The following is a 70,966-nucleotide window of genomic DNA, read 5'->3' as shown; positions in this document are numbered from 1 at the left end:
TGCCCTGTCCCCCCTTCAGGATAGGATCCCCTTCATTCTCTGTACCAGCATTCTGAAGACCCTGCACAGTGCCTGGCATAGAGCAGATCCTTTGTCCTTTACTGACAGGTTGATCAGAGCAGTGGGTGCACTCCCTGTCTTGGTGTGAGGCAGACTTCCCACAGGTGGGGTTGGCTGCCTGGGGAGGTAGCGGGTTCTGGTGACTTGGGGAGGGGAACCTTCTTCAGATACAGCTTGGGTCACAGTCCGAGGCTCCTGTGAACTTGACAGGAGGTCTGCAGTGTTGGGCCTCAGGGACCTGGGTCTCTGCTCATCCATCTTTCCCCACCGTGGATAAAGTCATCATGTCAGCCTTCCATTTTGTATGTGTCAGAGCTAACACACTGGATGACGGTTGGGGTCTGAGAAGCCAGCATTTCTTGGGCACCTACTATGTACCTGTCCCTGTACAGGCCCTGTAGGGAGGTCATACAAAGACAGACTGGGGACAGCTCCTGCTCTCCAGGGGTTTACAATCTAGTAGCCTAGAGATGGATAAATGCACATGGTGTCTGGGGAGGAGAATGGCAGGAACCTTCTGCAGAAGCGGGGTTGTTTGTTTTCTGTAAGTCAGCTCAGAAAACATTGATTAAGTACTTGGTGCCCAATTTGAGGAAGCTGGGAGGTGGGAGTGAGGAGGGAGGGCCTGCCAGGCAGGGCCCTAGTTGGTGAAGATGCCTGGAGTAGAAGGTGGAGGGAAGGCTGTGGTGTGGACTAAGATGTCAGAGACTGGACAGGGGGAGCACTGGGTCAGGAAGGGCTTAGAAGGCCAGCTGGATTTTGTTTGTGGTGCTAGGGAGCCCTGGATTGTTTGTCAGGGAGCAACGTGGTTGGACATAGTGGAGGATGGAATGCAGTGAGGAGGAATTTGAGGCAGGGAGACCCTCCCCCCGCCAAGAAAAAGCCTGTTGCAATATATTCTAAGCGTTAGATGGTGAGGTCAGAGGTGACGAGAGAATATGAGACATGTTCGGAAGGTCAGGTCAATAGGCTTGGCAACAGCTCGGACACGTGGGTGAGGGGAAATTGAGATGTCTGGGCAGCAAGCCCAGGGCTCTGATGCCTTCCCTTTAATAGGGGAGAGAGGGGAGTTTGGGGCGGGGAACAGATACTGAGGTCCATTTTGGCCATGACGATTTCACCAGTGGCTCATTGCAGACACAAGACTAGTTAGGAGCAGCTAGGAACCCCTCCTCAGAATACTGATTTTAATGCATAAACTAAAATGCACAGGATTGCAAAGGAAACCAATCACACTGGCATATAGTTAGTTGACAGAACTCAGATGAAGAGCCCCTGGGCTCTGGACTCTCTCCCACCTGTGAGCTGGCATTTGGACAGGCAGAGATGGGTTGGGATGGAGTCCTGGGCAGGGGGGAACAGGAGGCAGAAGAGGGGGCTACTTATGTCTTCTGCACATTTTCTAGGTTTAGTTTGATTAAAACATGGCATGGCCACCAGTACCCCCTGGCTTTTGGGGTTCGGCTGTGTCCCCACTCCATCTGCCAGCCCTCATCATTCCCTTGGATCCACAAGAGCAGTCTCAGAGACTTTTCAGGGGCTTTGCTGAAGTCCAGCTATCTCTGCTTAGCGCGAGGCCCAGATTTCCCAGCCTGGTAAACTGCTGAAGAGGAGGTTGTGGTTAGTTTGTCCTGACCTGTTTGTGACAAAACTGTGGTGGCTTCTGCTGCTTCCTCTGCTAACCGCTGGCCCTGGTCTCAGGCTAACCCATCATCTGTAGATGCGCCTCTTGCTTTCTCCCATCCTGCTGTCCCCTGCCTTGATGCCCAAGAGCCCAGACAGGGGTTCAGCTTTGGTGCCTGGGGATAGAGCCCATCTGGATCAGCACTCTGGGACTTCACCAGGCAATGAGCTACTCTCTCAGTTTCTCCTCATTTATTGGTGGGGTGGGAGAATGTTGGGGTGTTGTTTCTGGTCTGCCTGGCTCACGCTTTGGAATAGTCAGGAGGTCATGGGATCCTGAGCTGGAAGCCCTCAGAGGCCATCAGGTCCAGCGCCATCACCACCATGTTCAAGCCTGTGTCAAATCACATCTCTGAGCCCCATTTCCCCCTCTCACCCATCCAGGTCTGCCCTCAGAAACCTGGGCGGGAGGTGCGGGGCTGCTGGCAGACTGGTCTCTCTTTCCTCAGGCCTGCCTTCCCAAGAGTTGGCCCATTCCAGAGAATGGAGGATCGAGGAGGAGGAGGAAGAAGGAATGACTTCGAGACTCCTGGGAGCTGTGGACCAGGTGAGTCAAACCTCCCTGTGTCCAGTGACAGGCTCTAGGCTTTGCTTCTTTTGGGGCCTGGGGTGATTGATGCTGGAGGCCTTCAGAAACAGGCAAGGCCTCCTGGAGACAGGCAATACTCTGTGTGTGTGTGCACGTGTGTGTGTACGTGTGTGTGCACATGTGTGTACGTCTGCATGTGTATAAGTGCATGTGTGCATGTATGTATGCATATGTGTGTGCACACATGTGCAGACCTGTGATTTCATCCAGATAGGGGCTCCCTCTGAATTCGAGTACACACACTGGTAACTCTTCTGTACCTTAGAGAGTGGCTTGGGGCCCCTTGTGAGCACAAGTGACTTGTTCAGGCTCACACGGCCAAGATTGGACCCCCTCTGAGTCCGGCTCTATGGACACCACCCTGGGCTTATGTTTGATCAGACCCTTATGTGAACATGAAAACCTCTTCTCTCCCCAGGAAGAGGAGGACTCCCTGTCCCCTCCTGCACCCACATACTCCCAGGTTTGGGGTTTTGGGGGAGGTTGGGAGGCAGACAAATGCCCATGGTTTCATTGGTCCAAGCTTAGCTGAGACGGCCCGCACCATCTGCTTTTGGCCTCTGTTGCCGAGTCCCTGATTGAAGGCCTGGCACGCAGTGGGTACCTCATGAATGCTGTACTAATTAAATTCAGTTCTCTTGGTGTGGCACAGAACCCCTTCAGCCTCCTTGCCTTAGGACTGGCAGCCCACCGAGCCTTGTCCAGGAACGCTGGGCCATCCAAGCATTCCAGGGAATGCGGGCAAGCGCCACTAAGACAATCCGTTGGCCTCCCTTCTTTTGGGAGTTGGAGCATTTGGTCTCACCTCAGTCAATTGTCAGAAGGAAGGCTGGCCCAGAAGTCCAGAAGGGCTGAGTTGCCCTCAGCGCCAAAGGCACCAAGACTATTGTTGGGGTGGGGGTGGCCAAAGAGCCGCCAGTCAGCACCTTCTGTGTGCCAGCACTGTGTGAAGTACTGGGGTGCATAAAGAGGCCAAAGGCAGCCCCTGCCCTCCGGGAGCCAAAAGGCACTGGGTGGGTGTGTGTGTTCATTCATTCAGATTCCAAGGTACCCAGGCAGTGAATGGGGCCTGCAGCCTCTACCCCACCCCCTTGTTTTAATTCTTTGTTGCAGGGAAGGGGGAGTCTGTTCATGCAGATCTGTTCAGAAAGGAAGGGATGGCAAAAACACGAGGTCACTAAGTGTGACTGCACGCTGAGGATGGGAGCCAGGGCAGGTAACTGATGAATGCAGAGGGACAGGCGCCCTTGCATCTGCTTGTCGTGGTTCAGTCAAGTTGGACTCTTCGTGTCCCCATTTGGGGTTTTCTTGCAAAGACGCTAGAGGGGTTTGTCATTTCCTTCTGCAGCTCATTTGACAGGTGAGGAAACTGAGGCAAACAGGGTGACAGGACTGGCCCAGGGTCACCCAGCTAGAAAGTATCTGAGGCGGGATTTGAACTCAGGAAAATGAGTCCAACGCTGTAGGCACTATGGCACCCCTAGCAGCCCATTGACTTAGTAACAATTCATTCAGCCTCTCCAGCCAAGATGCTTTTTCTACAGTCATAGTGATTACTCCTTGACTTCTCCCCAAATTTCTTGATATTCCTCAAAAAATACCTCCTAGTATTCCAGCATATTAATGGGAGGGGCAGTGTGGCTGGGGGAGCTGGTAAAAGTGGTCTCTGACATCCATTGGCTGCTCGCGGGAACCCCTCAGCACCTGAGGAATTGCACTGTACTTCTCAGTGTTGGAGCACATACCATGGGAGAAGGAGTGTTCTCACCGGGAGTTCACAGCGTGATTGCTCTGCTAACATGCCACACTCCCATCCTGCTGCATGTGGAGGGGATTTTCAGGTTTTTTGTAATTCCAAATAATGGCGCTGTGAAAATGTTGGAACAGAGGTCCCTTTTCATTTGGGGCAGTCCTTTCAGCCTGCACTACTTTGACAATGAGTGTGATTGCTTTCTAACTTTGTGAATCGACACATTTCTTTCCAAAAAGATTGTGACTTTGTGGTTTCTCTCGAGGTGGATGGGTGTGCCTGTTTTTGTACCACCCTGTCACTGTTGACTTTTGTGGCTTTTCATTATGTTAACCAGTTGGATGTCTGTGAGGTGATACCCTCGTACTATCTCCGGTTTTTAGTGATTATTTTTTTCCAGTGATTATGAATGATCTCTATTTAAATTATTCATATTCTTAGACTGTTTTTCCATTATGGCCTGGGAGTTACCACTGGGCCATTTAAAAGGGTTTTTATTGATGTCTTCAGTTCTCATGTTACAGTCATTTAAGAGAAAAAACCCAAACAAATAACTTTTCCTTCATGGATTTTATATATGTAAAACTTTTGAATTTTATGTAGTCAAAGTTGTTTTACTCTTTGTGTTCTCTATCCCTTGTTTAGAAGTCTCCCATCCCTGTAGTTGTGAAAGGGAGGCGAATGCATTCTCTTCCCCTTTTTACAAAATTCAGGTCTCTTACCCAGTTGGCGCTTACTGAGCTGTAACTGGGGCGTGCCCACAGTTTCCATACAGTTAAACGTCATGTTTGTTACAGTTGTGTTTTCCCTAACCTTTTTCCTCTTCGATTTTTTGAGGGTTATTGTACAGAGTTTGTTATTTTGATATGGATGGAATCAAGCATTCCTCCTCTTCATAATTGTATTGGTTGAATGCAAAGGAAAGCTTCCTCCAAATCAAGACAAAGATATTATTGCATGTGCCTTTTGTGTTTCCTAATAGCTATTTTTACGCTAGCGTGTTGGCTAGCTGGAGTTCATTGGGAAGCATCATGTTACACGAGGTCCTAAGTATCGTTGCCACCAAATTGACCACCAAATTTCCGAAGGATGCTTATTCAATAAGCAAGCCTTGCCCCAGTTTTTCTTTCCTACAGTTTTAACAAACACTCCTTTTTTATAGACAGTTAGTTGCATATCTGGAGTGTGTATTCTACCCAGTTGATCTGCCTTAGTTTTTTTGTTATTAGGTTTTTTCCCCAGTCCCCAATAGTTTTTAGGGTAACAGCCTTGTGATATCATCCAAAGACAGCACTTATTCCATTGTATTTTGCTGCCTTGTTTTATTTGTCATTCTTAACTCGTAAAAAAAATATTTAATCTCTTTTTTACATCACCTCCATTTCCCTACGTATCTCTTTTCCCGCCTCAGCAGCTCTCTCTTATAACAAGTAATAAAAAAGAAGGGTGGCAGGGGGAGGCAGTTCAACAAAAAGTAACCAGTACATCTCCTCAGTTGCATTTGCAGTATTCCACACCCGTAACCCCGAGCTTCTTCAGCAGAGGAAGGGAGGTGTTTTTTCACTCATTCACATTGTTACTCTTTGACATTGTATGTACTGTTTTCTTGGTTCTGAGTACTTAAGTTGTATCAGATGGATGCCTTCCATGCTTCTCTGAATTTCTCTAGGCTCCAGTTATTATAATAAAGTAACACTCCATGACATTTACGAACCACAGTTTATCCATTCACCAGTCAATGGCTTTAAATGTAAAACATGTTGCTAAGAGTATTTTTGTGTATTTGGCCTTTCAGTATTTGACCTGCTCAGTCTATTTGGAGAAGTGCTTCTGAGTGAAAGGGCTTGGACTTTCTAGTTACATTCTTAACAATTTCAAGTGGTCGTTTTTTCCAAACTATATGGTCCATTTCTCAGCTCCACCAGTAGTGCATGAGTGTGCCTATCTTTCTGCAGCACTTTCTACACTGATTATTTTCATCTTTTTACACAGAATAAAAACAAAATTTACCATGCATCAGGTAAATAAAGAAAAAGTAAGAGCTTTCAGACAGAGCAAACAAAACAAAACAAAAAACCATTCACAACATAAAAAGACATTAACAAGGAATGCATTATACTGAAAGGAACTGTGGACCATAAGCCAATATCAGTATTAAACTTGTATGTTCCAAATACTTCATAAGAAGAAAACGAACTGACTTACAAAAAGACATAGATGTTAAAGCAGTAATGACAGGAGATTTTAATATGCTTCTTCCAGTTTTGGTGAGTCTAGCAGAAAGATAAAAAAAGGAAAAACAGAATTGAACAGATTGGTGGAGAAACTAGAGCTAAAAGAGTTAATGACATTTCCTAAATAGAACTGCTAAAGAATATATGTACTTCTCAGCATCTCCTTTCACCCCATGAAACTTTTTTTTTTAACTGACCTTACTTTTATTTTAGAGAAATGTAAAATAGCAGAAATAGTAGCTACATCCTTTGTAGCCGACGATGCAGTAAAGATGATAATCAGTTCAGGGGTCGTAAACAAAACACACAGGACCACGTGGAGACTTAACAATGAAATCCCAACTAATAAATGGGTCACAGAACAATAATAATAGTATAATAATAATAGTTATGTGAAAGAAAATAATCACGATGAAACAACAGACCAAACTTTTTGGGATTCAGCTAAAGCAGTCCTGGGTAAAATTATATCCCCTGAAGCATACATTGACAAAGTAGAAAGGGTTGATGAAGAGAATGTAAGTTTGAAAAAATTAGGAAGGTGACAAATTGGGTAACAAACCCAAAGGAAAAGAGACATAAATGATTTTCATCTTTTGTCCTCAGTCTCACTTTGTTGGATGTGAGAGACACCTCAGCACTGGGCTGATTTGCATTGTTTAATGAGCAAGATTTGGAGCAGGATTGTTAATGATTTGCAGTTCTTTACTTACCCTTTGTCTACTTCTCTATTGGGGAGGGGGGCCCCTTGGTTTTTTGATGTTCATTTTACTATGATGCTTTTGTCTAGTTCTGGAGGCAATGGATAGAAAGCTGGCCTTGAAGCCAGGAAGTCTTGGGTTCATATCTTGCTTCTGATATATGCTTGGCTCTTTGACCTTGGGCAAGCCCCTAGTTGGAGAGAACGTGTCCCCTTCCCCACCCCATTGGTAGAAATGGTTTCCTTGACTTTCCCAGCCCTAGGTGTGTCTTTGGTATTGCCTTAAATCTACAGCTTGATTGGGCAAGTTGTAAATGGAGTTTTGGTTGTTTTAGAAAAATATTTGTTGTTACTCAATGAGAATGTGGGCTGTTTTTGTGGGTTGGTCTTATACCCCAAGTGGGCTGCTAAGTGGCACCATAGTGCTCAGATCACTGGACCTGGAGTCAGGAAGATGAGTCTTCTGAATTCAAATCTAGCCTCAGACACTAACCAGCTAGGTGACCCTGGGCAAGGTACTTAACCCTGTTTGCCTCAGTTTCCTCATCTCCAAAATGAGCTGGAGAAGGGAATGGTAAACCACGCCAGCATCTTTTCCAAGAAAACCCCAGATGGGGTCACAGGGAGTCAGATACATCTGAAAAAGACTGAACAACAACAAATCTTATAACCTAACATATCATCTAGAGGCAGGGTGGTGTTTGCAGAGAGGAAGCAGCATTGAGGTCAGAAGAATTTGGGTTCAGGTTCTGCCTCTGATACTTAGTGACCTCTCAGGACCCCCAGGCCACTCTCTGAGACCAGAAGTCATGCAGAGGAGGGAGTTTCTCCACTGGGAGTTTCCTCTGGAAAAGAAAACAAAGTCTCGTGCACCATGAGCAGGAGCCCCCTTGATTCGGATCTTATTCCTGCATTAAAGTTTGATCACTCACCTTCAGGTGTCCTGTGTTAAATGAAAGCCCAGATACTGGCTCTGGTGAACTGGCTCTGGGAGGCCACTCTACATCTTGGGTTTTCCGCATGCCTATCTGCTGTATGAGGGATGGGTGAGGGAGGGGAAGGGAACGAACATCTGTAGAGGGACTACTGTGTGCCAGGCACTGTGCTAAACACTTTACAAATATCCCCTCATTTGATCCTCCCACCCACCCTGTGAAGTCTGCGTAGTTATTTTAGATTGTACTTTTATCATTAATAATGTTATTACAGTTGAGGAAACTGAGTCAGGCAGGTCAGGTGACTCGCCCAGGGTCACACGGCCAGGAAGTGCCCGAGGCAGGACTTGATACAGCATTGTCAGTATTTTGTGGAAGGGAAGTCGTGACAAGTGAGTATTTTTATTTTCTTGCCATTTTTAGTGGGAGTTCCTCTAATGTTTCTCTGAACACATAATGTTGACTTTTATTTTCAAGCAGATGCTCCTTATCATGCTGAATCCCCTCTGTTAATTTTTTGTTTTTAAATATTTTATTATTATAAATGTAATAATACCCATGAGAAATATAAATAGTTAAAACAGGGAATCTCGGTTTTTTTTAAATCTAAGCCTATGTTTTCCTTTGTATGAAGAACTTCCAGTATGGAAATGCCTTCTACTAATCCAGATCAGTAGCTTACTCATCTTTAACTTAGTGTCTTAGAGAGTTAACTCACGGGGACACTGAGGAATGAGATGAAGGGACCTGCCCTGGGTCATTCTAGCAACGTGTATCAGAGGTAGTACTTGAACCTGACCCTTCCAGACTCCAAGGCTGGACCTCTGTCTGCTACCCATCCCCTACCCCCACACACACACACGTTATACCTCCCACTCCCAGCCTGTCAGATCTCTAAAACAAAATCTTCAAATGCAAACTGCCTTTTTATTGGAAAAATGACAGTATGGAAAAAACATGAAAATAGAGAATGAGGGTAAGAGCTGAAAGCCAGTTTGATCTATTGGTCTCAGGTGTAGAAGGTGCCCAACACGTTGGCCGGGTCATTTGTGGAGACTTTAGGAGAGGGAAAGGACAAGGGGGGCAAGTTCAGAGAGCCCAGATAGGTTGCAGTCTGTACTGTTGGAGTGAATGTCCACAGAAATCATAAATTCTGAAGTTTCAGGACCAGTGTATTTATTCTGCATTTTTCCTTCCTGGTTTTCTGCGTGTCTTTATAAACGTTTATTTGTTTTGTTTGGGCTCCTGTGAGTTTAGTGTCAATGTTTTTCCATATTTTTTTTGTGTTTTTTATGCAGTATAGTTTTTGTAGCTAACCTTAATGCATATAGACCTCTCATGTAGTAAATGCCTTGGGAATAGATAAGGGTACCATGATGTAGGGTGTGAGAAATGCCTCACACCAGACTTCTAACTGTCACTGATTTGTTATCTTATTAATTCTGTCACCAGGCACTAAGATTATCAAGCTATGTTGCGGTGTTATGTCGTAAATTCCTAAAATGGGAAACCTGTAATTAATAATTAGCTCTGAGCCCCCGCCTAGTAAAACCAGTGAAATCTCTTTTCCCATGAGCTTCCTTCCCTTTTTCCGCTTCAAACCCTGATTCCACAGGCTTAGATCAACACCAGTGTTAATTGCCTGTATAATTTATTAGCAGTCACAATAAAGACGTAGATAAATATTTACTCTGTGTGTTGACTCGGAGAAAGGTCAGCCAGAATCACCTCTGTGCTCTTGTAAAGCAGAGAAAAACGTGGTTGTTGTCCACTAGAATTTTCTCGCCCCTGCCTGGCTTGCAACTGCTGACTCCCCCGTGGTACCTGAACTTGTGGCGGAACCACCCTTAGGATGGTGGTTAAAATCTCTCAGTAGTTCTACACAGGATGGCTCCTCCACAGAGTTAGTGTTAAAGCATTCAGTTCTCTCAGAGGGTCTCTTAGACTCTTCAACAAGACAGTTAACTCACAATTGTCCTCAAGAAAGAAGATCTTGGCTCTCATCCCCCACCTCCCATGGATGCCCTCCAAGATGACCAGTAACTCTCCAAGACTTGTTCTGTCCTGATGGTTAACTGTGGACTCTCATAGACCATTTCTCAATGACTTCTCCTCCAAAGACACCCCTGTACAGTCAGTCTCCAAGATTCTAATGGTTGTTGTTATTGATCTCTTAAAGATAAAACCATCCTGACCAGAGCACTTAGTTAAGCTGGAGTCCTGTTTAGACTTGCTCTGATTTTGGTCTGTGCTTTTAATCTGGGCAAGATACTTGCAGGAAGGAAACTCTCTCCAGTGATTAGTTGACTGTCAGTGAGAGGTTCTGGGCCTTGTCCAAGATCAAGTATCCACCATATGTCACAGGCAAAAAACCTTGAGTCTTCCTGACTCTAGGGCTCGAGTCTTTTTTTTTCTCATCTGTTACCAGCAAAGCAGCCACAAAACCTTGTAGGTGATCGGACTTTGTTTCATTTTAATTGTCTCCTTTGGCTAGAGGGGCTCTCTGCAGGAAAGGGCACGATCTTTCCTGTCTGTTATTGGATTTCCCTCTAAGGTCAGGCCAGCTCACCCTACCCACATACCAGATGCTTCCGGGCAACACTGCCCAAATGGAAGTTTATCACTTCGACCTGTTTTTTGCCAAGTTGAGGGGAATAAATTAGCATGCTTTCATTTCTGTTTCCCTGAGTATTAGGTAATTTGAACAGAGTATTTATTCATTTATATTTGAAATGAAACAATGAAAAGCCAGAGGGAACCCTGGAGATCGGTAGACCAGGGGTTCTTCACCTTTCTTGGGCCCCAGACCCATTGGACAGACAGTCTGGGGAAGTCTAGGGCTGGAGTCCTCCTCAGAATCACATCTTTAAATGCAGAAAATAAAATATTAAGAATTACAAAGGAAATCAGGAATGTTGCTATAAAGATGTGATTTCCCCTTCCCTTCATGGATTTCCTGAATTCTATCCACAGACCTTAGATCCAGAACCCCTAATCTGGTACACACACACACACACACACACACACACACACACACACACACACTCGCACTCGCACTCGCACTCGCACTCACACACCTCATTTCACCAGCCGGGCAAAGGAATCCCATAGAGTTGAAGTTAAGTGACCTTCCTAAAATCGTGTAGGTTGTGAAGAGCTAAGCTGGGATTCAGCCTTAAATTCTCTGAAGGAGTTTAGGTCCCTCAGTTCAGCTCATTGTGTCATTTCAGCTGTTCTTCACAAGGCAGTGTGTGTGAAGTTCCTTGCGAACCTTTGAGTGCTGGGGAGGTGGTTGTGTTCGTGTGTGTCCATCTCTGAACTGCTCTCAGCTCTCTCTTTTCTAATGCCTTCCTGCGTAGCTGGACCACCTCCACCTCCTCCACTGCCTTGGCCTCATCTCTTTTCTAACCTAGGCAGCTCAGCCAGAGAAATGTGGCTTTTCTTTTCTGAAGCTTGGTCATTTGTTATTTGGTTGCATAGATGACACCCCTGAGAGTCTTATTTTGGACAATAATTTTAGATATTCAGTTTCTTTGTGTGTTTGTGCCTAGAATCCCATGATCATATATCTAGACCTGCAAAGGACCTTGGAGGTCATTCCATCATTTTTTTTTTTTATTTAACTTTTTACATTTATTTTCACAAAATTTTGGGTTACAAATTTTCTCCCCTTTTATCCCCTCCCCCCCCCAAACCCAAGCATTCTAATTGCCCCTGTGACCGATCTGCTCTCTCTTCTATCCTCCCTCTCTGCCCTTGTCTCCGTCTTCTCTTTTGTCCTGTAGGGCCAGATAGCTTTCTTTACCCCTTAACCTGTATTTCGTATTTCCTAGAGGTAAGAACATTACAGTTGATCCTAACACTTTGAGTTCCACCTTCTTTAGCTCCCTCCCTCTCCACCCCTTCCCTTTGGAAGACAAGCAATTCAATATAGGCCAAATCTGTGTAGTTTTGCAAATGATTTCCATACTAGTTGTGTTGTATAGGACTAACTATATTTCCCTCCATCCTATCCTGTCCCCCATTACTTCTATTCTCTTATGATCCTTTCCCTCCCCATGAGTGTTGACCTCGGATTGCATTCTCCTCCCCATGCCCTCCCCTCTATCCTCCCCCCCACCCTGCTTGTGCCCTTGTCCCCCACTCTCCTGTATTGTGAGATAGGTTTTCCTATCAAAATGAGTGTGCATTTTATTCTTTCCTTTAGTGGAATGTGATGAGAGTAGACCTCATGTTTTTCTCTCGCCTCCCCTCTTTATCCCTCCACTAATAAGTCTTTTACTTGCCTCTTTTATGAGAGATAATTTGCCCCATTCAACTTCTCCCTTTCTCCTCCCAATATTTCTCTCTCACTGCTTGATTTCATTTTTTTTTTTTGAGATATGATCCCATCCTCTTCAATTCACTCTGTGCACTCTGTCTCTATGTATGTGTGCGTATGTGCATGTGTGTGTGTGTACTCCCACCCAGTACCCAGATACTGAAAAGTTTCAAGAGTTACAAATACCGTCTTTCCATGTAGGAATGTAAACAGTTCAACTTTAGTAAGTCCCTTATGACTTCTCTTTGCTGTTCACCTTTTCATGGTTCTCTTCATTCTTGTGTTTGAAAGTCAAATTTTCTTTTCAGCTCTGGTCTTTTCATCAAGAAAATTTGAAAATCCTCTATTTCATTGAAAGACCATTTTTTCTCCTGAAGTATTATACTCAGTTTTGCTGGGTAGGTGATTCTTGGTTTTAGTCCTAGTTCCTTTGACTTCTGGAATATCCTATTCCATTCCCTTCGATCCCTTAATGTAGAGGCTGCTAGATCTTGTGTTATCCTGATTGTATTTCCACAATACTTGAATTGTTTCTTTCTAGCTGCTTGCAATATTTTCTCTTTCACCTGGGAATTCTGGAATTTGGCCACAATGTTCCTAGGAGTTTCTCTTTTTGGATCTCTTTCAAGCGGTGTTCTGTGGATTCCTTGAATATTTATTTTGCCCTCTGGTTCTAGAATCTCAGGGCAGTTTTCCTTGATTATTTCATGGAAGATGATGTCTAGGCTCTTCTTTTGATCATGGTTTTCAGGTAGTCCCAGAATTTTTACATTGTCTCTCCTGAATCTATTTTCCAGGTCAGTTGTTTTTCCAATAAGATATTTCACATTATCTTCCATTTTTCCAATCTTCTCGCTATGTTCTGTGATATCTGTCTTTCTCACAAAGTCCTTAGCGTCCCATCTGTGCCATTCTAGTTTTGAAAGAACTATTTTCTTCAGTGAGCTTTTGAATCTCCTTTTCCATTTGGCTGATTCTGCTTTTGAAATCATTCTTCTCCTCATTGGCTTTTTGAACCTCTTTTGCCAGTTGAGTTAGGCTAGTTTTCAAGGTGTTAATTTCTTCAACATTTTTTTGGTTCTCCTTTAGCAGGGAGCTGATCTGCTTTTCATGCTTCTCTTTCATCCGTCTCATTTCTCTTCCCAGTTTTTCCTCCACCTCTCTAACTTGATTTTCAAAATTCTTTTTGAGCTCTTCCATGGCCTGAGCCCATTGGGTGGGCTGGGACACAGAATCCTTGATTTCTGTGTCTTTGCCTGATGGTAAGCATTGTTCTTCCTCATCAGAAAGGAAGGGAGGAAATGTCTGTTCTCCAAGAAAGTAGCCTTCAATAGTTTTATTTCTTTTCCCTTTTCTGGGCATTCTTCCCAGCCAGTGACTTGACCTCTGAATATTTCTCCTCACACCCACCTCACCTCCTGGTCCTCCCAGCCAGCGTTTGGGGACTGAGATTCAAATGCTGCTTCCCAGCCTTAGGGCTTTTGGCGGGGGCAGGGCTGCTATTCAGTGTGAGAATTAAGTTCAGGTGGTCAGGTTGGGGCAGGGCCGCCTCTCAGGCTCAGTTCCCTCAGGGGGTTTATGCACAGACCTTCAACAATGGATCCAGGCTCCCGCCCGCTTGGGGAGCCCCTGTCTGCAGCCACCTCCCAGCCTCTACCTCCCGGGGCGGGGCCCGAGTTATGGGGGCACCCCACTCCCCTCTCGACCCCCCAAAGAGACTCTCTCACTGACCCCCGTCACCTGTGGGTGGAGGGGCTTGTGCCGCTGCTGGAGATCCCGTCCCTGAAGCCTGCTTGGATCTGTACCTCTCGGAGCCGCAGCTGCTGCAGGTCTGGGCTGGGCTCCGCGTCTGCAGCGCGACGGACCTTTTGCAAGAGGTTTGCAGGTCCCTCTGTGGGTGAAGGGACCCGCATGGCCGCTGGAGATCCCGTCCCCGTAGCCGGCTCGGATCTTTTCCTCACAGTGTCGTGGCCACTGCAGGGCTGCCCTCTGCTCCCAGTCCCGGCGCCCAGTCCGCAGTGCGAAGGACCCCCCGCGAGAGGTTTGCAAGTCTCTCCGGAACAGAAATCTCCCTCGCTCCAATATTCCATGGCCTCTGGGTGCAGAATTCACCGTGAGTTGGTCCCCTCTAGCCGTTCTGTGGGTTGTGGGTTCAGAGCTATGTGTATGTGCGTCTTTCTACTCCGCCATCTTGGCTCCGCCCCTCCATCATTTTACAGATGAGGAAACCAAGGCCCAGAGAGGCGTCAGGGTACAATGGATTACAGTCAGAGGACCTGAATTCAAACCCCAGCTTGCTGGGCAATCCTGGATTCATCATTGTACCTCAGTTTCCTCAACTGTAAAATGAAGGAGTTGGGATAGATAGCCTCTGGAGTGCCTTGCAGCCCTAAGCCCTAATCCTGCGATCAGTAAGTGGTCCAAGGTCACCTGGATAGTAAGCAGGGCTCTGATCCCAAAGGGTCTAGGGCACTCTCCATTGATGGTGTGCCCTTTTGTAAACCTTCACCTTGGAGTTCATAGGGTTGTCGATCACAAGACCCTGCATGGAGAGCTGGGAGGACCTCAGGCCACTGAGTCTGAGTACATGGAAGGATCTGAACCCGGGTCTTCCCGCCTCCAGTGCCCTTTACCTGCTCCTGTGCTGCCTCTCTTCACCTTCGCTGGTGTCTGACGTCCCTTCAGCCTCACCTCCTGGTCCCATCTGCGGCAGCGTTTCTCACTCCCATGAGGTTCATGTTGACATCTTTGGTTGCAGAACGGATGAATGAAAATCCATTAGATGTATTGTGGCCATTGGGTGCCATCATGGCTGTCATCATCGCTGTTAAATAGCTTTTTCTTTCCTAATTCTCTATTAAACTATTGGTCATCCTGTCAGATGCTAACAGAACACTTGGTTGTTTTAGTCCTTCTGTGATTGAACCAACTTTACCCAAACCGCTCCACACAACATTCCTCTTTTCTGCTCTTGGTGATGCAGGTTTCCTTAATCAGACCTCACCTCCCTAGGGGTGTTGGTTTGGGTGAAGGAAAGGGAACTGAGTCACTGAAGCAGCCTGTACTTAGGCTGGGGCCCTCCCAGAAAACTCAGTGAAAGCATGGTAAAGCGTTCTCCAGCTGTCACATTAGTCCCCTGCTATCCATCCATTTCTCTCCTGGCCACCCCAAGTCCCCTGCAGAAGCCCCCTGGAGATCTCCCTGCCTCAAGTCCTTCCGACCCCATGTCTAACACCAGGCCCTGCACCTCCTGGCTGCCTTGTGCGTGTGGGTGGTGAGCTTTCCTGGAAAGGTGGTGGGACCCCCAGTGGTAATGAGATGTTTGGAAGAAGGAGGTTTGGGGAGCAGGAAGGCAATGGCCCTGTTTGAGAACCCACAGGAGGTCCTGTTGAACATTCTAAGAGCCCATTAGTGAAGCAGGATGGGAGCTCAGGAGAGAGATGAGGGCTGGACTCAGAGGCCTGTGAATCAGCTGCATAGATGTGGGACAGGAGCTGATGAGATCACCAAGAAGGTAGAGGAAAGAGAAGCGGGCCCAGGACAGAGCCATGGGGGACCCTGCCACCAGTGTATGTGAGATGGATGGTAAAAGAGCAGAAGAGCTTGAGGAGAAACAGTGGTCAGACACAGAGAAGGAGGAGAAGGACCAGGGAGGTCAGTACCAGAAGAGGTCAGTGCCCTCAGGACCTGGCAAGAAGAAGGTGGTCATGCGCATTCGGGGGAAGAGACAGAGAGCTGGGTTATTGGCTAATGCTGGGGAGAACTCACTTGAGGTGCCCCTCTTGAGGTTCTGCTTGCTGAGTCTACCTACCCACTGTGGAGTGATTGGCGGTGGGGAATGACTGCTGGGATGTTGGCCATTAGGAGTCACTGCCGATGTCAGGGCTGTAGGTCTGACCCCAGGACAGAAGCTGGTCATGCTCATTGTCTGGTTTGGGGTAGTACAAGTTTGCCAGGGGCACACCTGCACAGGTAAGCAGGGATGGCCCCCTTTGCCCTGCTGGATCTATGGAGCTGCTGTCTGTTCCCAAAGAAGCCTATGAAGCCCCCTACCTCCCTCTACTGCCTGCTTGTCTCCCTTGTTCCTAAGATGGTCGGTGAGGGGGCTGGTCTCTGGCTAAGCAGGGATGTGTTTGATGTTTCAGCATCCAGTGACATTCCGGGATGTGGCCGTGCACTTCACCTGGGAGGAGTGGAGCCACCTGGACCCTGCCCAGAGAGCTCTATATAGGGAGGTGATGCTGGAGACCTTTGAGAACCTCGTCTCCCTGGGTAAGCACAGCTTGGTAAAGTTAGGGCCGAGGTGGGGAGGTGGAAAGAGGAATCCCACGCACTTCCCACAGGATGGACTTTGTGTGCAGGAACACTCCAGAGCGGACAGGAAGATCCCAAGATTCCAGAGTCTTAGGGCCACTAGACATTGTGGCAGCCACAGTAACAGCAATAACTTGTGTTTGTACAGAAGCACTCGCCTCCTGTCTTCTGATCCTCACAGCAGCCTCATGAAGTAGCTGCTTTGTTATCTGCATTTTACAGAAAAGGAAACCGAGGCAGCTCGTGTGACTCGCCTAGGGCCAGCTAGCTAAATAAACACCTGAGGAAGGATTTGAACTCATGTCTTTGACTGGAGACCTAGCACCCTATCCTCTGTGCTACCTTGCTGCCTCTAGAATACTTCTGCTCCCTGTTCCAGGGGGAAAGATCTTTGCTTTGTGGAAAAGGATTTTCCATGTCAAGTCAGTGATTCTTTCCTCAGGTCTGCAGAGTGGGCAGGTGCCCCCCTCTTAGCATACTTCTCCTCCATTCTCAGAAGGCAGAGCAGAGGGGGACTCCAAGGGCCTTGGATCACCCCAGGTCCCATTGGCCTGCTCTCCCTTCCCTGATAAGAAAGAAAGACTTAGGATTGAACCTTGACATGCTCTGTCCCCAGCGTTGCTTTCTTTCTCTCCCCCTGCCCAGGGCTTCCCGTTTCCAAGCCTCAGGTCATCTGCCAGCTGGAGAGAGGAGAAACCCCGTGTCTACCTGAGACAGAAGTACCGTGTCCAGGTGAGTGAGCGAGTGAGTGGGCACCCCTAGCCGCAGTTGCAGTTGCAGCTCTGCAAGCCAGACGTGGGCAGGGGGCTCTCCTCAGCATCACCCCTTTCCCTGTGAGAAGCCCTTGCTCCCCCGGCTGCTCCTCTCCCGTCTCTGCCTCAGACAGAGGTCTTGAACTTTGTTTGCTTTACCCCTGAAGAGCTATCAACCCCACTCCTATGCACAAGCACACCTCTGCCACAGCTAAGTGGGTGTATTTAGAACTCTGGAGCAGCTCCCTTTGGCCACCGTGGCTGCCCTCTGCACATTTTCCAGGGTTTGTCCTGATTGTGCTGGGTCTTGGGGCCGTCACTTCCCTCCTTGGTGTCTTGGCTCAGCAGTGCCTGGCATATGCTGTCATGGAGGGTGTCGGTTGTCCTTGTTCTCCTCATTTCTCTTGGCACACCATTCTCTTCATGAATCACCATTTACTTGTCCCATGCCTCTCATCAGACACGTGGGTCATGTCCAACTTTTTGCTATGACAAAGAGTATTAGTAGGTTCCTGATTCAGAAGAGGAGGGCATGGAACAAGATGTCCTTGGAGGTCCCATTCAGCTCTAGGGCTGGTGTCCTGCCGAGCTCACGAACTTTGAGCTGGAACTCCTGTGATTCAACCCTGCCCTCACCTGGACGGCTGCAGTGCCTGCTGGGAGCCTGCCTGCCTCAAGTCTCTCCCCACTCCAGTCCCTCCTCCATTCACTCCCCAGAGGGATTTTCCTAAAATGCATGTCTGGTCACTTGGCACTGTCTTTTCCAGGATCCAGTACCAAATGCTGTGCTTGGCACTAAAGCCCCCTCATCACCTGTCACGTCCTTTCTTCCCAGCCTTTCCCCTTCCTCCCCAGTATATCTGCTTGGATCCGGTAACACTAGCCTCCCAGCTCTTCCGTGAACAAGATCCTCCCTCTCTCAGCTCTGACTGCTGGCCTCCCTTAAGTCCCTGCTAGCATCCCACCTTCCACAGGGCACTTTCCCCAAGCCCTCTGTATACTAGTCCCTCCCTCAGTCCATGGCGGCCTCTTCTTGTATCCCTGGTGGCACATTGTATGCATGTAATGTATGCTCATTGGTTGACTGATTGACCTCCAAGGTCATCAGGGTCAACCGCATCATATTACAGATGAGGAAAAGGAGACCAGAGAAGTCAGTGTATTTCAGAGAAGGCTGCCTGTAGAGCCGGCTGATGAGGAGATGAAGCCATACAGAGGTTATGTGACTTGTCCAGGGTCACATGGCTAGTAAATGTCTGTGATAGAATTTGAACCCAGATCTTTCCAGCAGTAAGCTCAGCACTCTCGGCTACACCTGCTGCCTTCTGTCAGTCTCATTCCTACAGTAGAATCTCAGTCATGGCAGGCTTCTGTCTCCATGGGATCTTCTTGGGACGCCAGGCTCTGGGGGGGCTGTGACCCTGGATCTTTGGCTTGAGCTGGGGTATGCTCCCTTGTTGGAAGGAACCCTGGTCCTGGGCCAGAGACCTGTCTGCTTCCCTAGTAATAGGGAGAAGGGGAGATGGCAGGTGAGAGTGGTAAAAGATACCAAGGGACCTAAGCATTCCCCAAACAAGAGGCACCCAAAATCAATAGGCAGATATGTGCCAAGCAATGTGACCCCAGAACAGCGCATGAAACAGTCCCTACTTGTGATGAGCTGACCAGCAGACATGTAGCTGAGGAAACGAGCTGTGCCAATTGTGATAGGCTCGCTACATGCAAAACCAGAGGGTGGCAAGGCCTTGTGACTTTGGGAAAGATGGTGTCCGTACTCTCAGAGAGACCAACCCAGAAGCCCAGGGGCACGTAGAAGTGCCATCCCACAGGAAATGTGATCCCTTGCCCTCTTATGCTCAGGACGGACCTGGACACAGAGACCCTGTGAATGTCACTGCAGCTTGGCACCAACTCAGGGGATGGAGTCACACACACAGACACACAGACACACGCACACACACACACACACACACACACACACAGACACACGCACACACACACACACACGCACACACAGAAATGTTCCTGAGAATTCACCAGCTCTTCCAGATTGAGCCACTTGAGAGTTTCTTGTTTTAAAATGTTTTTCTTGTTGTATTTTTTTGTCACCTAGTTTCCCCTTTTATTTATCATCAGATAAAAACATTCCTTCCCTTCCCTCTCCCACAGAGTCTTCCCACCCAGCATTATTTTAAGACAGAAAAGGAAAAAATTGACATAACCATTGTACAACCCTGGTGCACCTTCTGCCCCTGCAAAGGTTTGGGTTGAGGGGTCTTCTCTCATCTCTTCTTTAGAGCCAGGCTTTTTACAACATTGACTCTGTGAGTGTGTGTGCACATGTGTGTTTGTGTGTATATGCATCTGAGAGTATGCGTGCACATGTGTGCACACACATGTATGTGTGTTTGTGTGTGTGTTCTTTCTGTTTACATGGTTGGAGTTATTGTGTATATTATTTGGTTCTGCTGACTTCACTTTGCACAAGTTCGTATTGATCTTTCCCTTCTTTTCTGTATTTGACACATTGATTTCTTGGTTTTTACCTCTTTTGATTTCTTTTGTTTTCTTTGAGAAAGCGTAGCGGTTAGGGTGCCTTCCTTGGAGCCTGGGGAGATCTGAGTTCAAATCTGGTGCAGGCTGTAGGACTCTAGGCAGATCACTTATCCTCTGAATATCCTGGGCAACCCTCTGACACAAAGATGTGCCAAGCTGTACGGGTTTAGGTAGTTCTCTTATCCAAGCGTTCTTATGCTGATGAAATCACTTTGTTGTTGCTTTATATCCCCTAACCTTGCTTTCCCTCACCTTGACTTCAGTCCCTCCATTCTTTCCTCCGTACAAACTACTCTCTCCTCCCTTCCCCATCTTGACTCCTCAGTGAGCACGTTCCCTCGACAGGATTTTTCTCTCAAGACCCCTATCCCCCTTATTCCGTCCCTGATCTTGTCCTACCAAGCTGTGACCTTGGATGACACCCACCACCCACTACCTGCCCTCCTTTTCACTGCTGCTGAAACACCTACTCCTGGACTCAGTAGCCCGTCCTCCTGACTGTTCCACAAACAAGACACATCATCTCTCAGCTCCAGGCATTTTCTCCGATTGTCTTCCATATTTGGAACGCTCTCTCTACTCATCTCTGTCTCATGTTCTCCTTGACTTCTCTTAGAGATCTCCCTCTCAACTGTTGTCTTCTCCAAGAAGCCTTTCTCAATGGCCCTTCGTGTTCACCTTTCCTCTGGTGATTATCTCTAGTTTATCCTGCACATATTGTATTTGTACGTTGTTGTGTGTGTGTTGTCTCCCCCTTAGGCTGCAGGCTCCTCAAGGGTGGGGACTGTCTTTTGTCTTTTCTTTGTATCCCCAACACTGAGTGTTGCCCAACATATAGTAGGTGCTTACTAAATGTATGCCAACTTGTCTCAGCTTCCTTCTTCCCGATACAAAGAACAGTGGATATTGACTCTTTTTATTTCTTTCAGATTCCCTCAATTCTGGGACCAAGTATGAAATAAACGACTGGATTCCAAAGCATGGCCTTTTTATGGGAGCATCATTCAAGGAAAGACCAGCAACCAGGAATGGTCCCTGGCATTCCAAGATGGTAGGAGCTTGGGACCTTGATGCCATAGGAGAGCGGCAGAAAGGTCACCAGGAGATACAGTCCAGACAGATAACAGTCACCTCCAGAAAACCTTTGAATCAAGTGAACATTCCTGAACGCAGTCCAACTGATAGGAGTTTTAGTCTAGAGTCAATCTATGTTCCACAACAGAGAGTTTCTACAGAGAAAAGTCTTCATAAATATGATACTCTCGTTAAGAGCTTCAAGCAGTTTTCGGACTTAATTGATTGTAATAGACTGTCCTTGGGAAAGAAGCTTTGTAAGTATAATAAATCCAGGAATCCTTTCAGTTACCACTCAGACCTTATTCAGTTTCATAGACTATATAATGGTGAAAAAATATATGAGTGTAATGAATGTGGAAAAACCTTTGGGAAAAAAGCGTACCTTACTCAACATCAGAGAATTCATACAGGGGAAAAACCCCATAAATGTAACGTATGTGGAAAAGCCTTCAGTCATAGGGAAAACCTGACTCATCATAAGAGAATTCATACAGGAAAGAAACCCTATCAGTGTAATGAATGTGGCAAAGCCTTCAGTCAGTGGGGAACTCTAACTGCACACCAGAGAATTCATACTGGAGAGAAGCCCTATATATGTAATGAATGTGGAAAAGCCTTTTGCCAAAGAGGAACCCTTAATGTACATAAAAGAATTCACACTGGAGAGAAACACTTTGAATGCAAAGAGTGTGGGAAAGCCTTTAGCAACAATTCATGCCTTAATCTACATCAGAGAATTCATACTGGAGAAAAACCCTATAAATGTAATGAATGTGGAAAAGACTTCCGACACAGGGCATCTTTTATCTATCATAAAAGAATTCATACTGGTGAGAAACCCTTTGAATGTAATGAATGTGGGAGAGCTTTCAGCAAGAAAGGAAATTTTATTGAACATCAGAGAATTCATACTGGAGAGAAACCCTTTATATGCAGTGAATGTGGGAAAGGCTTCATCAATAACACTCGCCTTAATCTACATCAGAGATTTCATACAGGAGAGAGACCCCATAAATGTAATGAATGTGGCAAAGCATTCAGGCACAGGGGAAGCCTCAGTGCCCATCGCAGAATTCATACAGGAGAGAGGCCGCACAAATGTACTGAATGTTTGAAAGCATTTGGCCAGAGGGGACAGCTTACTAAACACCAGAGAGTTCATGCAAGAGCGAAAGCCCACAGTTTTGATGAATTTGGAAGACCCTTCAGTCAGTGGGGAAGCCTTGCTGAACAAAAGAGGATCCCTGTAAAGAAACCCTTTGTGTGTAACGAATGTGGGAAAGCCTTTAGCCAGAACTCAAACCTTATTCTACATCAGAGAATTCATACTGGAGAGAAACCTTTTGTGTGTGAAGAATGTGGGAAAGCCTTCAACCAGAAGGGGAACCTTAACGAACATAAAAGAATTCATACTGGAGAGAAGCCCTTTATCTGCAGTGAATGTGGGAGAGCCTTCAGCCGGAGAGGGCACCTTACGGAACATAAGATAATCCACACTGGAGAAAAACCCTTTGAGTGTAATGAGTGTGGGAGAGCCTTCAGACGCAAGAGACATCTTACTGAACATGTGAAAATCCATTCTCGAAAGTAACCCTTGGAATGTGATGAGTGCGGGAAAGCCGTTGGCCAGAAAAAACACCATCCTGGATGGCAAAGAATTCATTCGTGGTGAGAATCTTCATCATGTGTTAATGTGGAAAAGGCTTCAGAAAAACATGAGGAATGACAAAATTGGAGGGACCTAGTTCATCTCTCACAAGATATCAGGAACTTAGCTACTGACTACTATGAAATGATCAATCAATCTGACATCCTCGTTTTCAGAATTGGGAAACAGGACGACAGATAAAATGGCAGTCAGTTTTCTACAGCAGAAAGCGCACTGGTGCTGGTGCTCTGAACCCAAAGGGCTCCCATCCTGCCCCTGCTTGCCCTCTCTGTGACTCTGGATGAGGCCCAGGACCTCCATTTCCTCTTCTGTAAAATGAAGTCATTGGACCTTCTCGCTTCTGGGGTCCTTTCCCGCTCTCAGCCTAGAATACTGTGGCCTGAACCCAGATTCTCTGATTCCAGATTCAGGGTCTTCCCATCACACCTTAGCTGATGCTCAAAGTTGTGCCGTTTTTATGGGGAAAATTTCATAACAACTAAGCATTTGTTAAATACTCAAGAGTTCAGGCTGCAATTGGTCACCAGCTCTATCCCAATTTGGTGCTTTGAGAGGCAGACATACCTCCAGCCTCGATTGCGTCCCTTGTTACTCCAGAATGCATTTGCTGCCCTCAGGTGGCCTCCATCCAGGTAGCCTGTGGGGTTGGTCTGAAATAGCATCTGGACTGTAATGTTAAAGAAATAGATATATTTTCAGTCAAAACCACCAAAATGTTATTTATTTAGTTATTTGTACAGGATTTTCTGTTTTCCTTTTTATGCTAAAACTATTAGCCATCCACAACCAAAAAGAAATCAGAATAAACAAGCATAAAAGATTATTGTGCATTAAATGTATGTTACCTTATTGACCGTTTGTTAAATAAACCAAGCTGTACACTCACCCACATCCACCAAATGGTGACCAAAAGACTCTGTTTGTTTCTCTGGCCCTCTCGGGCCCTTTGGTCTTTGGTGTATCTTTCTGAATGTTTACTGTCCTGTACTTAGTTGTAGTCTTTGAATATATAATATCATTTTGACTGCTTTCCTTAGTCTGTGTCAGTTCCTGTGTCTACCCACACTTCTCTGTAGTCTCTATATCTGTGACTTGTTGTGGCATTTTAACATTCAGTTGAATTCAAATGAGTAGAGGCAGCACATGGCACAAGGGAGGGAGTGCTGGACCTTGCATCAGGAAGTCCTGATTAGATATTTAATGAGCTAGGGGACTTTTGGGCAAGTCATTTAACCTATGTCTGCCTCAGTTTCCTCCACAGTAAAATGGGAATAATCACAGCACTCCCTCATAGGGTTATGGTAAGGATGACATGAGACACTCTTAGCACAGTGCCTGGCACATAGTAGGTCCTATGAAGTGTTCCTGTTATTACCTATTCCTATTTTAGGAAGATTGTTGAAGGGCAGTGGAATGGACTCGGAGGCAGAAAGAGCCGGCTTCCAGTCCCACTTCTCACACATCCTCCATGGGTGTAGGCAAGGCCCAGAACCTGTCTGTGCTCTAGGTGCCTCTTTGAGGGCACAGGTTGCAAAGAAGGCCTTGATAGAGGAAGCTTCATTACAACTTTTCTCAAAACTTTTTGGACTCAAGACACCTTTGTACTCTTAACCCACAAAGAGCTCTTGTTTCTGTGGATTATATCCACTGAGGTGCTTGAATCGGCTCCTACCAGTTCCCTAGAGCTGGTTGTTAAATTTTCAGGAATTCTCATTAGCTGGTTGTTAAACTGCCATTATTAAAAATGAAATTATATAAACATACATATATTAAAATAAAGGTAACAAATACTCAAAACTCATCACTTCCTAATTATTTGCTATATTTTACTATTGCCTGTGCATTTGAGGTTATTTTCATCTCTGCATAGTGAAGATAGCACATGATGCACTGTATAGGGTACATCTCTTCCAGCTTCCATGTTTGGTGATGTCTGTGTATGCATGCTTCCCCCTCCTCCTTTCCATGGAGAGCTGGTTGTCAGCACTTAGGGTTAGCCACACCACACCACTGGCACTTTTTATCAATATCATATTAGAAATTTAAACTGATAAAATTTGAAAATATTCATTTAAAAATAGCAATCATAAGTCTGTTACATGTAACATGGTTTTTTTTTGTAAGTAGTGTTTTATTTTTTCCAGTTACATATAATGATAGTTTTCAACATTCATTTTTTTGTATATTGTGAGTTTAGAATTTTTCACCCTCCCCAAGACAGATTGGAGTCTGATACAGGTCCTACATGTGCAATCACAAATAACATGTTTTTAATGAAAAATAACTTTTCCACAACAATTAGTGAGAATAGCATTGTTTTGTATGTATGTATGTATGTATTTTTCCCCCAGGCCTTTTTAATGTCTGATTTAATAGAAGATTTAACTGAATTCTTATACCTGCTTCTGCATTCCATCTTATGATGCATTGTTTGGGTGGAGCATAGGAAAAAAGTCTGACTTCGCTGAGATTTGTAGTTGGAAAAGGAAGGAGTATTTTAATAGGCAAATGACCTCCTAGTATTATGAGAACATCTCAACCTTACATGTGTTATCATTGTTGTTTGTTGTTCGATCTCAAAGAGGACCATTACATCAGGGAGGTGACGCCATGACATGCAAGTGAATTTGAAGGATGCAGGGGACCCCCAGGTTCACTGGCCACACTTTGAGAACTTCTGCCCACTACCAGGACCAGTCCCTAAACATTTATTAAGCACCTACTATGTGCAGGACAGTGAGGAGAAAAAGGGCATGGGGGCCATCCAGTGTAGCCAGAAGAGAGTGTGAGTGAGGAAGAGATACAGCGGATAAAGACATCCAATTCAGACTGCCCATTTTATGGAAGAGGAAACAAGCCTGAGAGGTTGTGACTTGCCCAGGATACACAAATGTTAAGTGTTGATTTTCAGCTCAGGCCTGTGTCTTAGAAGCACTGCTTTGTCAGTGGCCTGTGGCATGAATTGCCAAAGGGTCAAACTGGGAGCAGGGCTATCACTGAAGGGGCTACTGAAATAATTTAGATGGGAGGTCATAAAAAATGGAGGTTTGGAGGGGGAAGTGCTAGCAACTTCTTGGGCATGGGAAGTAAAGGTGAGATAAGGGTCAGGGGAGCACAGAAATGGAGTGACCAGAGGAGGACAAGGAGGAGGATTGGGTTTGAGAGGGGTAATGAGTTCTGTTGACATGTGTTGGGCTAGGCATGCCTGTAGGATATTCAGGTGACATCCTGAAGTCAGTCAGTGACTGGAATTGAGAAGAGAGCTTAGGGTTGGAGAGAGATCTGGGAGCCATCCAGGTAGAGCTGATGACTGAGCCCTGGAGACCTCTCAGAGAGAAGAGGACCCAAGGTGCCATCTTGACAATGGGCATGGGAGAGATGAGGAGCCCTAGGGGATGAGTCCACTAGTGAGTAACCCATGGAAACCAAGAGAGGAGAGGCCAGGAAAGGAACTTGAGATGCCCTGTAGGAGAATGGAAGGAAAGCCATTGGAATTAGAGAGTTTCATTCTAGTGGTGGGGTCAGAAGACGATGTGAAAGAGGTGGGAAGGTAGCCAAGGTTATGGGTACTGAAATCAAAGAAAATGACCAGGTAACGTTTATTCGGAGCTTTAAGACTTGCAAAGCATTCTACGTATGTTATCTCCTTTGTAAGGCCTTTGGGCCTTACAACAGTCTTGCGAGGAAGATGCCAAAGTGCCATGATGCCCACTTTTACAAAGGGAGAAACTGAGACAGGCTTAAGTGACTTGCCCATCATCATTTGGCTTGTGTCAGAAGCAAGCTTCATACCAGGACCTTTCCACTCAGCCTTTCAATCAGCAAATGTTTATTAAGCACCTACTGTGTGTCCAGCCCTGTGCTAGTCACTGAACAGGAACAGAGGGCAGGGCAGGACCTGGAGCCTGAGAGGTTTTACCTGTGCATTACCAGGGGCCCAGCCCTGCACACCAATGGCCAATATCGCAAAGCCTACGATCCCGTGGGGGATTGGAGTACATGCTCTGAAGGCAAGGTATACAAAGTTAGCAAATAGTCAACAAACAAAAAGGCAAGGATGTCATTAAGTTTGCCACCTGAATCCATGAAGCATGTGGTTCTCCCAAGGCAGAAGTCCTTCGCTATCGGGGCTTTAGTCCAATATTCCAGAAACTGGGGTTTCTTACATGTATGAGCTGGGTCAGGAAACTGGAAAATGCTGTCATTACAACCACACACCCCGAAGATACTTATCACGTTCCTACCCTGCAAGTTTAGACATTCCCTGTCAAACATGGGCTGTGCTTGGGCTTGCTGTAAATGACCCCATGCAGTGATATCCTTTTGTTCCTTTCTATTTCATCCTTGGACAGCTAGGTGGCATTGCTGTGGATAGAGCCCCTGGTCCTAGAGTTGGGAGGACCCAAGTTCAAATTTGACCTGACATTTACTAGCTTTGTGACCCTGAGAAAACCACTTTATTGTTTGCCTCAGTTTCCTCATCTGTGAAATGAGCTGGAGACAGAAGTGGCAAACCACTCCAGTATCTTCACCAAAAAACCCACATGGGGTCACGGAGGGTCAGACGCGACCAAAACAATTCAACCACCATAACAATTTCGTCCTTAGGAAACAGGACCAAGAGTGGGGTCACCTCCCAAGTGTGTTTTACTCTGATACTTTCCCCCAAAGTCACCCGGTTACACTTCTGCTATCTTTATAAGTTCACCTGTTCTTCCACAGTCTTGCCAACATTGATTTTTATCCTTTGAACAGACTTCCCCAATTTAGCAAGTATAAGGTACCAGAAATGAACATTTTTGTGAGCACTAAGAGTTTTAGCAGGTTTTCAGTACAAGTAAATGTCCTTTAGCAAAGTCAATAAATTTTAACTTTTTAGAATAAAGACATTGGAGGAATGGCCTTGGGTAAAATACTTGGTATGGAGGCTGCCTGTCTTCAACTTCTGACATTAATGAACTAATTGCGCCTGGGCTTGGATGAGTCCAGTGTGTGCCCCTTGTCCTGGCTAGGCTGGGACAGAGTGTTGAAAGAAGAAGGAGGTTTAAACACCACTGACTTCAGTCAACCTGGGGAGCTTAATTGGAGAGGGGAGGAATGAAGAAAACATTCTTAGATTCTGTTTTCCTTTGAGGGAAAGGAGGACAGAGTAGAGTTGGAGCCTGGCTTAAAGATGACTGTGAGGCTGCTCCCGGCGAGCAGGTGGGATCTGCTGGTGGTGCCTGGCAGAAGGGTAGGCAGCAGGAACATCAGCCACATTGATCTCTCCAGATCCAGGATTCCTAACCCAGGAGGCAGGGAGGGCTGCCTAGATTTTCCGAGCTAGCCAGCTCAGTGCTCCCAGGGCTTGTTCCAGGCTCATGAACTAGTAGAATAAACGTTTCAGGGGCGGAGCCAAGATGGCGGAGTAGAAAGACGCAAGTACACATAGCTCCGAACCCACAACCCATACAACATCGGTATAAAGTAACTCACGGCGAATTCTGGAGCAGTGAGGCCACAGAACAGTGAAGAGAAGGAGATTTCTGTTCCAGAGGGACCTGCAAACCTCTCGCAAAAGGTCCGTCGCGCTGCAGACACGGAGCCCAGCCCAGCCCAGACCTGTTGCGGCCGCAGCACCAAGGGAAACAGACCCAAGCAGGCTTCAGGGACGGGATCTCCAGCGGCCACACAAGTCCCTCCACCCACAGGTGACGGGGGTCGGTGAGAGAGTCTCTTTGGCGGGTCAAGAGGGGAGTGGGGTGCCCCCATAACTCGGGTCCCCCCCCCGGGAGGTAGAGGCTGGGAGGTGGCTGCAGACAGGGGCTCCCCAAGCAGGCGGGAGCCTGGATCCATTGTTGAAGGTCTGTGCATAAACCCCCTGAGGGAACTGAGCCTGAGAGGTGGCCCTGCCCCAACCTGACCACCTGAACTTAATTCTCACACTGAATAGCAGCCCTGCCCCCGCCAAAAGCCCTAAGGCTGGGAAGCAGCATTTGAATCTCAGACCCCAAACGCTGGCTGGGAGGATCAGGAGGCGAGGTGGGTGTGAGGAGAATATTCAGAGGTCAAGTCACTGGCTGGGAAAATGCCCAGAAAAGGGAAAAGAAATAAGACTATAGAAGGTTACTTTCTAGGTGAGCAGGCATCTCCCCCCTGCCTTTCTGATGAGGAAGAACAATGCTTACCATCAGGCAAAGACACAGAAGGCAAGGCCTCTGTGTCCCAGCCCACCCAATGGGCTCAGGCCATGGAAGAGCTCAAAAAGAATTTTGAAAATCAAGTTAGAGAGGTGGAGGAAAAGCTGGGAAGAGAAATGAGAGACATGAAGTCAAAGTATGATCAACAAATCAGCACCCTGCTAAAGGAGACCCAAAAAAATGTTGAAGAAAATAACACCTTGAAAACTAGCCTAACTCAATTGGCAAAAGAGGTTCAAGAAGCCAACGAGGAGAAGAATGCTTTCAAAAGCAGAATTAGCCAAATGGAAAAGGAGATTCAAAAGCTCACTGAAGAAAATAGTTCTTTCAAAATTAGAATGGCACAGGTGGAGGCTAAGGACTTTGTGAGAAAGCAAGATATCACAATACAAGCCCAAAAGAATGGAAAAATGGAAGATAATGTGAAATATCTCATGGGAAAAACAACTGACCTGGAAAATAGATCCAGGAGAGACAATTTAAAAATTATGGGACTACCTGAAAGCCACGATCAAAAAAAGAGCCTAGACATCATCTTTCATGAAATTATCAAGGAAAACTGCCCTGAGATTCTAGAACCAGAGGGCAAAATAAATATTCAAGGAATCCACAGAACACTGCCTGAAAGAGATCCAAAAAGAGAAACTCCTAGGAACATTGTGGCCAAATTCCAGAGTTCCCAGGTCAAGGAGAAAATATTGCAAGCAGCTAGAAAGAAACAATTCAAGTATTGTGGAAATACAATCAGGATAACACAAGATCTAGCAGCCTCTACATTAAGGGATCGAAGGGAATGGAATAGGATATTCCAGAAGTCAAAGGAACTAGGACTAAAACCAAGAATCACCTACCCAGCAAAACTGAGTATAATGCTTCAGGGGAAAAATTGGTCTTTCAACGAAATAGAGGACTTTCAAGCATTCTTGATGAAAAAACCAGAGCTGAAAAGAAAATTTGACTTTCAAACACAAGAATGAAGAGAAGCATGAAAAGGTAAACAGCAAAGAGAAGTCATAAGGGACTTACTAAAGTTGAACTGTTTACATTCCTACATGGAAAGACGGTATTTGTAACTCTTGAAACTTTTCAGTATCTGGGTACTGGGTGGGATTACACACACACACATGCACACACGCACACACACATAGAGACAGAGTGCACAGAGTGAATTGAAGAGGATGGGATCATATCTTAAAAAAAAATGAAATCAAGCAGTGAGATAGAAATATATTGGGAGGAGAAAGGGAGAAATTGAATGGGGCAAATTATCTCTCATAAAAGAGGCAAGTAAAAGACTCATTAGTGGAAGGATAAAGAGGGGAGGTGAGAGAAAAACATGAAGTCTACTCTCATCACATTCCGCTAAAGGAAAGAATAAAATGCACACTCATTTTGGCATGAAAACCTATCTTACAATACAGGAAAGTGGGGGATAAGGGGATAAGCAGGGTGGGGGGGATGATAGAAGGGAGGGCATGGGAAGGAGGGTGCAATTTGAGGTCGACACTCATTGGGAGGGATAGGATCAAAAGAGAATAGAAGTAATGGGGGACAGGATAGAATGGAGGGAAATATAGTTAGTCTTACACAACACGACTATTATGGAAGTCATTTGCAAAACTACACAGATTTGGCCTATATTGAATTGCTTGCCTTCCAAAGGGAAGGGGTGGAGAGGGAGGGAGGTAAAGAAGTTGGAACTCAAAGTGTTAGGATCAACTGTTGAGTACTGTTCTTGCCATTAGGAAATAAGAAATACAGGTAAAGGGGTATAGAAAGCTATCTGGCCCTACAGGACAAAAGAGAAGACGGAGACAAGGGCAGAGAGGGATGATAGAAGAGAGAGCAGATTGGTCATAGGGGCAGTTAGAATGCTTGGTGTTTGGGGGGGGAGGGGAGAAAAGGGGAGAAAATTTGTAACCCAAAATTTTGTGAAAATGAATGTTAAAAGTTAAATAAATAAATTTAATAAATAAAAAAATAAAAAATAAAAAGAATAAACGTTTCATGGGAACTTCACAAACAGACCCTGGCATTATTATCCTATCCATTAAATGTGAAGCATTGGGAAAATATTTGGGGTTTGCTTATTATTGTGGAAGGCACCCCATCCTCACAGTCCCCCAGGCTCACAACCTAGGAGTCACCCTGAATGCCTCATTGTCTCTTATTCCCTATGTCCAAGCCACTGCCAAGAACTGTCGTTCCCCTTGCTCTGTCCCTGATGCTCCCCCCAGCCTGCTGCAGACACCTCACACCTGGCCTATGCAGGAGCCTGCAGGTGAGTTTGCCCATCTCAAGTCTTTCCCTGCTCCACTCAATCCTCTAATCAGCTACTAACATGATTTTCTAAAGCCCAGGTCTGACCATGTCACCCCGCTAAAAATTCCACCCCCGAGGTCTCGAAGGAAGCCTGGGAAGTCTAGGTAGAGATGATGATGGGGAGTGTTCCAGACTTCGGAGACAGCCAGAGAAAAAGCCAGGAATCAGGCGTGAGTGTCCTAAGGTCTGTGCGGAGCCTCCTTTCATATGGGTTGGACTTTGTGCAAAACATCTCCCTCTCCCACTGACCAATACATGCTTACTGCCTGACCAGTGAGGCATGGATTAAACACATGCTACAGATACAAAGACACAGTGAAGCTGTCCTCACTCAGAGATCACATCGTATTGAGGGAGACAATACGGACCTGTTTAGGCAGAGGAACTGGCCCGATGATTTCATTAGCATAGGTAAGTACCAAGGAAATTATAAACACATTATACATATAAACAGTGCACTCGTGATATAATAACGATATGACAAAGATTTTATATGTAAGTATATAATAGCATTTATATTACTTTAAATATATTTAATGTTTATATTGTACATGCTGTATTGTTAATAAATCATTATTGCATATATTATTTAACATATTTCTATTTTATGTAGTAAATACGCTGACTGTACAGCCATTTAAGGCTTGTAAGATTCTTTAGAAATATTATCTCCTTTGATCCTCAGAGCTCCCATGAGAGCTAGGTGCTATTTTCTCTTTTATAGATGAGGAAATGGAGGCAGACATCAGTGCAGTGACTTGCCCAGGTTCACCCAGCCAGCGAGGGGCTGAGGCTGGATTCAAATTCAGGTCGTCCTGACAGGCCTGGCACTATCTACTGCACCACCTTTCTGCTTAGTAAAGAATCGTGGTTTGTCCTTTGTTCTCAAAGAGGATCGTGACACCAGGAAAATGATGCCATGACTTACAAGAGAATTGGATAGGAAGTTCAGGATCCTTTGGGGGCCAGTGAAGAAAGTGCATTCTGGGCATTGCCCCCCAAGCTAGATGCTGCAAACAAAGAGGGAAGAAAGTGGAGACTGACAAATTCATGGGGGATGAAATCCGACTTCTGTGTTCCTGAGCCTCTGTTTGGGGAGCACCCACACCAGGCTTCCTGCTCTCTTCAGACAGGATTGGACCTTCCCTTTTCTCAGCTCTCTCTTAGGTGTTCATCTATGACAATTAAGCTCCTTCAGGGCAGGGATAGTCTTTGCTTGCATTGTGGTTCCCAGCCCTTACTTAGCACAGTTACTGGCTCTTAGTAGGGGCTTAATGCTCTGTCTAAATCAATGTCTGTCTATCTGTCTATCTATCCATCCAGCTACCTATCCCTATCTGTCTCTGTCTGTCTGCCTGTCTTGTCTGTGTCCCTGTCTGTCATGTCTGTGTTTTCCTATAAAGCGCGGAGTCAGTAGGAAAACTGATGTTTGCTCTTAAATATCTGCACAGAAATGCTCCAAGCATAGGCAGCCAGAAGGATGAGCTGAAGGTCCCAACGCAAACAAATCTGACACGTTAGGTAAAACAAGGACTTAGTGGGATGTGACCCAAGGCTGAGTATGGTTCTGGTTGGAAAGCAGATCTACCTTTTTCTAAAGATGTGTAAGTGGGAGGAGCGGGGGAGGGGAGGCATTAAATGAATGACTTTTTGTCTCAAGAAAATTTTAGAGGTCATTTAAAGAAGAAAATCACAATATATAAAATTATAGTTTGGGGTTAACATTCCAGAAATTTGAGTAAACAAAGTCACCATCCATTCCTCTCTCTGGCCACTCTCTTCTCTCCAGGAGTGAACAAAGGGAATCTCTCCTTTAGAAAGATTTCCAGTCCTTTGTCAAGGACAAAGGCAAGACACTGAGAAAAGCCTGTTTGTCCTGACCTGTCACCCACCCCTGGTTTAAAAGGTGGTTTTATCTAGGAGTCTGGAAAAGGCTTCAGAGGAAAATATTTCTAGAAAAAGTAAACACACATTGATATTACAAAAGCATCCTTATGTGGGAAAACATAGGAACCAGGGAGAGAAAAACATGGTGGAGAGTATTTTAGTAAAAGTCAGTGGAGGCAGAAACAAGTGATTTTGTCCCTGGAATAAAGACCAGACCTCCCTGATGGGGGATGACAGATCAGGAGCTCCGGAAACACAGAGGAAGGATGTAATAGTGGTGAGTGAGGATGATGACGGCATTTATATGGGACCTACTGTGGGGCCAGGGTCTGTGCTACACCCTTTACAAATATCTTCTCATTTGATCCTCACCATAACCCTCTGAGGCAGGTGATACTATATCCCCATTTAACAGCTGGGGAAACTGAGGCAAACAGAGGTTAAATGACTTGTCCAGGGCCACAGCTAGTAAGTTTCTGAGTAGCATCAGTTATCTGGATATGTGCTGGAGCTTTCTGTCCAAAAACCCAAGCAGCTCTCAATTTCTTGATATGTCTGTATAATAATTTCATGCCTCAAAAGGTAATGGAATCATCAAAGGAAAATTCTTTTCTTGGTCTGAGTCATACCAACAGGGAAAGCTGGTGGCAAGACTGAAAATAATGGAACTTTTGGGGAAAATGACCATTTCACTGAAAAATTTCTGGTAGAAGAAGAGAAAGCTGAAACTAGTCTGATATTGGGAAAGCTACTTTGAAAAGGTTCAGAAGGAGGAAGTGTAGGGGGAGCATGGATTAAAATGCTGCAGAACTTGGCCAGAAGGGACAGGAAACCCTCAAGAACACAGTTGTGGAGTCAAAGTGAAACAGTTCCAATAAGGAAGAAAAAGAGACCGATGGTGGACCGGCAGGGAAGCTGCTGACGAGCCGCAGTTTTTATAAGCTTTGAGTCCCCTTCCATATTACAGGGCCCACCATGGTCCTACAAGAACTGGCAGGAATTGAGGCTGGTAAAGAAAACCACTCACAGCTGAAAGGCTGGATTTTCTTAAAAGGCTGTCTTAGGGAGAGGGGAAGGACCAGAGAAGGGATAGGATCGTGGCCCTGCGTGAATGGGACAAAGATACTGTCACAGAGAGAGGGCAGTTCTACTTCTGTTGTCTGAGCCAAGGATGATGACCTTTGGTCAGGAAAGAACAAATGCCAACCATCTGGAGCCAGCGGGGGCCTGAGATAAGGAAGAGGACACCAGGATGAGTTCAGGCTAATGCCCCCATGAGCTCCATGCCCAGGTCCTGAAAGCTGGCACCTGTGGTGGACACACCTCTCTTAACGCTGCTCCTCCGAGAACCTGGACTCTTCTAAGGCCTCCCAGGTGCTTTGTTGCTATTGAAAGGGTAATCCTTTGTCCACCCTGCAAAACTCAAGACAAAGAATGAAGACAAGTTTATTAAAAGTTGAGCAAAGTGGCAACACCTTGACGTGCTGGTCACCGCAGCTCCACAAGGAGGGATTCAAGACAAAGCCAGTTCTTATCGATACCTTTAGTAAGGAGACAAAGACAATTTAGTCAGGTCCACGTCAGCCAAAAAGGGATAGGCCACTGCATCCCTCAGCCCTGATTACAAATGGCCAGAGGACCATGTTAACTCTAAAACGGCCAGAGAGCTCACACAGGTCATCGCAGCCACAGCTAACTGTGAAGTAAAGTAAAACAAAGCCAAATCAAACCAAAGTGCTAACAGCAGTCATCAGCTTTCTTTAGTCCTTTAGAAGAGGGAGACTAGACACATGTGCAGGGGCCTTGGCATTGGTGTGCGCAAATCACAGTACTGATGCCAGTGGCTGCCAGTGAGCTGTAGCCCTGTCAATGAGGGATAGCAGCAACACTGAGACACATTTGATTCAGAGAAACAATTCTGGGATTTTGCTGTGGCTGAGATCATCCAGAGGGTGTGCACAAAGGATGGTGGTTATGCCAAACACAGGGCACAGACTGCTCACTGGGCCTAACTATGGAAAACGGTGTCTCCTAATAGTAAAAAAGAGATGGGGGGTCTTGGCATGGGGATCTTGGCATTCCCCTCTTTTGGCCAATAAAGGAGAGGCAGGTATAAGCCAAGAAGCCATGAGAGGCATGTTGGGCCAGGATGAGATATTGAACTGAGGGACAGCTGTGGGCTTAGGTTGGTGAGTTGAGGGGTTAAGGTGGCAGATCTAAGAATTTGTTAGCCCCTCATGATGGAATGGCATTTTTAGCACAAGAGGTAAGTTCCTTGAGAGGCCCTATCAGGGAAGTGTCCCAGGTAGGAGAGCCAAGAATATAGAGGGAGAAATAAACAACTAGGACAGTATACTCAACCCTTGTACAGAATCTTGGGACAGCTGTCTTGTTTGGATGTCGGCTGCCCCTCGGGCAGACAAACCTTGAGGTCCCCAGAGGGTTCTGCCGCTCACTCAGGAGTGGGGGCCTTCTTCAGATGATCCAGGAGACCAAACCCACAGGTTTGGCAGCTGTCAGAAGGACCTGGTAGAAACAATGATTGATTGATTAGTACGGGGCCAGTTTTCAGATAAAACATACAGGCTGCTTGGGAGAATTTTGAGAAAATTGTGAGAAAACTCCTTGCCTCAATCTTTGGATCTGATAGTTTCTGGTCAGCATAACCAAGGTGCTTAGGGTCTCTAAGCAGCAGGGAGAGGTGGTCCAGCTTCCCAAACACAGGACTAAGTTCAACAATGCAATAAGGTTTTTCATAAATTCATAATCTTAATTACATTGTCATATTACATTCATGTCAGACGATAGGGCTTAGGACTCTATGTACTTAGAGGGCTCGCAATGGACTAGTTTTGAAAAGGGAGATTTACTTGTCGCCAAAGTAACCAAGAAAACTTAAACATTAATTATGCAAAGCAATAGTCGTCATCACCAATATTAACTAACATCTAGCCTCCTTGTATCCTAGTGACCCATTCTCAATGTTCATTTAATCAACACCTTCTGAGTCCCAGAGGTCTCATGGAGTCATCTGGTCCCCAGATATCCTTTCTTGGATAATTGATTTTCTCAAGACAGCTCCATAAAAGGTTTTGCTTCTCTGATTCCAAATCTAGAAGTTCCTAGATATTCCTGACAATATAATTTACTACAATCACTTAAACTGGGTTCTTCGAATGTGAAACTTCAAAAGATATTTAGTTTATATTCTATTTGTTGTTTCTATCCTTACCTACATCCTGTACCTGATAGAAGAATCTTTTAAAAAATATTCATGAGGGTCCAACCATAAAATGAGTTCTTCTGCCTTTAAAATGATCAGACAGATAATTTTAAAATAGGGAAAGACTTTTCCTTTTATCAATATAATTTATGTGTAAAATCCTTAATCCAATTTTGAGAATTTATTTCTAAAACATACTCAAAGCCTGAGTTTCCATGATATACACATTTGGAAGTCAAATCACAAATGTCTGTATATAACTCCTAGAGAAAAGTCTGGTGCTGTTGCTTTTCTCAAAGTTTACTATTCCACTTATTTGGGAAACTTTTCCATTCTCTGTCATTGTCTTATTACTTCGCCTAACCATTTCCCCTTTAGGAGGATATGATCCCTGTACTGTAATGTGATCACAAATGTAGGTTAACATTGTAATTGTTAACATTGTTCCTACTTGCATCTCTTTATAGGAACTACATAAGCTTAGTAAATGCTTGATGATGCACTGATTCCTGTCACATGGTTCCACTTCCTCATTTTACAGATGAGAAAACTGAGGTCTCCTCTCTGCTACATTTACATTTTTCATGTAAACTCTCTGCTCTGAATGGATGATTTTCCATTTATCGTGTAAGCAGCTCTTGTCCATGGCCAACTGCACGTACTCTCCTCCTAGACTCAGCTCCTCCAAAACCCTGTGTTGTATGACTAGGAGGTAATGCAGTACCTGGCACACAGTACCTGGCACACAGTACCTGGTACACAATAGGTGCACGATATATGCTGGGGGACTTGTTCCAATTATCTCATGCTCATTAGGTGCTCTAATTAAACAACATCATGCACATGGAAGCTTGGAGGGCTGGTCTGAAAATCAGGAAGGAAGCGCTCCAGTTCCTTTTCTAACTCATCTCTGTTGGGCAGGTGAGGACCAGGTGTTGGGGGCCTGTCTTGGGGGTAGGTGTGGACCAGGTGATGAGGATGGGCCCTGTTTGCGGGGCAGGTGTGGACCAGGGGCTGGGGTCTGTCTTGGGGGTAGGTGTGGACCAGGGGGTGAGGATGGGCCCTGTCTGCGGGGCAGGTGAGGACCAGGGGCTGGGGTCTGTCTTGGGGGTAGGTGTGGACCAGGTGATGAGGATGGGGCCTGTCTGCAGGGCAGGTGAGGACCAGGGGCTGAGGATGGGCCCTGTCTGCGGGGCAGGTGAGGACCAGGGGCTGAGGATGGGCCCTGTCTGCGGGGCAGATGAGGACCAGGGGCTGAGGATGGGCCCTGTCTGCGGGGCAGGTGAGGACCAGGGGCTGAGGATGGGCCCTGTCTGCGGGGCAGGTGAGGACCAGGGGCTGGGGTCTGTCTTGGGGGCAGGTGAGGACCAGGGGCTGAGGATGGGCCCTGTCTGCGGGGCAGGTGAGGACCAGGGGCTGAGGATGGGCCCTGTCTGCGGGGCAGGTGAGGACCAGGGGCTGAGGATGGGCCCTGTCTGCGGGGCAGGTGCGGGGGCTGGCGCGCCCCCACGGGCGGCACGTGGGGAGGACCCCGGAGGCGCCCACGAGGGTCTTCTCAGGGGCTCCCCTCCCCCAGGGCCCACGGCTCCCGGGGCACCGCGGGTATCCCTATTCTTCCCGTGGAGAAAATGCAGACGCCGAGGCTCGGCCCGCTTGCGTGACGTGCGGGTCGGGAAGGGGCAGCCCCGCTGACCGCAGAGGCCCCGGACCGCACACGTGGGTGCTCCCGGCTCTCAAGCCTTCCGCATCCACTCGCACGGCCTCCATTCCCCAGAATCCCCACGGCCTCCGGCGCTGCGTCACTGCGACCTGGCGTGCGTGCTTCGCGTTCCCGGTGCTTTGTGGGAGGCGTAGTTTCGGGGGTGGGGTGCGCAGGCGCAGTAGCTGCGGAGCGGGTAGTCGGCCCCTTTGTTCTCGGGGCATCCCCGCAGCGGCGGCGGGAACTGGGACAGAGGTCCCGGGGAGGCTGGCGCAGAAAGCTGGACCCGCGGACGCCTCCGGCTGAGGTGAGCGCCCGCGTGCGCTGGGGACGGAGGGCGCATGTGTGGAGGATGCGCGTGCCCGCACGCGCACGGGGCAGTGGGAAGAGTGGGACTAAGTGGGGAGGGCCGGGGGGCGCGCTTCGTGTGCGCGGCTGCGGCAGGGGCCCGGTGGGGGCGGGGCCGCGTGCGCAGGCGCGTCGGAGCGGGGGCGGGGCCGGGCGGGGCAGCGTGCCCGGGAGGGCGGCCGGGGCGGGGCGGAGCCGGTGTGCGCAGGCGCGCGGCCGGGAGGCCGGTCCGTGCTGGCTCTGTAGCTGCCCAAGAGCGGGTGAGTGAGGCGGGGCGGGGGTCCGGGGGGCGCCGAGCCCCTGGGGCAGGAAGGCTGGGTCCTGCCCGCCCCGCCCCGGGGAGAGCGCTCGTTCTGGGTCACTGCCTGCCCCGCAGCGCCTGGGGCAGGATTCGAACTCGGATCTTGCCGGCTCTGCCGCCCCCTGTGAGGCGGGAGGGGGCTGCCGGGGGTGCCCAGGGAGGGACCCCGCGTGTCAGTGCTGGGCGCGGGGGCGCGAGCCGGGGCCGTCCTGCCCGGGCTGTGGTGGTGCCCGTTGTGCAGATGTGGAAACTGAGGCAGGCAGCGGCCCAGGCCCGCCCTGCCCGGGGCTTCTCACCGCAGGCCTGGGGGCGGCAGCCGGAGGGTCCCCCGTGACCCCGGGGTGCTGCCCCTCCCGGCCCGGGGCCCCCAGGTGACCCCCAGGTGCCTCCCACGCATGGCCTTGGTGGGACTGGGGGGCCCCGGAACCATCCCCGGAGCCCTGCAGGCTGGCCTGGGACCCCGTCCTCAGGGGGACCGCTCCCAGCGCGGGCTGGGGGGACACCTCAGTGCCCCTGCCCTGCCCCTGCCCCTGCCCCTCCCCCTGCCTCTGCCCCTCCCCTTGCCTCAGCCCCTGCCCTGCCCCTGCCCCTGCCCCTCCCCCTGCCCCTGCCCCTGCCCCTCCCCCTGCCTCTGCCTCCCCCTGCCTCTGCCCCTCCCCCTGCCTCTGCCCCTCCCCTTGCCTCTGCCCCTGCCCCTCCCCCTGCCCCTGCCCCTCCCCCTGCCTCTGCCTCCCCCTGCCTCTGCCCCTCCCCCTGCCTCTGCCCCTCCCCTTGCCTCTGCCCCTGCCCCTCCCCCTGCCCCTGCCCCTCCCCTTGCCCCTGCCTCTGCCCCTCCCCTTGCCTCTGCCCCTGCCCCTCCCCCTGCCCCTGCCCCTCCCCTTGCCCCTGCCTCTGCCCCTCCCCTTGCCTCGGCCCCTGCCCCTCCCCCTGCCCCTGCCCCTGCCCCTCCCCCTGCCTCTGCCTCCCCCTGCCTCTGCCCCTCCCCCTGCCTCTGCCCCTGCCCCTCCCCCTGCCCCTGCCCCTCCCCCTGCCTCTGCCCCTCCCCTTGCCCCTGCCTCTGCCCCTCCCCCTGCCCCTCCCCTTGCCTCTGCCCCTGCCCCTGCCCCTCCCCCTGCCTCTGCCCCTCCCCCTGCCCCTCCCCTTGCCTCTGCCCCTGCCCCTCCCCCTGCCTCTGCCCCTGCTTCTGCCCCTCCCCCTGCCCCTGCCCCTGCCCCTCCCCTTGCCTCTGCCCCTCCCCCTGCCTCTGCCCCTCCCCCTGCCTCTGCCCCTCCCCTTGCCTCTGCCCCTGCTCCTGCCCCTGCCCCTCCCCCTGCCTCTGCCCCTGCTTCTGCCCCTCCCCCTGCCCCTGCCCCTGCCCCTCCCCTTGCCTCTGCCCCTCCCCCTGCCCCTGCCCCTCCCCCTGCCCCTGCCCCTCCCCCTGCCTCTGCCCCTCCCCCTGCCCCTGCCCCTCCCCCTGCCTCTGCCCCTCCCCTTGCCCCTCCCCCTGCCTCTGCCCCTCCCCCTGCCCCTGCCCCTCCCCCTGCCTCTGCCCCTGCTCCTGCCCCTCCCCGTGCCCCCTCTGCCCCTGCCCCTGCCTCTGCCCCTCCCCCTGCCTCTGCCCCTCCCCTTGCCCCTCCCCCTGCCTCTGCCCCCCCCCTGCCCCTGCCCCTCCCCCTGCCTCTGCCCCTGCTCCTGCCCCTCCCCGTGCCCCCTCTGCCCCTGCCCCTGCCTCTGCCCCTCCCCCTGCCTCTGCCCCTCCCCCTGCCTCTGCCCCTGCTCCTGCCCCTGCCCCTCCCCCCACCTCTGCCCCTGCCCCTGCTCCTGCCCCTCCCCCTGCCCCCTCTGCCCCTGTCCCTGCCCCTGCCCCTGTCCCTGCCCTTGCCCCCTCTGCCCCTGCCCGTCCTCCTGCCCCTGCCTCTCTGCCCGTCTCCCTCTCGGAGGCACAGAGCGCTGGGGGAGGGGGCGGCTGGAGGTCGCCGGGTGGTTCAGTGGTTCAATGGGCAGAGCGTGTTTGGGCCTGAGTTCCCATGAGACATTTAATGCTGCTGCCTGCCTCAGTTTCCTCATCTGCCAACGGAGGTGGTTGTGAGGATCCAGTGTGTCAGCCATTCCCCTGCCTGTAGTGTAGATCGAGGTGAGAGAGGAGGCTTGGGACGCCCATGTTCTGATGAGGGGGGTCACCCCCCCAAGCCCGTGCTCAGTGGGTGAGGGTCCAGCCCTCCTTTCCTGGTCTGGAGCCCCCGCCCCAGGGGCTGCGGGAGGGCCAGACCCCTTCTGGTCTGATGGTGGCCTGTTTGCCACGACACCCCCCCTCTGTCAGAGGTGGAAGGCAGAATGCTGGTGTTTTTACAGGCAGGGAGACTGAGGCTCCAACAGCAGAAGAGACTTAGCCAAGGTCACACTGAGCTTGAGCACCATCCCTCGGACCCCGCACCCTCCCCCCTCCTTCCTTCTTCTCCCTGCCCTGGAGGAGCTCACAGTCTGATGGGAGAGAAAGACTGGTGCAACCCCTGGTGCTGAGCATGGTGCCTAGCACACAGTGGGCGCATAATAGATGTCTGTTGACTGGTTCGGAAGGGAGAGCCTTCCCAACATGGGACAGTCACTTCATGGACTGGAGAAACAGCCCAGAGGCCCTGGAGCCCCTGGGGAGGAGCCCGGTAAGCCACGCCTCCAGAAGAGTTGGAAGGACCTGGCCCCTGAAGGAGGGCGCCTTCCCTCTCTGGGGGACCCTCTCTGGTGAGAGGCAGCAATGCCGGGCTCCCTCCCCCTTCTTTCAGGCCCTCCTCCCCCACTTCTCCCCACCTCTACACCTTCTCTCTCTTTCTTTCTTGCTTCCCCTCCCCATTTCGTTCTCCCTCTCTCCCCCTCCCCTCTCCTCTCCCCCTCTCCCCCTCTCCCCTCCTCTTTTTCTCCCTCTCCCCCTCCCCCACCTTCTCCCTCTCTCCCCCTCCCCCTCCCCCACCTTCTCCCTCTCTCCCCCTCCCCCCTCCTCTCCCCCTCCCCCTCCCCACCTTGTCCCCCTCCCTCTCTCCCTCCCCCACTTTCTCTCTCTCTTTCTCCTCCCCCCATTTGCTTTACTAATTCAATAACCCCACCAAAGAAGGATGAGGGCCCCTGTTCTGGCTCCCCCAGTTCCTGTGGGAGTGCACGTTAAGTGTCTCTAGGCAACCGAGGCACCGATATCCAGAGCATCTGAGGCCATTCTGTCTGTGGCTTCATGGAGCATTTCTTAAAGGGAATAATATTCCAAATATTCCTGCCATCTCCTCTGCCTCATTTTCGGGGGAAAGTGATCAATTTACTTGAGAGAAGAAAAGCAATCCGTGTTCATCTGAAATACTGATGTGTGGACCCTTTGAATGGGTCCACATCCAGAGTCCAGACTTGGAAAGAATGGAGAGATGTTTGGGTGCCATCCAGCGAATAGTCAGATCCCTGCTTTGTGCCAGGCCCTTGGGTAAGTGGTTGGTCTACGCTCGTACAAAGAGGCTGTAAAGAGCAGTCCTCCTATTGGGCACGATTAGTTACTGATCCAGTGACTTGGGGTGAAAGGAGGGAACATGGATTTAAAGAGTAATCATAGCTAGTGTTCATGTAGCACTCAAAGGTTTGCAAAGTGCTTTACAAATTTTATCTCACAACCACCCTGGAAGATAGGTGCTGATATTATCCTGTTTTAGAGATGGAGAAACCAAGACAAGACAGTAGAACTTGCCCAGAGGCACACAGCCAACAGGAGTCAGAGGCCAGATTTGAATGTGTTCTATCCACTGAGCCAGCTGACTGCTCTGGGACTGTCCTATCAGCCAACCTTTGTTGTACATCTCCAGGCCAGGAAGGAAGCCAGTGGGCGCCCACTCAGGAACTCCATCTTTATGCCTTTCTTGTGGGCCATGATCCAGAAAGCCAGATCGGGTCTCTCACGCCCCCTTCTTAGCCAGGGGTTGATTCCCAGATCACGTTTTCTCTCCTGTATCCTTGGCCTGGGGTGGGTGGGCAGGCGGGCATCTGTGAGAACAGTCCCTGTGCTCTGGGGTCTCCCACTATGGCTGAGATGCTGGGCTTCTTCAGAGAGAGGTGACTGGGGGTGACCATTCTCTGACAGTAGCTTCTGGCCTTGCTTTCTTGTTCATCATGCAGGTAGGGCAGGTGGTCTCCTCTCTTTCCCATTTTACAGATATGGAAACAGAGTCTCAAAGCAGCCAAGTCTCACAGCCAGGTAGAGGCTGGCCGGAGTCTAGCTGGGTCTCCTGACTTCTGGGCCTCCCCCGCTGCCCCCCTGGGCTCTGTGAACCTCGGTTGTCCCCATTCATTCGTCTGCTGTTAGTCATAGCACAGCTAGTCCCTCTTGCTGGCCTCCCAGAGGAGTCCCCACAGTGGGCACCAGGCCATGCCCCCTCTCCATGGTCCAGGGCCTTCTGTTATTGCTGTAATGTTGGTCAAACATTCTCAGTCAGTCAGTCAACAAGTACTTATTAAGTGCTTACTAGGTGCTGGGTACCATGATAACCACAGGGGCTACAAAGAAAGGCAAAAATGTGGTGCGAAGAGCCGGGGCTGAACCAAATAAATGCTGGAGAAATCGGAGGTAGCCCCAGAGAGAAGCTGCTGGCACCAAGGCGGGAAAGGTGGCTTTTTCCAGGTGGGATTTTAGCTGGAACGTGAATGAAGCCAGGGGGCCAAGATGAGAGAGAGTGTTCTAGGCATGGGCACAGCCAGGGAAAGTGCCTAGGGTCAGGAGATGGAGAGTCTTGTGTTAGAGGAGGCCCAGGAGGCTGATGTCACTGGACTGAAGATTACATATTTGAGAGTCAAGTGGAAGGAGACCAGAAAAGGAGGAGGGGGCTAGGCTGCAAATGGTTTTGATTGCTAAAGAGCATTTTCTATTTGGGCTTGGAGACAATAGGGGGCCTCTGGAGTTTGTTGAGTAGAGGGTGACGTCATGTTCATGGCTGTATGGAGGATGGATTGGAGTGGGGAGAGACTGGAGGCAGGGAGACGCCCCCTCCCCTGCAGCTATTGCCATAGACCAGGCCTGAGGTGGTGAGGGCATACACCAGGGTCGATGTGGTGTCAGAGGAGAGGAGGAGGCATACTTGGAGATGTTGTGCCATACTGGATATGGGAGTGGTGGAGTGGTGAAAGAGAGGAATCCAGGAGGAGGCCTAGGCTGTGAGACTGAGAGGCTGGGAGGGTGGGAGTACCCTCTGCAGCCATAAGGGAGGGGGATGGGGAGGACTTAGGGGAAAAGATAACGTTTGTTTTGTATATGTTGAGTTTCAGATGTCTACTGGACGTCCAGTTCAAGATGTGTGAAGAGCAGTTGGAGTTGGGAGATTGGAGGTCAGCAGAGAGGTCAGGCTAGATAGATCACCCAGTGAAGTGCTATAGAGGGAGAAGATGGTCAGGACTGAGCCCTGAGAGACCTCCAGGATAGAGGGCGTAGTCTGAGGGAGAGCATTGAGAGATGAGGATCAGGTCACTTTGGGATGTTGCTGAGGTTGGAGCTTGGACTGCAGAGAGTGGGAGGGGAGGCAGTGCAGGCCATTCATACCTGCCGGCTGGACACCCCACACCCCTGCTCAGGGGATCCTCAAGGTCAGCCCCTGGAGTGGGCTGCTGCCCTGGGAGCCAGGCTTGGGGCCTCTGCTCTGAGACTCTGAGAAGACTCCAGGCTGTTCAGGGCTTTGATTTCAGCTCTTCCTCAGGGAGTGGGGGGGGACCTTCTGTCCTGGTGAGTTTGGGTCTTGTGGGGCAGGTTTCATCACCCTCATGGCTTCTTTTTCCTCCTCCAGCTCCACCTTCTCCCCCACCAAGAACCCCTAAGGAGGCAGCAATGACGTCGGGGCTCCTTTCAGCTGTACCTCAGGTGAGTCAAGATTTCTTCTCTTCCTCCCAACATGTCACTCAGTTTCTCCAGATATAGATTGATTTGTTGACTTGAACCTCACTGCTTTGCCCACCCTGGTTCCATCCAGGGATCTGAGTTTCACTCCTCCCCAGAACACTCTGGATTTTTCTCTTGGTGCTAAATTGTTGATAAGTCGTCCAGGCCAAAACCCTTGTGTCATCTCAGGGCTCAGGGATTTCAGAGGCCTTCAAGAGTGGGCCCTGGTTAGACTCATTCCCCAGTGCCTAGGCCTTGAGGCAGCCAAGCTCTCTGCTGACCATTTAGATGGTGTAAAGGGTCTACGCAGAGCAGGACAGGCCCAGAGGCTGGGCCAAGGATAATGCCATGAAACTGAGGGAGAAATGGAAAATCTTGAATGTCACTGGGGAAGGTGGCTTGACTAGACTGCAGTTCAGTGAGAAAGATATGGGTGCTTTGGTGGACCCCAGAAAACTTACCTTGTGCCAGAAAAGACCGCTGATAAGAGGAACTGGGGCTGAACACAAGAGGAATTGTGTCCTACACCAGGGATATGCCCTATTGAGACCAGGGCTGGAGCATCATTGTAGCATTGGGGCACCACATTTTAGGCAAGAAGCTAGAGAAGGGCAAATCAAGGGCCTTGAGACCATGCCAGACGAATGAGAGTAGATAAAGGGTGTAGGACAGCCGGGGGCGCCAGACTGCATGGAGCCCAGGATGTGGCCTGACCTCTTCCTGAGTTCAAATCCAGCCTCATATATTTACTAGCTGCGTGACCCTGCTTGCCTCAGTTTCCTCATCTGTAAAATGAAGAAGGAAATGGCAGCCACTTCAGTAACTTTGCCAAGAAAACCCCAAATGACATCACCAAGAGTCAGACACAACTGCACGAGAACAAAGGAGAGTAGAGGGGGTGACTGTTTTCGAGATTTGAAGGCCCGTTACCTGGATGAGGCATTAGAATGTTCTTGTTGGCCTTTGAAAGCAGAACCAGGAGCGTAGGGTGAGAACTGCAGAAAGCACCACTGAGTTTAGAGGGCCTGATGAGAGATGTCATGGAGGGGGTGAGGGAGGATTTCTTAGTTGACTGAGTGGGGGATGGGGAGCCTGGGGGACTGAGGTCAGCAGTGACAGGGAGGGTTTGGGGGAAGATCATGTGATCACTTGGAGGTGTCCAAAGGGCATCACCAGGCATAGAGATGGGAATGGAACGCATGGGAGGTCACCAAGAGAAAGACTGGAGGAGGAGAAGAGAAGAGGGCCAAGGACAGGAGGCCCTTGGGTGCAGGTGACGATGCATAGAGGCTGCCGAGAAGGAGCGGTCAGACAGGGAGGAGGGCCAAGAGATCACTGGTGACTCGAGCGGGGATCACTCTGCCCATCCTTTGATTACTTATGTATTGGTGACTGACACCTTGGTCCTTCTTCCTGTCCCATCCATTCACGGATTTCATCTCTCCCTCAGGCATTTTGACCTTGTTTGTCAGCTTTCTGTGTATTTTTCTTTTCTGACTCTGGTGTGTGGGGCTTATTAAAAGATGCTAAAGTGAGGCCCCTCATACAGAGTAGTGATGTGACTGAGCCAGTCCTCACTTTGCTGAAAAATGAATTTCCAATACATATCGTCTTCCCAGAAAGGATCCAGATGAGAGCTGGTGTGCTGGGATGGGTAGACAGCTGGCCTCCAGTAAGGAAGGGAGAGAGAGGGGGTGTGTGTGTGTGTGTGTGTGTGTGTCTGTGTCTGTGTGTGTGTGTGTCTGTGTGTGTGATGCGCACCTCTGGCCCCAGGCAGCTCTCTAAGACAGGAAGTATAAAGCAACTTCTCAAGGCCTTTGGTAAGGGAGGATTCCCCACCCCCTGCTCACCTTCCACTCAATCCCAAAATGATCCAGACATCAGGAGTCACTGTGTCCAGCCTACAAAAGTGCTCTGTAGTGTGCGCAGACCAAGCCTGAGCCTCGGAGACGTTGGAGACTTCTGTGGCTGTGTGCTTGTTTTCCTGCATGCGGGCTGCATCTTGGCAGAATTTTACCCAGCTTCAGGGGATAAAGCAGGAATCATGTCTTTGTGCATGCAAACAGGGAATGAATAATCAATGTTCAATTCAGAAAGGCTGAGTTGTAATCTTGAAATGGAGAGGCGAGAATGGAGCTGGGGAGCTTTGCATTTTCAGACTAATCCCCTCAATATTTTTTTCCATTGTTTGCCTTGAGATTTTTTTTGCCTTTTGTTCCTCCACATGAATTTTGTTAATACTCTAATTCTATCAAGTAAGCCCTTAGTGGTTCGATGGTAAATCTGTAATTTAATGGATGGTTTCATCGTTTTGATTACGTTGGTATCCAGCCAGAAAGAATTCATTTTTCTCCAACTATTCAAGTCTTCCTTTTTTTCTGTAAAGAGTATCTTTCATGTAAGTCCTCTGTATCTTAGTAGGTGGAATCCCAGATACTTACTGTATTTTGTGATTATTTTAGGTGAATGTTCTTTTTCCATCTCTTCTGCTGGGTTTTTTTTAATAGGATACAGGGAATGCTGATGCTTTTGTGCATTTTTTAACCTGTGACTTAGCTGAAGTTATTAATCATTTTAATGAATTTTTAGCTGGACCTCCACAATTCTCTAAGAAGTTTCCTGACATTCTTTCCATCTCTGATTGGCTTTTGTGATTTGCTTCCCCATTTTGGTGATTGGTGATTTGTAAGGATGCATGACTCCAGGACGCAATGAATTCCTTCCCCAGCCTCTGCTGCTCCCCTAAGACCAGCAACGTTGGTTGGTTGGTCCCCTAAGACTAGCAATGTAGTGATTACTCAGAGGACAGAGGATGTCTTTCATGACTGCTGCAATGCTTCGTACCCGGAAGCAGAATGAGGCATCAGCAAAATTCCTCCATGGATCCTGACCCCAGAAGGGAGAGCCTTTAGTTATCCAATCCTGTTCCCTTCAGGCCTCAGACAACTTGGTCAGAACCCTCCACCACCTTCCAGAAATCAGCAAAGATGCTCTTACTGGCCCCATTCATCAGGGATCTTCATCATACCAGTCATTGAGTTGGCATCTTGGTCCACTGGGAGGACTTGCCATGATTTGTGAACTTTGTACGCCCCCCCTCCTCCCAGTCACTTACCTCTGTATCTGGTGCATCGTAGGGGCTTACTGAATGCTTGTTGATTGAGTATTGTATGGCACCCTTAGCCAATGCCTTGCTAGATTGTAAACCCTGTGAGGTTCTCTGTGTCCCCCGCACCCAACATCGTGTTCTGTCTGCACACAGTAATTGTTGGATAAATAAGTCTGACAATAACTGGGGGTAATAACTGAGTCTCCACCGCCTGAAATGAGCTCTGGTTTGGGAGAAAAAGACCTGAATGCCTAGGGGTGGGGAGGATGTGTCGTATTGTTACTCTCCGGATCTGGACTCTCTGACGTTGGCTCCCCCAAAGCAGCAGGGTCAGTAATGGAGAACTGGATTACTAATAAGAGATCAATAGTTGGAGTTTGCATGCCTGGATCATATTAATAGATGTGTGTGGATTCTCTTTGTGTGCCGTTGTACTTTGGAGTCTATACCTTCCTTGGGGCTCCGTTTGGGAGACAATTTGTAGGGTGAATGTGAGTGACAGAAAAGCCGTCAATGTGAGACTGAAGCATGGACTGAAGAGGTAGGCAGTGGTACTGGGTGTGAAATAGCCCAGACTCTCGATGCAGTGAGAACTCCTCATGTGTGTTTAGCCCTTTCTCAGTCACGTCCAACTCTTTGTGACCCCATTTGGGGTTTTCTTGGCAGAGATACTGGAGGAGTTCGCCATTTCCTTCTCCAGCTCATTTTGCAGATGAGGAAATGGAGGCAAACAGGGTAAAGGGACTGGCCCAGGGTCACACAGCTATTGAGTGACTGAGGCTAGATTTGAACTCAGGAAGGTGAGTCTTTCTGACTCTATCCACTGTGCCAGCTAGCTGCCCCTTCTTCAGAACCCCTTATGAACTCTAACTCCGTTTTCTCCATGGTCCATGTATGGTATTATCACAGGCTGAACAGGGGTGTGTTGGGTGTTTCAGGCAACACTGACATTCCAGGATGTGGCTGTGAACTTCTCCCGGGAGGAGTGGAGACGCCTGAGCCCCACTCAGAGGGCCCTGTACCGGGACGTGATGCTGGAGAACTATGAGAACCTGGTCTTCTTGGGTAAGAACAGCTGCCCCCATGGAATGAACTCTCCATTGGGGTGGCTTTGAATTCCTTCTTGGCAAAACCTAAGGGGGATGGGAGCACCTTAAATGCTTCTCTGAACTTTGGGCTTTTGTGGTCAGGAATATTGAAGAAGAGCCCTTTAGGGTTCTGTTCCCTGCTTCCTTTTAAAGGCTCTCGCTGGTGTAAATGGACAGGCCAGGTTCAGTGTGCTGCCCAGCTGACAGGTTCTCAACTCCCAGCAGCCCCAGGTCAAAGAGCCTTCAGTAAAGCCCCAGGGCTCCTTTGGGGAATGGGGCAGATGTCTTCCTGAACTTAATCCCTCTGAGGACCTTTCTACCACCCTCTGGGCCTGCTTCATGGGCTGCCTTTCCCCCAAAGATGAGGCTTTTAAGATTGGTTCTGAGATGGTTTTGTCAGTCCCCAGCACTTTCCTATTTCTCTGCCCTGAGCAGGACTTCCAGTTTCTAAACCAGAGGTGATCTGCCGCCTCGAGAGGGGAGAAACCCCCTGGCTGCCTCGGCGAGGAGCCTCCAGGGCCACTTGTCCAGGTGAGTGAGGAGGAAGTGGGCCCAGGGGAGTCACCCAGTGGGAGCAGCACTGACAGTGCCATGAGGCTTCTGTTTGGGGAGCATTCTGCTTTTAGAAGTGCTGGCTAATAGGAGGTTTACCATTTGTTCATTTAGGGCAACTAATTTTCATCAGAAACTGTTCTAACACTTTTTTACAAGCTGCGCTTTCCTGTTTATTTTGAAAGTCTTGCCCTTTGTGATGGGAAACTTTCCTGATTGTCTGTTCAGAGCTGTTCATCTTTGTTCCCCATTGATGCTTACTTGTGTAATAGGGGAGAATTTCCACTTTTACAATTGCCATAAGTATGTCTTTTAATTGCGTACAATTGTCTTTAAAATGAAAACTATTTCAGATCGTTGATTTGTAATTAATGAGATCTCTCAAGTGAGATGGGTCTGAATGCAAGTTTTTTTTGGTCACACTGAAATCTGTGTTTCCCTAGCAAGGTCTTGTAGTTGGTATACTCTTCAAAAATCATCCTGTTCAAGTCATCTGTGGCCATAATCCCCTGGACAGTGTCCCCAGCAGGTGAAAGGCAAACCACCTGTCTGAGGGCTCCATATTCTGCTGGTTAATAGCAGTGCTTGAGTGATCCAAAATCTACCTCTGGGACTTGATCCATCTTCCCTGCTTCTGTGTTCTGGGGCTACCCAGAGCAAGTCTGACCCTTCCTCGACGTCGCAGCCCTTCAGCTATCTGGATTTTGATCGAACGTCCTCCCCCAAAATTGGTACCTTTTAGAACACCTGATCTTTGTATGGTAAAATCAGGGAGTCTTTTGCTTCCCTGGTCACCTCCCCCTGACTGCTTTCCAGTACATCAGTGTCCTCTCTACAATGTAGTGTTTGGATATGGCCAGCTAGGCCAGAATACAGTGAGACACCCCTTGCCAGTGGCCTCCCAGGGGGGCCTGAGGTCATGTCACTTTTTTGGCCCATTCTGAGCATGTTATGGACTCACCAAGCATGAAATCCCCTGAGGTCTTGCGGCCTTTTTCATTTGGACCGCTAAAGGATAGGGTTTATCGTTTTCTTTATCAAGCTGGGCCATTTGAACATTTCAGGATTTCTTTGGCTCTTGACTGGGCCATCTGTCAATTCAAGGATCTCCTAGTGTTATATCACGTGCAGAACACTTGATGAGGTTTGATTGTCATTGTCATCCCCGTTATTTGGTCGGCTTAGATTTAGCCAGCCTATTAAATTTGGGGACTTCAGTTCTCACTCTTTCATTGTCCTGTTCTGTTTTTCTTGTTGTTTACCCAGGACTAGATTTTGGTGATTGTTGCTTGTTTGGGCCAAATTTGAGAACTAGCCTTGCCAGCGTCACTTAATCCTTTGTGTTTCTTTATAATTCTCGGTATTGATGTCTGTTCTTTGTGTACGTTTAAGTCCTCACTTTGCATAATTCTGTGATGTAGCACACACACACCATGGGAAGGGGGGATGGAGGGAGAGAGAAGGAAGAAGGGAAGGAGAAGAGAAATGCAGACTGTGTTGTGGCTGTAGCTCATGCCGTGGAATAATACTAGGTAAAGCTATCTTGCTGGGGCTATTCAGCATCTCAGTTTTTGTTTTTTAATCTCTTGAACATTCTTAAATTTTTTCCAGTTGTTACTACCCTGAAAACCATGATTTTGTCTTAGATTTCCAGTAGTTTCCCTAGTGAATCATGTTCGAGCTCATGTTTCCATTTCTCCTGAGGTTTATTTCCTCTCGTTTTTGCCATTTTTCTGTCATCCAGAAAGATAGTTCAGATTTTTGTCATCATTTCCATCTTTATCTTGCCCTAAGATTTTGTAGTCGCATGGTTCCTTCTGTAAGAGGCAGCATGATTAGCCCTAAAAGCCTTGGACTCAGGAAGGCCAGGGTCCCAATTCTGCCTCTGCTACCTTCTGGTGGTGCAGTCCTCGTGACTCATTGAATTTCTGTGTGCACACCCAGGTGGCCACTTCCTAAGACAATGAGGAGCGTCAGTAGAAGACTTCCTCCTGAGGTGTTCCCCCCTCTAATGACGTCACAGACCTGGTGTAAAGAGAATACTCTTTCAGTGGGTTTATTTATCATTTTATTGTGGGTTTTTAAAAATTCTTTTCAGTTAGAAAGTGTATTTCCCCCCCCCCCCCCCCCACTTTCCGCAATCTGTAAATGAAAAAATTGGGAAAAATTAAACCCTTGTGATAGTCATCAATAATCAATAATCAAGCAGAACAGGTTTTTTACCTTGTCTGTGTCTCCTTCTGCTCTTTGAGCCTGGCCTCTTGGCCTGGAAGTGGCAGCCATGTGGCTTCTTCCATCCTTCCTTATTGCAGTTGGCATTGCCGTGATCAAAATTCTGAAACCTTGCACAGCTGTTTGTCTTTACAGTGCTGTTACTGGATAAAGTGTTCTCCTCATTCGGCTCCCTTCCCTTGGTTTCCTTTTGTGCTAGTTTTCTTGGGTTTCTCTGAAACTATCTCTTTCCTTCACCATTTCTTATGGAATACATAATAGTATTTCATTTATTTACGTTCAATAACTTTTTTCAGCTCCTGTTTCTTGGCATCATCTTAGATTCCAGTTCTTTGCCAGCATAAAGAGAACTGCTGTAAATTTTGTACATTTGGGTCTTTTTCCTCTTTCATCTCTTTGGGGCACAGTAGTGCTATCAGTGGATGCAAGGGTTTTCCCAATTTAATGACTTTTGGGATGTACTTCCAAATTGATTTTCATAATGGCTGAACCAGTCCTCACAATTCCACCAGCAGTGCAGTTTTGTTGTGTTTTGGGAAAATTATAACTTTGTTTCTGGTGTTACTATTGGTATATTTTCCTTCTGGCATTTTTGCCTCAGTTTCTTTGATTCTTACATTTTAAAAACTGAGTCAGACTTTGCTTTCCTCATTGTAAAAAATAAACCAGATTTTTGAAGGTAATATTGCTCTTTTTTTAACATTCTTTTTTTATAAAATTTTGAGTTCCAAATTTTCTCCCTTCTTCTTTCCTTCCCCATTCCCTAAGAGAGTAAGCAATTTGGTCTAGGTTATATGTGTACAATCATGTAAAACCTATTTCCTTATTACTCATATTGTAAAAGAAGAAACAAGTTTGCAAAAAAAAGAGAGTTTGCAGAAGGAAAAAACCATGAAGAAAATAAAATGAAGGTAGTCTGCTTGGATCAGCATTCAGACTCCATCAGTTCTTTCTCTGAATGTCGATAGCATTTTCCCCATGAGTCTTGGAATTGTCTCAGATCATGGTACTGAGGAGAAGATCTAAGTCAGGCATAGTTGATAATTGCGCAATGTTCTCCTGGTTCTGCTCAGTTCACTTTGCTTCAGTTCATATAAGTCTTTCCAGGTTTTTCCGAAATCCACCTGCTCATCATTTCTTGTAGCACAGTAGTATTCCATCATATTCATATTCCACATCTTGTTCATCCATTCTCCAACGGATGGGCATCCCCTTAATTTCTAATTCTTTGCCACCACAAAAAAGCTGCTCCGGATATTTTTGTACATGGAGGTCCTTCTCCCGTTTTTATGATCACTTTGGGATACAGACTCCATAGCAGTATTGCTGGATAATTGGCCTTTAGGCATACTTCCAAATTGCTCTCCAGAATGGTTAGATCAGTTCAGAACTCTAACAACAGTGCATTAGTGTCCCAGTTTTCCCACATCCTCCACCATTTACAGTTATTCCTTCCACATTGTGGGGATTAGGGGCGTGGACCCCGTGAGTCGGAAAATCCATGTAAAATTTTTTGGCCCTCCTTTTGTACCAGAGAAGAAGTCTGAGTTATTATGGTATTAAAAGATAAAATATGTTGATATTATATAATACTCTACATATATTTTATGCATTTCTGAGTTTCTGAACTTTTTCTGTGTTGTCTGCTGGCATTTGCATGTTGTCTGTGGCTTCCACAAAACTCTCCCAAAATTCCTGTTTAATTTCTTATGCCAGCCTGAGATATATTGAAATTGTGATGGAGAAAGTCACAATGCGGAAGGGATAACTGTATTATTTTCCTTTTCTGTCATATTAACCAGTCTGATAGCTGTGAGGTGGTACTTCAGAGTTGTTTTAATTCGCATTTATGTGATTCGTTGTTAGATTAAATAATTGATAATGATTTAGAGAATTTTTATATGTCTAAAGATAGCTTTGATATCTTCATCTGAAAACTACCTGTTCATATCTTTTGACCATTTATCAATTAGGAAATGACTTATATTCTTATAAGTTTGACTGAGTTCTCTTACATATTTGAGAAATTAGGCTGTTACAAGAGATAATTGTTGAAGAATTGTTTCCCAGCTTTCTGCTTTCCTTCTAATCTTGTTTGCATTGGTTTTGTTTGTACAAAATTCTCTTAGTTTAATATAATCAAGGTAATTTTGCTCTTTTAAGGTGTTTATTAAGGAAATAGGTTTATTCACTCCTCCCATCTTCCCAAAAGTATCTGATTTTAGATAAATGAAAAACTCCTCTGAGTCCATGACCAGCATTATTTCCATTCTCCCTTAGTGCCTTTTCTTTCTGCAGTGTGAGACTTAAGACTGCTCACCACAATGACATTTATCTGTTCATAGTGGCTCTGTAAGTTATCCAGCCTGGTAAAGTTCACCTATCATCCAGACCATACTTCACCATTTGGTCCGGAGATAATGTGGTAGACTTGTGAAATGCCTTGCTTAACTCTAAATACTCAACATCTGTAGCACCCCTTCCCCAGCCATTTGACTCATCTTTATCAGGAAAGACAATGAAGTTAGTTGTATGTGATTTGTCCTTTTTGTACTGATAACAGATCTTAGGGATCAACTCTTTTTTAATGTACTCACAATCTCTCCCATGTTGGTTCTGAATTTTGTCATGCATAAGACTACCAGTCTGTTGACTTCCTGAATATTTAGGCATTTTTCCAAAGATTAGCAACATTGGCTCTCAGAGGATGTCTGAAATTGCCTTGAGTGCCCCGGAATAGAAGTGGCTTAGCTGTAGCTTCTTTATTAAAGCACTCTTGTGGTTGAAGTTGAGTCCCAGTCTGATTTGGGATTAGAAAATGTCAGTTAATCTTTATTGGCTAAGTACAATAAAATTGCTTGGGGAGTTTATTAGACAGAGTGTTTCTTCGTCAAGAGCTCTGCTTTGTAGCTCTTTGCATTAAGCTTTCAGAGTGTAAAAAGAAGTGACTCGCAGCTAATTCAATAATAAGTGATGGATTTAATTAATTTTATGAGAGGCAAAATCTTAACGAGATTCAGCAGTTATTCAGATACAAGTTTGTAATGCACAGTTTTGTGACTTTTCAGCATTATCAGTTTCTAAAATAAGGGAAACCCATTGGGTCAAACTCTATTGTGTATAGTTAGTGCATGCGTGGTTGGCTGTTGGGCCTTCAGCAGGCCTTCCGAGAGCTCAGTTTCTAAAAGCTTTGGTGTCTTTAAGTACAAGAAGATCCCAGAGTCTTTGCATGGGCAAAGGAGGCAAAGGAGGGCATCTTCATCCTTAATTTCTCCCCTTAGCAGTTGTTTACAGATCACTTTATTTTTTCCTTAATCTTGTGGAGACCTTACTTTTGTTTTGCACAGCCCAAAGAACAGGAGTGATGGACAATTTCTGGTTTCTTTCAGGTTCCCATAGTCAGGAAACTAGCTGTGACATCAACAACTTGACTTCAAAACAGGACATTGTTACAGGAGCTCCTTCTAAGGAAAGACTGGCAAAGAGTTGGTATTCCAAGGTGGGAGAAACTTGGGAGTGTGATGTCAGGTTAGGGAAACAGAAGTGCAGCCAGGAGAGACAGTCCAAACAAGGAACAGGCACTAATGGAAAGCCGTTTATCCAGGTGAGTGCGCCTGAAGGTAATGCATTCGGAAGAAGTTTGAATCTGGGGTCCATTGTTGTTACTCAGCAGAGCACTCCTACAGAAAAAAGTCTCCAAATTCATACAGTTGCAAAGAGCATGAAACAGTTTTCAGAACTCTTTAAATGTAATAGAATCCCCCTTGGGAAAATGCTTTGTAAGTATAATAAATGTGGAAAGTCTTTTAGTTATCACTCTGATCTCCTTCAATTTCATAGACAGTATAATGGAGAAAAGCTGTATGAACGTAATGAACATGGGAAAGCCTTCAGCAAAAGACCATACCGTACTCAACGTAAGAAAATTCGTAATAGAGAGAAACGTTATATATGTAACGAATGTGGAAAAGCCTTTAGTCAGTGGGGAAGCCTTATTGATCATCTGAGAATTCATACTGGAGAGAAACCTTTTCAGTGTAATGAATGTAAGAAAACCTTCAGCCAGAGGGGAACCCTTATCAGGCATCATAGAATTCATACTGGAGAGAAGCCCTTTGAGTGTAATGAATGTGGGAAAGCCTTTGGCAACAATTCCTGTCTTACATTGCATCAGAGAATTCATACTGGAGAGAAGCCTTATATATGCAATGAATGTGGAAAAGCCTTTAGTGGGCGGCAAAACATGATTCATCATCAGAGAATTCATACAGGAAAGAAACCTTATCAGTGTAAAGAATGTGGAAAAGCCTTTCGACACAGGGCATCCTTTGTTTGTCATCAGAGAATGCATACTGGAGAAAAACCTTTTCACTGTAATGAATGTGGGAAAGCATTTAGACGGAAGGAAAACCTTACTGCACATAGGAGAATTCATACTGGAGAGAAACCCTTTGAATGTAATGAATGTGGGAAAACTTTCAGCAACAATTCTTGCCTTACTTTACATCAAAGAATTCATACTGGAGAGAAACCCTATAAATGTAATGATTGTGGGAAAGACTTTAGGCACAGGGCATCCTTTACTTATCATCAAAGAGTTCATTCTGGAAATAAACCATATAACTGTAAAGAATGTGGCAAAGCTTTCAGTCAGAGAGCTAATCTTATCGAACATATGAGAATTCATACTGGAGAGAAACCTTTTGAATGTTATCAGTGTGGGAAAGCCTTCATCAATAATGCACGCCTTACAGTACATCAGAGATTTCATACTGGAGTGAAACCTCATGCATGTAATGAATGTGGTAAAGCTTTTATGCATAAGGCAAGCCTCACTGCACATCAGAGAATTCATACTGGAGAGAAACCCTATAAATGCAGTGAATGTGGGAGAGCCTTCAACCAGAGTGCACATCTTATGAGGCATCAGAGAATTCATACTGGAGAGAAACCCCGTAAGCCTAATGAAGGTAAGAAGACAGCCAGCCAGTTGGGAATCCTAACTGCAAATACTAGAGAGAATCTTTATCATTGTGATGAATGTGGAAAAGGTTTTAGGCAGAAATCATACCTTTCTCTCCATCAGAGAATTCACACTGGAGAAAAACCTTATCATTGTAATGAATGTGGAAAAGCCTTCATTGGGAGGGGGCAGCTCAATACACATAAAAGAATTCACACTGGAGAGAAACCCTTTGAGTGCAATGACTGTGGAAAAGCCTTCAGCCGAAAGGAACACCTTACTGCCCATGAGAGAACTCACACTGGAGAGAAACCTTATCAGTGTAAAGAATGTGGAAAAACGTTTAGCCAAAACTCACACCTTACAGTACATCAGAAAACTCACACTGGAGAGAAACCGTTTTTGTGTAATGATTGTGGAAAAGGATTCAGCTACAGGACCTCACTTATTTCACATCAGAGAATTCATACTGGAGAGAAGCCTTTTGAGTGTAGTGTATGTGGAAAAAACTTTAGTCATAGGCCATCGCTTATTAAACATCAAATAATTCATACTGGAGAGAAACCTTTTGAATGTCTTAAATGTGGGAAAAGCTTTACCCACAGATCATCATTTATTAAACATCAAAGAATTCATAATGGAGAGAAAGCCTACTAGTGAAATGAATGAACAAAAACCTTTAACCAGAGAGGAAAACTTAGGGGGGATTAATGCTGAATAAGCCTTTGATTATTGATTGTCCTGGTTCTTGATTAACTTGTTTTCAGGAACCTCATAGTTTGAGGCAGCCTGATGTGAGTACTGGATTTGAAGTCAAGAAGACTTCAGTTCAGATCCTCTCTCTTGACACTTTCTAGCCATGTGACTCTGAGCAAATTAAAATCTCTTTAGGTCCAGTTTCCAAATCTTGTAAAATGGAGATGATCTCACCTACCTCACTAGATTGTTGTGAGGATAAATGAGATAATGTACTTAAAGCACTTCACAATCCTTAGAGCTCTATATAACTGTGAACTGTTGTTTTTATTCCTGGTGCGAAATTACAGGAAAGCCAAGACTATAGGAAAGCATTTTTCCTGAGGTGATATCCTACTGTACTTCAGAGAATTTATACTGGTGGAAAAAGTTCCATAACTTTACTGATTGAGGTAAAGTCTTTTTTTTAATTAAAGTTTTATTTTTTTAATTAACAGAAATCTGTTTTCTTTCCCTCTCATCTTCCTGCTTCTTCGGGGGGGAAAAGAAAAAAAAAATTCCTTGAAACAGATATGCAAAATCAAAACCCTCATTGATTGGGTTCAAAAATCAATGTCTCATTCTGCACCCTGAATCCATTCCCTCTCTGATACAAGGTGGACAGTATGCTTCATCAGTCTACTGGAATCATGGGGGCAGCTAGGTGGTGCAGTGGATAGAGCACCAGTTCAGGAGTCAGGAGGACCTGAGTTCAAATCTCACCTCAGACACTTGACATTCACTAGCTGTGTGACTTTGGGCAAGTCACCTAAGCCCAGTTGCCTCATCCTGGGTCATCTCCAGTCATCCTGATGAATATCTGGTCACTGGATTCAGATGGCTCTGGAGAAGAAGTGAGGCTGGTGACCTCACAGCCCTCCCTCACTCAAAACAAAGTCAAGTGCAAGTCATGTCATCACTTCTGTGATGGCATAGTCTTCTTCAGCAACAAAGGATGAACACACTGGAATCATGGGTAGTCCTTGGATTGTTCCTAGTTCTTACTGCTTTCAAAGTTGTCTTTGCAGTGTTGTTATTGTATAAATTTGCTCATTTCATTTTTCATCAGTTTATGAAAGTCTTCCAAATTATCCTTTGATAGCGTTGAAATATAAATTATGACTGCTCGTTCTGCTCTGCATCAGTTCCCATAAGCCTTTCTTTGTCTCTGAAGTCATCTGTTTCCTTATTTCTTACAGCATCATAGAATTCCACCATATCCATTTGCCACAGTTTGTTCAGCTGTTCTCCAATTGATGGGCATCCCTTTAGTTTCCAGAGGTTTTTTGCCACCACAGAAAGCTGCTACAAATATTTTTTCCTTTTTCTTTGGTCTCTTGGGCATAGGCCAGTGGTATAGCTGAGTCAACTATATCATGACTGTTTCAGGGTGTAATTCTGAAATGCTTTCGAGAAATGTTGGACTCATTCACTCTTCTGCCAAGAGAGAATCAATATACCTGTTTGCCCGCAGCACCTTCCAACATTTGTCATTTTCCTTTTTTGTCATCGTTGTCAATCTGATAGGTGTCAGATAAAACTTCAGAATTGCTTTAATTTTTATTTCTTTAATCACCAGTGATCTGCATTATTTTTTCATATGGCTATAGTTCTCCTGAGAACTGCCTGTTCATAATGTCCTTAGGTCATTTATCAGGTGAGGAATGGTTCTTACTCTTATGAATTTGAATCAGCTCATCATGTGGCTTAGAAATGAGATCTTTATTAACAGTAACTTGCTACTTGTTTTTCTCTCTCAGTTGTTTTCCTGTTCACTTTAGCTTTGTTGAATTTGTGCAAAAAATTTTTTTGTGATCCATTTTATCTTCTGTGATCCTCTCTATCCCATGCTTAGCCATGAACTTTACTTCTTTCCATAGATCTAATTGGTTAATTTTTAACAAATTTATTTATTTATGGTGTGACCTTTTATATCTAAGTCATGTATCAATGTGAAGCTTATCTTGGTGTAAAATATGATTGGTCCAGATCTTATTGTCTTCCATACGGCTGTCCAATTTTTCCAGCAGTTTTATCAAATAATTCTTATCTCATTAGGTTTTTGTTTTTATCAAACACTAGGCTACCAAAAAATTGAACTCTGGTTTTTTTATAAGCATTTCTTAAGCATAGTGATAGAGTGCTGGAACTAAAGTCAGGAAGACTTGAATTCATATTTGGCCTCATTCACTAGCTGTGGGACCCTGGGCAAGTCATTCAACCTCTGTTTGCCTTGGTTTCTTCAACTGTAAAATGGGGATAATAGCATCTATCTTGCACTATTGTTGGGAAGAGCAAATAAAATGATATTTGAAAAAAGAGCTTAGCACAGTGATTGGTACATAGGAGATATGTAAATGCCATTTCCTTTCTTAAATTCTATCAAAGAACAATAAATTCCAGTATTTTGCAGGCTTAGTTAGAAAATGGATCCTACCAAAGATCTTCTCTGACACACAGATACTGTCTTGAAGCATAAACTAGTGAGAATTTTTTTTAAAAGACCAAAATGTATTCTAAAATATTAGCAGAGAGGCCAAAATAGCATCACAAAGATTATACAATACTTGACCAAGTTGGACTTCACCATATTAATAATGAAAGCACCAAAAATCATAAGATTATATCAGGAGAAGCTGAAAAGGTTTTTAACAAAATACAACACCCATTTTGGTTTAAAGAAATCAAAATGAAACAAAAAACAACTGAATAACACTAGAAAACAGGAGTTCTTAACTTATCCTAAAAAGATAAATAGTATCTGCCCAAAATCCAGAGCTACCCTTATATGTAACAGAATAAACAAGAATCCCTTCCAATGAAATTGGGTGAAACAAGGATATCCATTGTCACCCCTTCTATTTGATATCACCATCGACATGGTGGCTGTGCCAGTAAGAGAAATGGAGGGAATGTGATCACATGGTAGCTTACCAACTGGCCTTGAAGCCTGGATAATCTGAGTTTGTGTCATGAGCAACATTCATCTACAATCAGTCAGTCCCCCTGGTGACTCTGCACTTCTGCAAGTGACGGAGGAGTTGTCTGTCTGCATTGATGGGGGCAGTTTCTACACTGGGAGGTTTCCCAACAGTAATGAAACTTTCTTTTCTCTGTTTTATTGATTCCACTTTTTCATACCACATGTTCTCTTCCTCTGAATCTCTAGGTATCTGGATATATGGTTTATAACCTCTCTAGCCAACCCCTTTACCTGGCACTCATATCCATTATCATGTGCTTAGGCATCAGTAAAATCAGGGTAGGTCCCAGCCCTCCATGTTTATTCTAGGTTATTTCCTAAGATTGATTGAAAAAACTTGATCACATTCTTCTACTTAGGTCATAGCTGTTTTGAGCAAGAAGGAACCTTTAAGATTAGGGTTAGTTAGTTCAAAACCCATCCCTCATTTCACTTTTAGCAGCAGTTACTCTCTAAATTAGGGCTGGTTTTATGGCAAGCTGATCAGGAGAAAGGAAACTATGCATAGAACAGTGCTTCTTAAACTGTGGAGTCATGACCCACAATTTAAGAAGTGTTGAAGGGGTCATGAGTGGGAAAAGTTTAGGAAGCCTGGGCATAGAGCATATGTATCCTAATGAGGTTTATTAAAGAATATTCTTTTTAGCTTTCACTGGAGAATGCTGGAGATTGGAGTGGGGTTGGGTTGTGACTTCTCTGGTCTTTGTCTAAAGTTGGGTCTCCCCCCCTTATAGGGGCCTAGGGTCTCCATTCATCTCATGAGTGGTGGCAGCTCAACTGTGGAGGTTACACCACCCCCAGTGAATTCAGTCCAGCTCAGATGATTATCAGTGATGTGCCCGGGTTCTAGGGCAGAGATTGTATAAAGCGGATGGTAAAATCAGTTTTTGGAAATGGCAGTCTCATTGCTCTAGAGGTAACAAGCGAAGTAGTGATAAGTAACAAAGAGGTACAAAGGAAAGTGATTCCGGTAGGAAGCCAGTTCCCTAATGGAGTTTTCTTTATCAGTAACGACACTGGTGAGGGAGATAGTCTTGAGGCGTATATTCTCCACTGAAAAGCTACTACCAGAAATTATAGGTTCTAATTAACGTGCTTCCTGTTTTATGAACATCAGTTCATAAAAACGCTAAATATATCCTGGTGTACAAAATGAGTGTTGTACAAGCAAACTCCAGACCTGCTTTGGAAGACTTTGGGACGTTGCAGTTTAGCTGTCCCTCATGTTCAGAATGGATGCTCCCAGGGCCAGCTTGTTTTCTTTTTCCTCAAGGCTGATGGTGAATTCCTTCTAGGCAGCTAGGTGGTCCAGGGAGGTGCCTCCTCCCCTCCCCCAAGCCTCCCACACACATCCAAGGATATGTGGTCTAATAAGCTGAACTGAAGTTTGAGCCTGTCTGGAATGTTTTGACCAAGATGCTGCTTTTAACCATCCATAAAAGTCCAGCTCACAGTTGGAAGCAACCTCAGAGCTCTTGTGATTTAATATATACATTCTCTACTACAGGACCAATCAGTCTTGGTTTGGATGCTCTCAGTGAGAAAGAACCCATCATTCTTTAAGGCATTTCCTCACTTAGGAAGGCTTTTCTTTCCAATAATGCTAAATCCAGCTCTTTTCAGTACCCTTCACCTAGTGGGACCTGATTCTCCCATCTGAGGCTAAGCAGAGCAAGACTAATCCCTCTTCCACTTTAACATCCCTTCAAGTAATGCAGCTGGAAGTCATGTTGGTGGTTTGGGCTGCCAAGCCACCATGTTGATGCATTGAGTTTACAGCTCCCTGAAATCTCCAGATGGTCTATAGCAATGCTTTTCCCATTTTGGTGATCTTGAATACAAGCATAAAAACTTTACACTTATCCTCATTACATTTCATATTACTAGGTTTAGCCGACCAAAATCTTAGATCCTGTCATCAAACACACTTAACAGCTTGGCTTTCCCAGTTTTCATGCATCTGCACATGTGAAAAAATATAGCATTGATGTTTATATTCAAGATTGGGAACTGTTCTGGTGCAGACATCTCCATATTTTCCAAAAGAATGGTAGAAGAGACTTATCAGATGGTTGGCTTTTCCCCACAAATGTAGTGTGATTTTTGTCAAATACTTTGCTGAAACCTAGCTAACTGAAACCTCCTCTCCAGTAACTGTGAAAAAAGGAAAGGAAGAGGATCTGCTCCAAATTGTGCTTGGTAGAGTCGTACAGGTTCTTGGTCACTGTTTGAGAGAACAGAGGCTATTTAGTTCATCCCAAACCTGAAACGAGAGCCCTCACTCCCAACACAGGATGAGCAGTCATCCAGCCTTCGCATGAGCTCTCCATGGAGGGAGCTGCCCAGTGTCTGCATATCTCCTTCGGGTCAACTCCTGGTGTGTGGATATTGTGTTTTACACAAAGCCTGTGTTGGCCATTTTTCAGTGTTCACTCATTGTTCTTGATTATCCCATTGGAGACTAAACAACAGTGATCCCTCTTAATTTTCTAGGCAGATGAACCATCCTGTTCATACTTCATTTTAGAATTTTGCCACAAAATGAAATCACATCCAGCATTTCTCAAGGTTCTGTCCACTACCACATGAGAGACCAGTCGGGTGAAAGAGAATGGTTTCTCCCTCTGACCCTGTCTGCGGGGATTGGCAGTTTCTAAGCTGCAGGAAATACTTCTGGCATTTCTCTTGAGCTGCCTTCCTATGGCACCATACAAACCATTGCTTTTCTGCCATTTGTCAAAACTGTCTAGGAGACCCCAAGCTCTCTCAGCACTGTCACCTGCCTAGCGGAGATCCCTTTCCTCAGTTAACTCCCCCAAAGTTTCTTCTCTAAGTAGATGAATGACTCACCCCTCACTGATATGATTCTGTCTCCTGTTTTCTCCATGCCCCTGCTCTATCGTTCACCAACTTCTCTTTGCCTCTTGCTGCTATTTATCCTAGAGCTACTCCCTCCTTGAGCATCCTCTCCAGTGCTGGCCCCTGTGGTTGTGTCTTACAGCTTCAAGGACAAGTAGAAGATGTGCCACTTCCATGCTTTTGCTCTGCCAATATCTCTCTACAGCTGCCCTTAAAGGGGTTATATTTCTCTTTCCCAGTCATTATGTTGCCATTTGTGGACCTCCACATCACCCAGAGTTCAAGCAAACTGGCCCTCTCCTGGCTCCTGGGCATTCATGCCAGTTACTTCTCATGTCACAAGCACACTCCTTCCACAGTTGCTATCGAAATCTTTCTCACATCTGCCCCAACTACACCTCCACAACTGAAAATCACCTCACTCTCCATTTTTCTCATGACACTTGGCATGCTTCCTTTGCATTGGAATTCTACCTGCTATTGCTGGGTGTATCTCATGATGCCTTTTGGATTGAAAGCTTCTGGAAAGCAGGGACTATAGTTTTCAGTCTGTTTCCTATTGTCTTGGATGTACAGACAGTTAACTTGTTGTATTGACTGGTTGTGAGAACAACTTCTCTACTTTTTGCCCTTTGCATCAGTCTAAGGCCACTCATGACAGCTCACCCCCAAGGTAGGGTCACAGATCGCAAGCTGTTTTTTTCATTGGAATGATTTAGGATGGGAACTCACACTTTTTTCCTCTCTCATCCCTCCAACATTCTCCTCCAACATCTTTTCCTTCAATTGTAATGAAGATCCCTCCTTGTCAAGGCCAGCTTATATATATATATATATCCTTGATCTCATATTTTCCAGAAATATATATATATATATGTATATATCCTTGATTTCATATTTTCAGAAATTTCTCCAATGTCATCCCACCTGTTTTTCTTTCCACTCTCCCTGTCTACCACTTTCTCCCCTCCTGCCTTCAAAGAAGGCCAAGAGATTCCCTCACTAGGCCCTACCAATGTAGCTGTTTTCTATATCTCTTCCTCTTCTTAGATAAGCTCCTTTAAAAAATAACCTACATCCAGTGGCTCCACTTCTCTCTTTTAAACCCTCTACAAACTGGTTTCTGACCTCATGATTCGGCCAAAAACTTTTGTCTCCAGAGTTACCAAAGGATCTCATCAGCTGCCAAATCGAATGGCCTTTTCCTCATTCTTCATCCTTTGTGACCCCGTGGCAGCTGCACTCAGCTCTCCTGAGTACTCTCTTTTCTGAGTTGTCATAAATTCTCTGTCCATTCATGTTTTCTCAATCTTCTTTCTGCATTGTCTCCCGCCTAAGCAAAGATGTTTCCTTATTAACTCCCCTAGACTTTCTTCTATTAAACAAATCAGTTATTCTCACCCCTATTGTATATGCTTCTCTGCTTTCTTAGTGCCCCTGCTCTAATGTTCACTAACTTCCCTTCATCTCTTATGACTGATTCATGTCATGCCATTAACTGTGTATATACCCTAAGGTTTTTCCTGAGCACTGTCCTCTACTCTCACTGGGTCATCTCTTCAGCTCCTGTGGGTTCCATTATCATCTTTAGGTAAGTGATTCCCACGTTCATATGTCTAGCCCTAATCTTTCCCAAGTTTCAGTTTTGTGTCACCTTTTGAGACATCTCAAATTCAGCCTGTTCAGAACACAACCAGTGATCTTATGCCCCCAACTCATCCCCTTTGTGAACTTCCTTCTTATTGACGATTGTACCACTATCCTTTCAGTCACCCCAGCTCACAGCCACCCTCAATTTTTCACTCCCACCCCACTGATCTGTTCAGCTGCACCACAGTGTCCTGTTTTTCCCTAACATCTCCCACATATTCTCTCCACTCACAGATACCACCCTAGCTTTGACCCTCACCACTTATCACCCAAACTATTGCAATTGGTCTTCTGGCCTTAAGAGCCTGTCTCCACTCTAGTATATCCTCATTCCTTCCAACGTGTGAGTGTGCATACACACACAACAAATTTCACTGGATCCGTTTACTGTTATCTCCAAGATGAGTTGTTCAATCTGCAGGCATTTAAAGGGCTTACCATGTGCCAGGTACTGAGTTATTTTCTGAGTATACAAAGAAAGGCCATTGCACTGACAGTGCCCTCAGAGAGCTCAAGTATAAACTGTCTTTCTGGCAATGCACTGTTCCTTTCATGAGACACTCCACTTTCTGTCTCTACACCATTGTATCAGATGTCCTGCCATCCCTGTAACATAGGATTCCTGACTTTCTTCAGGAACCACATTCTAGAAGAGGTCTTTCCTGGCTGCCCTTTCCCACTCTGCCAATTCTGATAATATAGTATAGTGCCTGGCACATATTAGATGCTTAAGGAATGCTAGTTGATTGATTAAAGGGACTCAAAGACAATCTAGCCCATTTCTGCCCAATCTTGTCTGAGCTTTCTCATTGTTCAGTCATGTCCTACTCTGTGACACCATGGACGAGAGCATGTTAATACTGTCTGTGGGGTTTTCTTGACAAAGATACTGGAGTGGTTTGCCCTTTCCTTCTCCAGAGGATTAAGGCAGAGTTAAGTGACTTACCAAGATCACACAGATAGTGTCTGAGGCTGGATTTGAACTCAGGCCTTCCCAACTCCAAGCCCAGCTCTCTATCCATTGAGCCATCTCTCTGCCTTATCTGAGCAAGCCTACAGGGCCCCAAATTTTGCTTCTTTTTTCTTGACCTCCTATGATCACTGTAATTCATCATACAGTAGCTGCTGGTGATAGGCTACCTCCTGTCTCTCTTATTTTTGCCCTTTGCCCAGAGGCAAAGTCAAAACCAGAAATAAGGACTATAGCACAATAAAGCAGTAGTTTGTATGATGGAATGTATGTACCGGCCAAGCTGAACACATCTCAATTGTGTAGGATCTCAGCCTTCAAAGAATCCTCAAGTTCTGGCAGGGATGGGGCCTGGCTGTTGTCCCAGACTGGGCATCAACACTGCAGCTGCTGGAGCTTCTTTGGTCTCAAAGGCAGGGCTAGAAAAAGTACAGACTGGTCAGATTCTCTTGATCTGAACGTGTCTGGCTTAGGAGGAACACTTCCGTTCTATGGATAGAACATCTTTTCATACCCTGAGATGCCCTCACTGCCACTGAGGTCTTTTTTTTCTTTCTACTTTGTGTCACATTCTTTCATGTTTTAGAACTGAGAGCCTTCTCCCTAGGGAGATACCCAGAGCCATCTGGATACCAGCGACAAGATGAAACAAGGTGGAAAAAGCTAAGCGTAACTTCAAAGTCATCCTTCATTGTTACATCTCCTTCAACCTCATATCCAACCAATTCCCAAATAGTGTTGATTTTGCCTCCAAAGTATCTCTCAGATTCATCACCATGTTACTCAAGACCTTCCTCATCAGAGGCAAAGAACTGTACTTCTGATTCCAGTCTTTCCCTTCTCCAGTCTGTCTTCCACACAGATGCCAAAGACATCTTTTTAAGGCACAGATCTGGCTGTTGCCCTGCCTACAAACTTCCCCTGGATCCCCATGACCTACAGGATAAAAGATAAAGCCCTTATCTGGGCATTTAAGAACTTCCAGGTTTCAGCTCCTTCCTTCTCCTCCAGCCTCATTACTATATTCCTCCCCACACCACACTCCAGCCAGACTGGACCACTCGGTACTTTCTGAAAGTAACATCTCCTGCTTCTGTGCATTTGACCATGCTGTCACTCATGGCTGTAATGCTCTACCTCCTCACCTCTTTTCTTTCAGAATCCTTGTCTTCCTTCAAGACTCAGCTCAGATGCTATCTCCTCCATGAAGACTTCTCTGATTCTCTCCATTTGTTGGTTCTGTCTCCTCCCTTAATTTTCCTTGTGTTCTATTGTGTGTACATGTCCTGTGCCTTTAGTACAGTGAAGCTCCTGTGGGAGGGAATTATTTCATTCTTGTCTTTGTATTCCAAGTAAGAAATGATGAAAGGGACAGCTTCAGAGAAACCTGGTAAGATATGAACTGATGCAGAGTGAACCAAGCAGAAGCAGAATAGTATCAATAAAAAACAACTTTGAAAGACCTGGGAACTCTGATCAACGTATGACCAATCACAGCCCCAGAGGACCAATGATGAAACATGCCACCCACCTCCTTGTACAGCGGTGATACAGAGTGAGATGCATTTTTAGATGTGGTCAATATGGGGATTTGTTTGACTTGACTATGTGTGTATGTTACAAGGGTTTTGTTCTCTTCCAAAAAAATTTTTGTGGAGTAGGCATAGCAATAGAACTGCCCCCAAAAGAAGAGGGAATAACGTTTTATTTCCCAGTCCCGTCTCTCTCTAGTGATCTTGCTAAATACGGATGTGGATTATTGACGGTTTCCTGAATCTGAATCAGTTCTTGAGCCCCACCATTGGGGACCCTTCTTCCCTTTTTCCTCGATTTGATGAACCTTAGTCATGTGACCTTGGTCTAATGGAATTGTTCCTCACAGTGTTTGACTGTATGCAGTTGTTTTACTCAATAAAAGCAACAGATACAGGGAGGAGAGAATTGGGAACAAAACACTTTAGGAAATGAATGTTAAAAATTTCTTTAAATATAATTGAGAAATACTTAGCAAAATGAAAATATATTTAGACAATAAAAAGTACATAATAAAATAACTACCATATTGTTTTTCCCAAAAGGGAACCCAATTTTGGGTTTCTAAAGCTGCAGCCCCTGACATTATGATAAGTTCTTTCATCACTTCCAAGGAACTCTACAGGACTCCAACCCTGTGTTACCACTCAGCCTGGGAAGGAAACAACGTTGGAGGTGCTTAACAGGCAGCCCCCTTCCCATTGGACCTTCACTGTCCCAGTAACCACCCTTAGGAGCATGAGGCTGGGCCAGTGTTGGCTGCCCCTACATCCTAGCCACATTCCTTGATGTTTCTGTCTTTGGAAGACCTGTGTGGTCTTCTCCCCCAGAGGCTCTCCTTGCCTGCAAGCCTCTCTTTCTCTTTCTAGAACTGGAATCTGGGTTCCTGAAATCTCCAGGAACTTGACTCTGTAGAGGAATTCATTGCCATCTCTGTGCAGGAGGTACAATATAGATCCAGTTAATTTCCACGTCCCTTCAAAACCTCCAGAAGGAGCTTCTTACTTGGTCATATAATAATAATGTTAATAAATGCCATGTGCCAGTTACTACGCTAAGCACTTTAAAATTATTATCTCATGATCCTCACAACAATCCCGGGACATCTATGCTATTATTATCGCCCCCATTTTACATTTGGGGAAACCAAGGCTAACAGAGGTCAGATGATTTACCCAGAATCACACGTATTAAGTGTCTGAGGCTTAATTTGAACTCAGGTCTTTCTCACTCCCACTCCAGCACTCTATCCATTGCACCATCGAGCTGCATGCACTCTTTGCTCTCAGTTTAATACCTCATTACCTTGAGAAAATCTTCTGGAGGGTCAGAATAGCAAATGACCTGTTTCGCATTGTCCTTCCCTCTCCCACCTCTGAATTTATGCTGGCTATCCCTCATTACTAGAATACCCTCCTCACCCCCCACTCCCACATCTTACTCGTTGAAATCAAGGACCAACATAAGTACTACCTCCTTAAAAAAGCTTGCCCGTCCAGACTTTGTAAGGATTCTTCATTTTGAATGAGACATGTATAATAGGGGGAGAGTTTGTTGCTACTGGCACTCTCCAGGATTTATAACTGAGGTTTCACTTCACACTGTATACACTGGCAAAGATGACAATGGGAAATCATTTCAGAGGGACCATGAGGTGATGGGCACCCTGACACACCATTAGTGAATCTGTGAAGTTGTCCTCTTTTGGATTTCAATATGGAATTATGCCCCCGGCACCACGCAAAAAACCCCAAAAAACTGATGAAATTATTCATGCCCTATGACCCAGCAATACCACTTTTGGTCACTTATCCCAAGGAAGTAAGAGACTTAAGCAAAGGTCCAATGTAGACCAGAATGTTCAGCACTACACCCTTTGGGGTATACATAGCAATTGATTGAGAAATGCCTCCCAAAAGGTGAATTGAATGGCATATTGTTATGCAGAAGACAATGAACAATATGAAGAATTCCAAGAAACATGGGAAAGTTTCACTGAATTGATTCGGAGAGAAATAAGCAGAATGAAGAAATCCTATGCACGAATATGAGTATAAATGAGAAGAACATTAAGGGAAGTGGACTCTGAATAACGGAAAAACCAATGAAGATTTTGGTAAAAAAGAAATGGAGAAGCTACAGGAAAGCAGGCCCATTATTATACTCTTGGGGGAATTCTGATTTCGTCCAGTCGTTCTAGAAAGAAATTTGAAATAGTGCTCCCCACCGTTATTCAATTGTGCACATCCTGTTACCCAGATAGGCTACCATGAAACCTTTATTTCAAAGAGATTAGAAAAAGCAGGAAAGGGCCCATAGGTACAAAATAGAGCAGCTCTTTTCCTAGCAGCCCAAAATTGGAAGTTAATTGGACGTCCTTTGGGAGAACAGCTGGACTATTGCCATATATGAATGTAATGGAATACTATGCACCCTAAGCCATGCAGCCTGGACGGTTTCAGAGCAGACTGAAAGGACCTTTCTTTACCAATGCCTCCTGACATGAACAGAATGGAAAGAATATGCAATGACAACACCATTGTCCGGAAAACAAACTGAGAAAGACTTTGGAACTCTGACCATGAACTGAGGAGATAAAACATGCCATTTGTCTCCTAGGACAGAGGTGGAAAACTTGACATTCAGGGACACACGTTTTAGGCATGGCCAACGTGGAAAGGTGTTTTGCTGAATTATGCACATTTATGATGAGGGTTTGGTTTGGTTTTTGGTTGAGTGTGGTGAGGGCAGGAAGAGGGACAGATTATAAATGCATGTAAAATAAATAAATTTTTTTTTAAAAAAAAGGTCTTGTTCAATAGATAATTTTCTCCCTCATGGTAGGGAGAAGGGGGCTGGGTTACTAGGACAGAATATCATATACTTTGTCAGATAGTCTCAGTGTAAGGGATAAACTTTTGTTTCCACAGAAAGCATGTATAATATAAACCAGAAAGGTTTATGGTTTTGTTTTTTGGTTTTTTTTTTTTTACTGTGGAATGCAGGAAAACTATTCGAGAGGTAGTCTTGGGTATGTTGATTAACACTTCACTCAGCAGGGCTGTCAGCATATCTGGAGAGCTTCATTCCACAACACTATTTTAAATGTTAGGACTCTTCTTGTGTTAATGATGAAGGAAACTTAAACATTCTGGGTTTGGCCTTTTATCAGTTGGGAGAATTCCTTTAAAAGAATTTATGGCATGTCTTTCTTTTACTAAGTAAAGTATAAAGAAAATGAGAACTGTGGCAGGGATGTAGACCGACATGGGGGTGGGATTTAGGTGTTTTTCAGATAGGCTGTGAAAGCTGAAGTACCTAGCCAATGGGAGGCAGGAGGGAAATTGGAATTGGGAAGAAAGGCTTGCATTTGAGCATGTGTCCTCCATTAGGGGGCTACCCATTCATTCAGAAAGAAGGATGTACAATAAAGTTGGCTGGCTTCACAATGAGTAATGTTCTTTCTAGAGTGAGCATGTTTCTCACATCGGTATTAAATACTTTTGCTTATTTTTGATACTAGGCATCTGGGTAACGCAGCGTATAAAGGCAGGAAGACATGAGTCTAAATCCAGCCTCTGACATTCACTAGCTGGGTGGCTCTGGGCATGGCACCTCCCTCCCAGGGTCGCTTCGAGGATGCAATCTGTGTACCTTAAAGGGCTCCATCAATGCGATTGTAGTATTTGTAAAGTATTTAGTGCAGTGCCTGGCCCATAATAGGCAGCCAATAAATGTGCATTCCAGGCCCCTCCTCTTAGGGGGGCGGGTCAGTCTCAGGTAAAGACAAAAGGGTGGTTTTAATTAAAAAACAATGAAATGGA

At 46.3% G+C, this 70,966-nt stretch overlaps 2 protein-coding genes across 6 annotated transcripts in view; both read left to right on the top strand.

Moving 5' to 3' along the window:
• Positions 1 to 23,525, top strand: part of LOC140503251 (uncharacterized) — a 28,800-nt gene extending 5,275 nt beyond the window's left edge. For all 5 annotated transcript variants that reach the window (XM_072607046.1, XM_072607048.1, XM_072607044.1 and 2 more), the window contains 4 exons: positions 2,193 to 2,290; positions 16,418 to 16,544; positions 17,232 to 17,318; positions 20,824 to 23,525. In XM_072607046.1, the coding sequence (XP_072463147.1) occupies positions 2,193 to 2,290; positions 16,418 to 16,544; positions 17,232 to 17,318; positions 20,824 to 22,562 (2,051 nt within the window). In that variant the 3' untranslated portion in view covers positions 22,563 to 23,525. The remainder of the gene's footprint in view (positions 1 to 2,192; positions 2,291 to 16,417; positions 16,545 to 17,231; positions 17,319 to 20,823) is intronic.
• An 18,519-nt stretch (positions 23,526 to 42,044) lies between these two features.
• Positions 42,045 to 69,949, top strand: LOC140508226 (uncharacterized). The gene is made up of 6 exons (XM_072616010.1): positions 42,045 to 43,223; positions 43,865 to 43,936; positions 44,377 to 44,450; positions 48,516 to 48,642; positions 49,101 to 49,196; positions 54,839 to 69,949. The coding sequence occupies exons 1-6, from the start codon at positions 43,118 to 43,120 to the stop codon at positions 57,067 to 57,069; spliced, it is 2,706 nt and encodes a 901-aa protein (XP_072472111.1). The 5' UTR covers positions 42,045 to 43,117; the 3' UTR covers positions 57,070 to 69,949.
• The last annotated feature ends 1,017 nt before the right edge of the window (positions 69,950 to 70,966 follow it).

This window comes from Notamacropus eugenii, chromosome 5, assembly GCF_028372415.1.
Source record: "Notamacropus eugenii isolate mMacEug1 chromosome 5, mMacEug1.pri_v2, whole genome shotgun sequence".
In the NCBI taxonomy this organism is placed as follows: domain Eukaryota; kingdom Metazoa; phylum Chordata; class Mammalia; order Diprotodontia; family Macropodidae; genus Notamacropus; species Notamacropus eugenii.
The sequence above is the reverse complement of the archived record's forward strand: the minus strand, read 5'-3'. Positions and strand labels throughout refer to the sequence as shown.

What these genes read in the sequence shown, in the direction of transcription:
- LOC140508226 (XM_072616010.1), top strand. Translation starts at nt 43,118, where the DNA reads ATGTGGTGCGAAGAGCCGGGGCTGAACCAAATAAATGCTGGAGAAATC. An exon ending in GATTGGAGGTCAGCAGAGAG is followed by an intron (nt 43,937 to 44,376) that starts GTCAGGCTAGAT and finishes TTCCTCCTCCAG; the next exon opens with CTCCACCTTCTCCCCCACCA. An exon ending in TGAGAACCTGGTCTTCTTGG is followed by an intron (nt 48,643 to 49,100) that starts GTAAGAACAGCT and finishes TGCCCTGAGCAG; the next exon opens with GACTTCCAGTTTCTAAACCA.